The 72,089-nt window shown below is 36.7% G+C and overlaps 1 protein-coding gene across 1 annotated transcript; it reads left to right on the top strand.

Moving 5' to 3' along the window:
* The first annotated feature begins 25,222 nt into the window (after positions 1-25,222).
* CA5B (carbonic anhydrase 5B) lies at positions 25,223-62,874 on the top strand. Its single transcript, XM_044670350.1, has 7 exons — positions 25,223-25,390; positions 33,907-34,104; positions 45,552-45,670; positions 47,489-47,584; positions 47,761-47,823; positions 55,770-55,925; positions 59,169-62,874. The coding sequence occupies exons 1-7, from the start codon at positions 25,261-25,263 to the stop codon at positions 59,346-59,348; spliced, it is 942 nt and encodes a 313-aa protein (XP_044526285.1). The 5' UTR covers positions 25,223-25,260; the 3' UTR covers positions 59,349-62,874.
* Positions 62,875-72,089: the final 9,215 nt, after the last annotated feature.

Below are 72,089 nucleotides of genomic sequence, written 5' to 3'. Positions count from 1 at the left end.
ATGTTCAAATCACATTGGGGTCATGGAGACAATAAGTACTTTCCAGGAGAATAAAAGAAGAAGTAATTTATATTTCTAAAGCTGTTGCTGTATTATCATTTCCAAAGCATTGTCAGATTCTCCTACTACTCTGTGCGAGCCCTTGATATGATGGGGATTTTGCCTTCAAATAGCCTACAGCTTAACTGGAGGAAGAAAAGTGTCCCTGAACAGCTAACACAGGGAGGGAAGTGCAAAGGGAATGTGCTGTGATTTGATAAGGGAAGATCTCTTTCACTTTGGGAAAGGATGGGGGTGGAACATCATTGAGGAAACCTAATGGAAATTGATAGTCTTGTTTGAAAAGTGTTTATCAAGTATTTACTATGTGCCAGCTCCTTATGAGAGGCATTGGGCATGCAAAAACGAAAAGCTTTCATTCTCCTGAGAGGGTGAGTGGCTAGGTACAACCATGTATACAGCTATGTCAATACACAATACATGTAATTTTAGAGGGTAGTGCTAATAATTGAGGAGAATAAGGAAAGGTCCTTTTATAAGATGGTACTTAAGTTGACTCTTCAATGGATTCAGGAATCCTCAGGAGGCAGTGGTGAGAAAGGAAAACATTTTAAGCATGGAATTGGACAGCTTGTGCAAAGGCAAGGCAGTGGATAATAGATTGTATGTAAAGGAAAGAAGTGGGCAGCTAGGTGGTAAAGTGATTAGAGCACAGGGCCTTGAGTCAGGAACTTATTATTTTCCCAAATTCAAGTCTGGTCTCAGATACTTACTAGCTGTGTTACCCTGTGTGAAAGGGAATTCTTTATTCTCTTTGTCTATTTTGAGTTAACACTTGTGAAAGGGAACTCTTTATTCTCTTTGTTTATTTTGAATTGACACTTGGTTAACACTAACTTAAGTACCCCAACTTAGTACCTCACCAGACACTAAGTAAGAGTACAAGTCATTTGCTAAAGTAGGTAACAACTCAAATCAATCAGGAAATTGTGAGTCCTTTTGATAAGAGTTTACATTGGGGGCAGCTGGGTAGCTCAGTGGAGTGAGAGTCAGGCCTAGAGACAGGAGGTCCTAGGTTCAAACCCAGCCTCAGCCACTTCCCAGCTGTGTGACCCTGGGCAAGTCACTTGACCCCCATTGCCCACCCTTACCAATCTTCCACCTATGAGACAATACACCGAAGTACAAGGGTTTAAAAAAAAAAAAAAAAAAAAAAAAGAGTTTACATCCCCAGAGGATGAGAAGTGGATCCTGCAAGACTCAGTGCTAGACAATTTGAAAGCTGTGATTGGCCCCTGTGAAGAGGGGAAGGGACAAGAAGTATAAAAATTAAAATTAATATACAATAACTACATATTATATTTTTAAAGTTTTATTAATAATAACTAAAGTAAAAAAAAAACAACAAAAAAAACAACAAACCTGGCTAAGCCAGCCCAGTCGCAAGAGAAGAGAGTGAGAGGGAGGAGTTACAGAGCTTATAAACAATACATGACCACGCGACATGGTGGAGAGATTAAAAAAAATTCTGGGAAATACTGAAGGACTTCTGGGGGATGAAGTCCAGGGTACAAAATTCTAGTTAATACAGAAGTCACTATAAAATGTCTGAATTTCTAGGGGTAGAGGTCGGCTTCAGGAGTCATCCTAGACAGGTCACCATCTTCAACTTGAACTGCCTCTTGGTGGAAACTTGGGTGAGTGAATAGCTGGCTTTCCTTTCCTGACTTCTTGAGAGAGATTAATTCCAGTCGAGAGTTAACAAGTCCTGGCAGACTGAGTGGAGCACCAGAGCTATATTTAGTGTGATAGGCTAAATATCTTCTCTATCTTCTTTTTGTATTCCTCAAATTTCATTCTCTCCACCTATTTTGTAAATAAAAACTATTGAAAGTCATTTTGACTTGAGCTGTAAAATTGGTGACCACAATATTATTTATAATTTTCATATATTTTAGTCAAACCCTTAATTTTAATTCCATACACCTGGTTGAGTCACTTAACCCTGTTTGCCTCAGTTTTCTCATCCATAAAATGGACTGGAGAAGGAGCTGGCAGTCCACTCCAGTGTCTTTGCCAAGAAAACTCCAAATGGGATAACAGAGAGTCAGATACAACTGAAACAACTGAATAAGAACAACAAAATGGGAAAGAGCAAGTAGGTCTTGAAGACAGGAAAGGACCTCAATAAATGGAGTTTTTGGGGAGAGGGAATTTATTCTGGTTCCCATGGGATATAATCAGTACTATAGATAGATTCATATCTCAAACTGACTAGAGAGAATGCATTATCAGGAACTATGAAGATGGAACTCTACATACAAATAGGAAACCTTTGAATCTTCTCATGTCTGGAAAAGATTCATATCATAAGAGCAAGAGAAGGACATAGGTAAATAGGAGAGGAATCTGGGAAAGAAAGTTGGAATTAGGAGGGGATAAGCAAGGTGAGTAGGGAGGGCAAAAAAAGGGAACAGAAATAGATTCATGTAAGTATACAAAGAAACTAACACTATAAAAATATAGATAACTATATATGCTTTTAAATTTTGTAAGCCTATAGATAGTGGATAGATAGATAGTAGGTAGATAGGCAGACAGACAGACAGACAAACATACCATAGAACTGTGCTCCACCAAGAGAACTGCAGGGAAAAATTTCCAAATTGTTTGTTGTATAAAAGGAATGACTATAAAATAATAAGAATGGTGCTACAAGCTACCCACATAACTAACTATTCATGGTATAAACAATTGAGGAAATTTAAAATAAAGAAATTTTCAGGATTTATATCTATTCATTTTCTAACAATTCTGAATTGCTCTGATTTGTGTCAGACATATTCAACTATCTTCAGCTCAAGTGTAAACAAAGTACAAAAACAATCTTCAGTATCACATAAGACTAAATTATTTTTACTTCAGTCATCTCTTCAGACCTGTTCTTCTCATTCTTTACCTCTTTACAATGAAAGGAAAGAAGTCTGTTTTGCAATTCCCTGAAAGGGTAATTTTAGGTCACATATTACATGGCTTGACTAATGAAAACAATTTTCCTTTTCTCTATCTCCACTTATTTGAAATTAAGATTTCACTGAGATAGATCCTCATCTATGGTTGTTATCACAGTTTCCAGAATAAATTTCCAGTATTTATTTTTGGCTTAGAGCCCCAGTGTAGAAAATGGCAGAAAAGCATTTCACTTTGTTTTAGTTGCCTCCTGATCAACTCCTATGTGACCCTTCTCCCATTGGTGAGTTCTTCACAGAACTTCCAGATGGAGGAAGAGTACAGATCAGCCATCCTAAAAAGTTACCATATGCCAACAATTTACCCTTGTTCCCCCTCACCCCCAGCTTTTCTATGTTGTCTTTGTCATTAGCATGTTAGCTCTTTGAGGGCAGGGACTGCCTTTTGCTTGTGTTTTATTATATCCCTAGTCTTTAGCACATTTTACAAAGTAAACAATAAAGCTTCTTGATTAGGACTGTCTTACATATTTTTGCTTTGCAAGTTCTGTGAAAAAGTTTAAACTTGCTTTCACCTCACAATGAAGGAGTTATTACCTAAAGCTGGGAAATGCTAGAGCCAATTATTCAATTTTCAATGTGAGCATTTATACCTTGGAAACCAACAAATGTTATAAATCATGACTTAATTTATTGTTTTGTTTATTGTCTGGACTTTTAAAAAGTGATGGAGAAGATGCTAATCATGCAGATTAAGCATAAAACTTCATGTCCTTCATGTGCTTTTTTCCAGAGTCATTTGTTAAAACATTTACCAGGATAGCCCTGCTAAGAGGATCAGCACTGATTGATGTAAGATTAGCAAATGTCAGTGCCCTAAAAGAGAAATTATATTTATTCTTCAAGGTTAGGATAGAGATTATAGAAATTTAGTAAGATGGTATAGAAATGAAATAATCTTTTGTCCTTGAGTTAATAGAAAGCCAAGTCACTGAAGTTTATTGAGTAGAGGAGTGACATGGCTAGATTTACACATTAGGAAAATTATTTTAGCTGTGTGGAAAATGGATTAGAAAGGGAGTGACTGAGACAGGGAGACCAAATAGGAAACATATTTTGACTTAGGAACTTCCTAACTACCAGAATTTTCTGAAGAGAGAATGAATGGTATCATGGAATGGTATGAATTCTCTGTCATCTAAAGTATTTGAGAAGAGGATAGATGAGCATTTGTCAGCAGTGTTGTAGAATAAATTCAGGTATGGGAATTGGACTCAATTCAATTCAAATCAAATCAAATCATTAAATGCCTTTGTGAACTAGTGGAAAGAATATTACAAATTAGTTTTGGAATCCTAACTAGGTCAAATCCCAGCCTTGGCATTTACTAGGTTTACAATATGAGGCAGGGTTGGGTTTTTTTGCCTTCATTTCCTTATTTCATCATTTCAGCTACCAAACACAAAGGGCTATTGTGAGGAAATCACTTTGTAATCCAAGTCCTATGTATTATGTCCCAACTCTACCATTTAGCCTCTTCCAAGCTTCACTTTCCCTCAAATGAAGAAGATAGATCAGTGATCTCCATGTCTCAAAAAATTCTTATCACATTCCATATGTAGATATTTACTTGTCTATAAATAATTGATATATACTTCAGTTGGAGGCAGTTATTTGGTGCAGTGAATGGAGCAATGAGCCTGGAGTTAGGAAAACCTGAGTTCAAATCCATCCTCATATACTTCCCAGATGTTTGACCCTGTTTAACTTAACCTCTGCCTATCTCAGTAAAATATAAAATAGGGATAATAATAGCACCTATCTTGTTATAGAATAATTTTGTTTTGAGTATACATTGGGATAATATGTGTAAAGTACTTAGCTTAGTACCTGGCACATGATAGGTGATTAATAAATGCGTGTTCCCTTCCATTTCCCCATTGTACTAATCTCACATCAATCCATGCTGATACTCTCAGCAGGGCTATCCTGTTAAATGTGTTAACTGACTCAGGGAAAAAGCACATGTGGGACACACTTTTATGCTCAATAAACTTCAGCAGTTCCTATTGACTCTAGAACAAAATATTATTTAATTTTTATCTTACCTTTTTAGTTTCTATTTTTGTGTTAGTTTTAGAATGTATATAATTATTAGTACAATAGGGAAATGGAAGGAAACAAGCATTTATTAATCACCTTTCATGTGCCAGGCACTATGCTAAGCACTTTACAAATATTATCTTCCTAGAGGGAGGGAGGGAAAGAAGGAAGGAAAGAAGGAAGGAAGGAATGAAGGAAGGAAGGAAGGAAGGAAGGAAGGAAGGAAGGAAGGAAGGAAGGAAGGAATGAAGGAAGGAAGAAAGGAAGGAAGGAAGGAAGGAAGGGTAACAGTTTATTGGTTGGACTTAAATTATTTGAAATAACATGGTCATAGAAGTTATTATATCTCAAGTCAGAAGTTTATTTACCAAATTAGAGGGGAAACAATAAAGTAAAGAAATGTGAAAGAGGTTAGGGGAAATATTTATACTAGTCCTCAGCCAGGAGGGCTGGTAGTCAGTAACTAGGAGGCTTCCTCTAAGATGGAAGCTAGTCTTTTAGGAAACTAAGAAAGTAGTCAGCACTTTTCACTCACCCAACAACAGTCCATGAGTCAGAATCTAAATTGAAGCCACAATTCACGCCACAGTCTCCACTTAAGTTCCCTTGAAGACTATCTCCAGGAGACACTCTCCATGAGACTCAACTTCAGGAGACTGCCCCAGCCCAAGGATTTCATGGCTTTTATGGTGGTTTCCTGTTCTTTCCCCTCTTCACAGGGGCCAATCACAGTTTGCAAATTGTCCAGCCCTACCCAGGGACAGTGTCTGTGAGATTGACTTGTCACCTCTAAAGGTGTTAACTTTCCTCCTAGGATTCACACGTTTCTGAGTTATCACCCAGTTTGGCATGTGGGTTGCAGACTTCCCCCTACTTAAGGTTAAGTAGGGGTATCTTCTTTATGGAGGTGTAAACTCCGTAGTAAGAGTTTCCCTTACTTTAGGGTTAAGTATGGGTGTATTCACTTTTGTTGATTAATTCAAAAGCAGACAAAGGAGAGTTAATCCTGTCCTTACCATCTAGCGAGGTACTAAGTAGAAATATTTAGGTTATTGTTAACCAAAGTCTTAACTCCAACTAGGCAAAGAGAGTAAAGGATTCCCTTTTCACAAGTGTAAACTCAGAATAGACAAAGAGAACCAAGAATTTCCTTTCATAGGAGAAAATATAATAAAATCTATAATGCATCTTGCAAACATTTTGGTTGTTGCTTGATCTCCAGTGTACCTGGACAGATGAGTGGAGCTCCCAGCTTTAGTATTCAGATCTCAGAGTTGGTGTCAGCAGGTGGGTAGGTTGAGTCAGAGTTCAGGCAGAGTAAAGAGCTGCCTGCCTAGAATCTGGGGAGTTTGTGGGAATTGTGGAAGGTGGGCCTGGTGCTACTACTGAGGCAGGACCTAAGAAAATGTGTTGGAAGTCACTGAGGGCTTTGGAGGCAGCTGCTGAGGCTTATTTCATCCTCCAGGGTCTAAACCCAAAGTCCCAGAACAGCCAGGATATCTAGGGTCTCCTCTCCCAGCCACCTCACAGGCCTTGAGGGCACTGGGTCCCAGAGTAAGATCAAGGCCACAGTCAATTCCAAAATTAGTAGTTGGTTTTGGAGGCCTGTTGGGCTGGTCTCTGACTGGCCCACGGGCCAGAGTCACTGAGATTCTGAAAAGCTTGGAGTGGCTAATAGAGGTGAAGGCCTGGGGAAAGGGTCCTGGTTGCCCGAATTGAAGGGCAGTACTGATTATAAAATATGTAAAGGGAAAAGGTATACAGTAAGACTGGAAAGGTAAAACTGTATCAGATTTTTAGGAGCCTTGGATGTCAGGCCTTAATCTGACATTTAGACTCTATTTTGTAGGCAGTAGGGAACCATTGGAGGATTTTGTGCAGAGGACTTACATGGGCACATCTTTACATGAGGAATATAGAGTAGCATTATGAAAAAAGAATTGGAGATGGGAGGAAGAAAGGAGGATGGAAGTAAGAAAGAAAATTAAGAGATAACTAAAGTAGTCCAGGTAACAAAGTGGTAGCTATGGTGATAGAACCTATATTATGGTGATCAGTAATCTATTGGTTCTGGTCCACTAAGCACATGGTGAAGAGAAGCTATTTAGAGTTTCAAAAGTCACTAGTCAACCAGGGCCCTTTTTCCTGCTGAGCAGATTTCTGGTGAAAGACTATTTGCAGGATGGTAGAGAAGAGAGTACATCCATGGTACTTCTGTCCTTGTGATAGCTTGGCTCCTAGTAATTTGGCTCCCACATTTTGATCTCTTCTGAACTTTTGAAGCCTATAAAGTCATAGCCTTCCTTAATCTCCTCCTAAAGAATAAATAAACATGGAGAGAGGAGGTTCTGGGTTCAACTGGCCTCAGATACTTCCATCTGTATGGGCAAGCCACTTAACCACCACTTGCCTAGCTACCACTCTTCTACCTTGGAACTGATACTATAAATTCTAAGACAGAAGGTAAGAGTTTAAAAAAAAAGAATAAATGAACAAAGACAAAGTGTCCATATTTAGGGGGCATAGGTAAGTCTTAAATGGGGAAGAGCCTCATTTCCAGGTCTCTCCCTTTAGGGCATTATCTCTCACCAGAATGCAGCTATAGACAGGTAAAAGGATCAGGAATGCTCTGCCTCTACATGACTTTTAGACACAGTCCAGTTACTGTTCTATAGCCAATTAAAAATAATATAATTTCTCTTTTAGGGTACTAATATATGCTCATTTCACATCAATCGAGGCTGATACTCTTACAAGGCAAAGAGGACTTTTTTTTGAGTTTCCAAAGAATAGTGGTTATAGAAATTCAGAAAAGTGAAATTCCAGTTAGCAGAGTAGAACTAGTTACAGATTATCTGTGAATCCTCCCTCTAGGGATTCAGTTTATTTCCATTTCACTGAACCATGCTTTTCTGGAAACAGGCTCCCAGCCTCTTCCATATGAAGGATCACATTAGCTCTCCTAATGCTCTTACATTAGAAACTATGAGAATCAATAATATTGTGAAAGGTTTAGAGAGAAATGAAGAGAGGAAATCCGTGAAAGAAAGGAGGGATTGATTAATGAGACTGGAGGAAAATAAAGAGATGTGGTGTCTCTGAAGTCAAGGGAGCAGGGAGTAGCTAAGAGGAGGGATGTTCAACACTGTCAAATTCTATAGAGGTAATTGGAGGATTTTTAATGCAGATCATTTTATTTTCATTTTTTCATTATTCCAAATGAAGTATCTATGATTTTTTAATGAAATTTTTTTTCAAGGATCAATCATTTATTTTCTCTCTCTCTCCAATCTCCCCCATTAACACCCCTTCAAAAAAGAAAAAAAAACCTTTTAAACAAATATGCATAGTCAAGCAAAACAAAGTCCCATATCAACCATGTCTAAAAATGTGTCTTATACTGCATATTTAGTTCACCAGACCTCTGTTAGGAGGTATCAATTCTTTTGGAATTGTGGTTGATTGGTGTTCATCAGAGTTAAGTCATTCAAAATTGTTCTTTTTTTAAAAATGTTGTTATAGCAAAAATTGCTGTCCTCTTTATTCTGCAATATTGTTCATAAAAGTCTTCTTGGACTTCTCTGAAACCAGCTATTTCATAAGTTCTTATAGCCAATAAACATTAATTAAACATCCCTTATGTGCCAGATACTGTGCTAAGCAGATAGTCCCTGTCTTCAAGGAGTTCATAATTTAATAAGGGAAGACAACCCATAAAAGAATGCTGAAAAGTGAAAGGATAGGGGTGTGAAGAAGGGTACCATTTGGGAGATGATGAAGTAGCTACACTGGGTCCACTCCTTAAAGGGAAGATTTGGGAAGAGTTCTTTAATGTTTATCTTCCACCCTCTCCATTCATAGTGAGGGAGGTGTGCCAGGGCCAGGGAATACTGAGGAAGAATGTTTCAGAGTTCATTGATTTTGCAGGAAAATTAGTTACTGGATAGAATGGGCAGCTGGGAAGGAAATGATTATAGTATAATAATATTCCATTATATTCATGTGCCATAATCTATTCAGCTATTACCCAAATGAAGAATATCTCTTTATTTTTTAGTTTGTTTTTTACCACTACAAAAAAAAGTTGCTATTGATATTTTTCTGCATATAGGAACTTGTCCTCTTTCTTTTAAACTTTTTGGGGCATAGGCCTGACAGTAGTATTTCTGGTCAAAGGGTATGCACAATTTAGTAATTTTTTTTTATAATGGCTAGATCATTTCATAGTTCTACCCACAGTGCATCAATGTGCCTGGTTTCCTGCAACCTCTCCACTTTTCTTTTTCCTTTTCTTGGCCAACATTATCTTTCTGATGGGTATGAAATATAAACTTGGAATTGCTTTAATTTTCTTTTTTTGGCATTAGCGATTTTTAGTATTTTTTCTTATGGCTATAAATAAATTGGATCACTTTCCCTAAAAACTACCTGTTTGTATTTTTTAACTCCTAATTGGGCAGTAGTTCTATGATGGTTTTTGTGGGCATTAGCTTCCTATTGCCATTCTTTCCTTATTTTAAATTTGTTCCAGTTTACATTTCTCTGATTACTAGAGAGATTAAACAATTTGTTAAGTGGTTATTAACTATTTGTTCATCATGGAAAATGGTTTGTTCATGCCCTTTGTCATTTCCCCCATTGTGAATGATTACTTCTATAAATTTTTTTTGTTTTCATATAAATAGTAAAAATCAAATTTTTCTAAGATTTACTAAAAAGATTTTTCTGCAATGAGCCACTTTTCTTTTTATTATATAAATATAGTTTTATCTTGCAAAGTGCTTTTATTTTTAACACAGTCAGTATGATCCATTTTTCTACAATAATTCCTTTTATTTGTGCAATAGAATATTTTTCCTTTCAAAAATTAAATGGATATATTCCTTTAGCATTTTATGATTGCTTTTTCTTTTCTTTTTTTAATGATTTCCAAATGTTTTGATCATTGATCTAATTGGAGTTTATTATGATTTATAATGTTGAGGTGTGGCTCTAAATTCATTTCCTACCAATTTGCTATCTAGTTTTACCAGCAGTCTTTATTGAATAATGATTTATCTACTGAGTATTTTTTATTCTTGAGTTTATCACACACCAGTCTCTTAAATATACACATTAGGACCTGCTTTACTGATACATTTTAAAACATTTTCTCCAACACTAGACAATTGTTATGCTTTTTAAATTGTATTTTGAAATCTGGAAAATCTCCCTTACTCATTGCTTTTCTCATAATCTCTCTTGATATTTTTGCTTCTTTTCTCAGATGAATTTGTTATGGCTTTAGCTAGTCAAATAGGCTATGGGTATTTTGATCAATATTACATTAAGGCTACACATTAATTTGGAAAATATTGACATTTTTATTATATATACAGATTGAGGAGTCAAGAATAACACCCAAGTTGTGAGTGCACATGACTGGAATGAGAGGATGGTGATACCCTTGACAGAAAAGAGAAATTAGGAAGAGAGAATGGTTTAGTAGGAAAGATAATGAGTTCTGTTTTGGATATGTTGAGTTTAAATATCTGTGGAAAAATCCAGTTCAACATGTCTAAGAGGCAGTTCTAGATAAGCAGATCTGAGAATCATTCGTAATCAATGCATCAGTCAATCAATAAGCATTTACTAAGCATTTGCTTCATTCCAGACACTGTGCCAAGTGATGTGGATACAAAGACAAAATGAAATGGTCACTGTCCACAAGGAGCTTACATTCTATAAAGTTATAAGAATAATTGCACTTTTAACGATGTTTTGCTGATGTTGAATGGAAAGCTCCCTAGGAGCAATTTCTACTTATTGGTTTTAGTGTCTTTCTTTGGTACCAAGCACAAACACTAATACTTTTTCCATATGACAGCTCTTCAAAAGCATGATTGTTCCCAAAAGTTTTCATTGATCCATTCTAAACACCCCAGTTTCTTCATCAACAGTTAGTCTCATTTTCAATTATGACCTTATCCTATGTCTGTCCTGGGTTCAAATGTGGTGCCAGACACTTCCTAGCTGTAGATTTTAGGGCAAGTCACTTAACCCCAACTGATTAGCCCTGGAATCAATACTGTCTATTTTATGAAAGAAGGTAAGAGTTTTCAAATAAATAAATAAATGAATCTCCCATATGCCTCTTCATTTATCACCTGCAATTTTGATTCATTGGAATTTCTGTTGTTTCATACTTTGTAGCCATTAACATTACTGGTAGAATATTGCTATATTTCTGCCATAGACAACTACCAGCTATGAGATGCTGGCCAAATCACTTAACCTCTGTTTATCTCAGCTGCCCCAACTGTAAAATGGAAATAATAACAACACCTCCCTTACAAGGTTATTGTTTGCATAGCCAACTTCATGTCATAATCTGGGCAATAAACAGTCTCTATCTGCTTGTTGTCTCCTGTGTGGGAATGCTGCCAATGTAGCCTCTCCTGAATAACCATGGATATCATGGAGTAGGTTTTATAGCATGCTGGGGCTTGATTCTATCAGCACAATGCCATTTTTAAACAGGAGTATCTGGAGTACCTTACCATTTTTAAGGAATCTGTCTTGCCTGGACATCCCCCATGTCAGTGGCAAACTCTTTTGATGAAATATCTTCCTGCTTTATGACTCATCTTATTTCTCTAATCAGGATTATGGAATACTTATATGACTGATTGCATTTCTCAGAGAATTTTTTGTGATCTTAACATATGAATGAATGTACCTTATTGGAGAAGAAACTTTAAGACTTCATTTTAAAAAATAATATTAAGCCAGCATTCATATAATGGCTTCAAGTTTGCAAAGCACTTTACAAATATCATTTCATTTTATCCTCACAGCAACCTGGGAGATTGTACCCATTTTACAGACAAGGAAACTGGGACAGAGAGAGCTTAAGGGATTTGCCCAGAGTCACACAGTTATGACACGTTTGAGGCTACATTTGAACTGGGGTCTTCCTAACTCCCCGTCCAGTGACCTACCCATTGCACAACTTATCTGCTCTACAAGGCAAATGCTTACATAATAATAAGGCAAAATAATAAACACAGCAGGATTTTCTATTTTTATCTTTAAATTGGGGCCCAGATAAAATTATACATCACAAATTATAAGTGAAATCGGCTCGGTTTCATTACTTTAGTCGCCCTCCACAGCCTAACAATTGAAGCAGAGGAACCGGATAGTTGGGGTTGTCCAATGTAGCATCAGTAAGTCCTCCAGCTCTGTCAGAACTTTAGAAATGATTGGCAGATATGGGCGCCACTAGCACACCCGCTCCTGGTGCTTTACCCCGGGGGATTGGGGGGGAGGGGACGTTGAGCCTTCTGAGCTCATCTTGGCCTGAGGAACCCACAGTCAGACATACTGTACACCGAGTGACGTAGGGATGTCATTTTGGTCGTCTTCAAGCATGAAGAACAACCACCAGGATAGCCGGGTCAGTGGGGATGGATTGAGGGGTGAGTCGTTACAAAGCTTCAGACCTGGTTTCTCTGTACCGGGAGGGGAAGTGAAACCAAAGTAAGGAGGTCTGATGATGATTCTGGGCTGAAAAAAACAGGTTTTCTATAAGTGACAAATGTGGAAGAGGTAAAAGGATAGGAATCCATAGCTGGATAATGGATTTTCAGATTTCAGGATCTTGGCCTTAACCCTCTGATTCAAGGGGTGACACAACCAGCAGGTGGCTGAAATGGGTGGAGAAAGGAGGCCCCTGGAGTTGAAAAGGTGGAGAAACATTGTGGTCTGAATGTTAGAGGGATGAGCAACAGGAGTGCTGACATCTCCAAACTGATGACAGTAAGATGAGATAGAGAAGAAAACCCTGAACTAAAGGATTTTGTGAAATTGGGATGCTAGGAATAAATCATTCATCTTTTCTATTTTCCTTGTGTTCTTGGCCTGACTTAGTCTAGGTTTATCCTGTTGATTTCTGGCTGATTTACAGATAATAATAAAAGCTAAAATTTTTATACCACTTTACAATTTATACATCATTTTCTACTTCAGTACTACTTATATTGAGTTATTTATCAGGAAAAGAGGAATGTAATATATTTTGGAAAGGGGAATGTTTTTGGAAGTCATCTCTATTATCTGTTCACTGTGCAGAAACTGTTAATAATAGATAGTATTTTGAGGTCTGCAATGTGCTTCATATATGTCAGTTGATTTGATCCCCACAATATCCCTATTAAAGACATAGAGGCTGCCATTTAAAAGCAGTCATAAAGGAAAGATCAAGCATTACCAAGATGATAATATAAGCTATTGGGGAAATATGATTCTCTATGTAAAAACTGATAACTTTTTAGCACTATGTAAAGTACAGTCATTTGCAGCCTTATTTCACTAACTTATTATTGAAGATAAATTTTAAAATGCTAAGTTTTGCATTTTAGAATTTAGTTGTAAATTTGTTTATAGGTTATATCCATTTAGCTTTCATAATTTATTTACAAAATTAAAATTTTTCAGCCTCTGTAAACTATATATTTAAACATTTTTATTGATACTTTTTGTCATTTATGCTTTTGTTACATTCTGAGAAGGATGGGGAAAGATTAGAAGCAATATTGCTTTATAAAACAATTAAAAACAGTGGTGATAAAAAGAGGTCTACAGAAACATTGGCTTGAGATTCAACCAAAGCTGTGTTATCCCAGGGGCATCAGTAGATGAAACTGGCAGGAGAACAATAAACAGATAGAAAATGGAACAGATTTGTCAGCCTTTCTTTAGCAATCTATTTTCATCATCAGTAAAAAAGGAAACACATTTGGACTCTTAAACCCTCATTCCCCAATGTGTTATATGAAAAAAAAATGGCCTTTAAGAAAGTGAAGTCAAGAAAAGTGGCTAGATTAAATCAAGTGTACACAAAGGAAATCAATGTTGGAGGCAACACAATCTTAAGATATCATAGATCACAGATGAAGTTGAATAAGCAGTCTAACTGGGTCCACTAAAAAAAAAATGTTTTTATCTTATCTCGACTGGATCTTCACTTTTTAAGGCAATCTTTTCATTATTCCAGATTGACTGTATCATATGCCCCACAGTAATATTCCCAAACTTCTCTTCTCAAGCCATTTATACCACCCTTCCCCCTTCTTTCACAACAGAGAGCCTCACATTGTGCTTTACTGAAAAGACTTGAGGACAAACATCAAGAGCTTCTAGTCCCATGGTTCAAATTACCAGCAATATCACTCCATTTCCTGCCTCATTTTCATCCCCTTTGCTGCAGTCTCAGAGTATCAGGATACCTGTGCTTTTCATTCAATTATCTTAGAGCTTGCTCCTTTGATCAACCCCCCCCCCTCCCTAATTTTCAACTTATCACTGGCTCCTTGCTAGATAGCTAAAAACATGCTCAGGTTTCCCCTATCCTTAGAAATCCTTGCTTATTGCCTTATATCTCTCTTCTCTTTCATCATCAAACACCTTCTCATCCCTTTGTAATCTTGCTTTCAGCACTATTTCAAATGAAACTACTCTCTCCAAGGTGACTAAATTCCTTTATGTCAAATCCCATGGCTCTTTCTCAATCCTCATCCTTCTTGACTTCTCTGGAATATTTAAAATTTTCAGCTATCGCCTTCCAGGGTTTTCATGGCACTGATTCTCTTCCTGTCTTCTGCTGGTCCTTCTCAAACTCTGATGCAGACTCTTCATCTAAATCTTGCCTGCCATTTGTGGGGGATATCCATGGACTCTATCTAGGGCCCTCTCCTCTTCTCATTATATAGTCTCTGTCTTGATGATTTCATTAACTCCCACGGATTCATCTATCATCTCTACACAGATGACTCCAAAAAAGCTACACATACATTTCTCTCTTGAGTTCCAATCCTGTATCAACAGCGGCCTACCTGACATCTTTACCTAGAGGTCCCTAAGGTATTTCAATAAGGTTCATGACTGTGCAGAGGGAATTTCATCCCCTCCTCCTCTTGGACTGCCAACCCGTTCATTTCATTTTTTGCATGCCAGCACTAGGTCTAGAAATGTAGATAAAAAAGCTATGGGCAGAGCACAGGGAGTTTTTTGGGCTCACTACTTCCCAGAGCAAGCAGGAGGACAGACATCTTCCATCTGTCTCCCTGCAAGACTGAGCTACACGTGGTCAGACAGAATTAGAGTAAGGGAATTTAAATCTTTGCATATCTATCCTTTCTATTTCAAGTGATTATTAATAAACTTTACAGAAAATAAGAATGTGGAAGATATTAATTTTAAATATAACTTGACCTAGAAATCAACCTGGACTCTACTCTTCCACACCTCCATATCCAGTTGCCAATCCTTATTGATTCATCCTCTAAAATTTCTTAGGTTCATTGGTTTTTCCTCTATTTATTATACTACAACCAGGATAGTTCAGGCCCTCATCACCTCTTGCCTGGGATATTACAATAATATCCCAATTGGAAAAATGAGCCATTTATTAGCTCCTTACTATCTGCAAGACTAAATACCAGTGATAGAGAGGTAAAAATAGTCTCTTCCATCAAGCAGCTCAAAATCTAATGGGGGAGATAACATGCAAACAACTACATAAAAATAACAAATATAGGATAAATTGGAGGCAAGGTTAAAGGGAAGGAACTAATATTAAGGGGGAATCCCAAAAGGCTTCTTGCAGAAGGTAGGATTTTAACTGATATTTGAAGGAAGCCAGGGAATCCAGGAGGAAGGATAGGGAGAAGGATAATTCCAGGGATGATCTCCTTGCATCCAATCTTTTCCTTCTATGTTCAAGGTCTGATTATGTCACTCCCTTCCATAAGAGGCTTCAGGGACTCCTCATTGTCTCTAGGATAATCTCATCTTTTTTGACATTTGAAGACATTATAATCTGTTCAGTTTATCTTTCTGTATTCTTTTCACACTTTATCCTCTAACCAAACTGGCCTACTTATTTTTTTCTATGCCTGTCATTATATCTCTCATTTCCATATGCCTTTGTAAACGGGCTGTTCCCCAAGCCTGGACTACTCTCCCTCTTCACCATCAGATCTTGGAACCATTAACTCCCTTCAAGGATGAGACTAAGTGCAATTTCCTTCATGATTCCCCTCAAATCATTTTATATGGATTTGGAATATATCTTACACAAAATCTTGAACATATCTGTTCACTTAACTGTGACCATACTGTATCCTCCAGTAGCATGTATGTTTCCTGAGGTTAGGAACTATTTTAACTATTTTCTCCAACACTTTGCATGATGCTTAGAACATTATAATTATTGACTGATTCATTTACTTATTCATTAACGGTTAGGTTTATATTAAGTTTATATTTTCTTCAACTAAGTTATTTTATCTTTTTTTTTTACTCCTGTTAGGACATTTAGTTTTGGGAACACAAATCTGATCCCTGTTTCCTTCCTCAGAATTTCCCTCACCTCTTTCCCATTACCCTGCTTCTCTTCTCTCTCTCTCTCTCTCTCTCTCTCTCTCTCTCTCTCTCTCTCTCTCTCTCTCTCTCTCTCCCTCTCTCTCTCTCCCCCCCCCTTTCCCTTTCCTGGCTGCTTCCCCTCTATATATGTAATATTCCCCATGGCCATCTTCCCTTCCCCTCCAATCTCCTATTTTGAATAACATTAATTTGAATTGCCCCCTTTCAGAAAATGTTTAATTTGTCCTTTTCCAAATTCCTTTATTCTGACTATTTCTTCTCTCCTTGACCCTTTTTACAAGGTGGGACTTCTTGATGACAAAAGTTTTGTCCAATCTGCAAACCAGCCTATTTGCTAGTAGAATTATAAAATTTACCTGCACAACCCTTCTACACTATTCTCTGAGAAGAGAAACTAGCTTGCAGCTGAAAACTTGCATGTATGATATCTCTCTCATTAAAGTATGACCTTCTAGAGAGCAAGGACACTTAGCACAGTGCTTTGCATATAATGTTTAGTAAATGTTTTATTCATTAATTCTTCTTATATTTATTATCTCCTACTTACATATGCACTTATTGCCTCTCCCATTAGAATATAAACTCCTTGTGAACTTAAACGCTCAGTTTTCTTGGATAATGACCTCATGGGTTTTCCCCCTCCCACTCATTTTCTTTTTATTTTGTTCCATTTGTTTTTCCTCTGTCTCTGCTTTTTCCCCCCATTTCAACTATTTTCTCCTCATTTTCATAGAATCTGGAGATCCTAGAATAGAAATCTCCATTATTTGTTCTAAATTTTCTATGCTCTTTATCATTTTGATTTTCTATATCAAAGCTCTGATTTCTATATGCATTTCTACACGAATTTTTAAAATTTCTTCTTTTAATTCTTTATTTGATCTTCAGAAGCACCTTGGAGTTGTTACATAGTAATTTTATGAACCCTGTAGAATTGTTTTTATAATCCTAAGTATTGGTTCCAAGGCAGTAGAGTGGTAACAGCTAGGCAATTGGAAATAAGTGACTTGTCCAGGGTCACATAACTAGGAATTGTCTGGGGCCAGTTTTAACCCAGGACCTCCCTTCTCCAGGCCTGGAGCTCTGGTTCTGGTTTAACTTTATTATAAATAAGGTGCTTGAGAACTGGATGAAGCTGCAATGGCAGAGGAAGGAAGCAGGAGAAGGATTAAATGGAACCAACCCTAAGAGGGGGAAGGCGGTTCTTCAGGGGAGGAGAGGAAAAGGGAAAAGTAGAAAGGGGGGACAGTGTAGAACAGGGCCTGGACTCAAAGGGAAAAGGGGGTATGAGGCAGAAAACTGGCAGCGAAGGGCTGAGCAAAGAGCTGCCCGGGAAGCACAAGTGGCCATCAGGGCCCTTTTCGGTTGCTCATAGGTGACAAACATCCCTATGTTCCAGGAACCCAAGGGGAGGAAGGAAGGCATGAACCCTTTTAGAAGACTTGGGGCCCCTCCTTCAGAAGCATGAGCAGTGGTCAGGCCTAGCATACTGGCCAGAGACAATTTTATGTTTCTCATCTTAACCACATCCAAGGAGAGGTGACCTCATGATGCAGAAGCCTGACCCAGAGGCTGATGTGAAATACCATAGAGGGCATCTTTGATGAGCTCACAGGACAACTGAAGGTGGCACTGAGTGAAGTTCCTTTCCTCTCAGGTCATAGTCCTGTAGGCATCCACTGTGCCATGTTGTCTCCAGCTGCCACCTGCACAAACCTGTAGAATATGTTGTAATATTTTCTCCTTCCTCAGAAATTTAAAATTCTACTTCCTTCATTTCATAACATTTAATGAATTTGCTCCTTTTTTACTTATTTTGCAGACTTTTCTATAACACTCCTCCTATAGTTGACTTTCTTCTGTACTAGATAGCCTGGGCATAAAACTAACATGTTGGGCACCCTCCACCGGACTGTCTGCTCTCTCTTACTGATTATTCACTCAGGGCTGGTCAAATTATGGGAACTCTTTCTGCTAAAAGACAATGTGCACTCTGCTTTTCTTTTGGCCATTCTATCATAAACTTTTTTGAAGTTTCCACTTTTATTAGTGTCTTATTTTTACATCACATTCATTTTGTAATACATTTTTCCTTCTCTACTTAGTCAGTCATCCCTATAATAAAGGGGGAAATATCAGTTCAGCAAAATTCATGAACGTATCAATTCGGTCTGACAATATATATAACACTTTATACCCATCCACAGCCCTACCCCTTTGCAAAGATGGGGAAAATGTGCATTTTCTCATCCTTTTTTGGGAATCCATTCTCTTCCAGGAGAGTTAAATCCTAGATTGCTTTGCAGTAGAGCTTCTTTGCCTGTCTCCTTATCCACAATCAGCTGTTTCCTCCCATCTTCATTATGAGAACTAATTAAATTCACAAGCTTCAACTCCTGAAAGTTGGTGGTGGTGGCCTCTGGCCAGTGGGAAATCCCATCAGAGCTGCAGCTTGGGGTAGAGAGTGGGTCTGACCAGCAGAGCTAGGTGAGCTAAGAAGCAGTTAACTAGTGTTTCATTCCTAAATAATTATTTTGTGGTGATTTGCTTCCTTTTGCTTCTTGTGTAGCTGGTTTTGTTTTGCTTTGTTTTACTTTATCACATTTCTTTATGAGATGGTGAAGGATCAGGTTTAGAAAAATCCTTTCACTCCCCCAGCTTGTTAGAAATCACTCTGGTTTCATTTGTCAAGGAGTCTTGTGTGACATTAACATATGCATGAGATGCCTTGTTGGAGGAGAGTCTAAAACTGAATTTGGTTTTTAGGAGGCAAAACATTTGGTGAGGGGGTAATCAGAAAAGAACAAAATAATGTTTTGTTTGTTGTCAAAGGAACCTTTCAGGCAGCTATAAGGCTACAAAGATTTGGGCTGCTATAGAATATTGTTTATGCAAACTTGCCTTTCCTTTTTTTCATATTTTCATCAAGTATATCCTTAATGCACATTCTCATAAAAATGGGAAAGACTTTTCAATTGTTTAGACTATTTTTCAATTTCTGGTAATGAAAAAGAGGAGAGAGCTAGAATAAAAGTTTGAGAGTGCAGAAGAGTCAATGGAGTCTTTTTTTCTTTTTTAAGCTTTGGGGAAGTCTGCATATTTTCAGGCAAATGGGAAAAAGCAAATGTAGGAGAGAGACAGAAGATTAATGAGAGAGATCGGGGTTGGTTTTTGGAGTAATTTCCTGTGGAAGGTAGGAAAGGATAGATTGTGTAAAGACAGTATTAACTTTGGCAAGGAGGAATGATACATCTTCTAAGATGGAAGGAAAAGAGGAGAGAATGTATATACAGATATTCAAGAGCTTCAAAGTATGAAGGAAAGAAATTGAAGGAGCTTTTCTTTGTCAGCCTTAATCGCTGAAGAAGAAGACTTGCATATGAGCCATAAATAATAATAGAAGGCTCAGCCTTGGTAATACTGTTAGAAAATGTCAGTTTCTTTTATGGCTTTATTAAAACATCTCCCCAGGCACCCATGGTTCTGGAACTCCTGTATAAGTTTTCTAGCAAACTACAAGTACTAACAGATTTTTGTGATTGCTAAACAGTAATGTTAAAATTATGCAATAATTTTCAAGCTGAATTACAATTTGAAACTTGCAAAATTCCATTGGCCTCTTGCTTTGTGATCTTTAGCAAGGATATGAATATGGAAAAAAAGTATAGCATTTGGGTTAAAGGGTAGTTTAGTGCAGGTAAAGTATTATATTTGACTTGATTTTCTACATGAAAACTCTGATTTCCTCAGACACTTTGTAGCTATGTGACCTTGAGCAAGTCACTTAACCGCAGTTGCCTATCCCTGACCCTTCTTCTACCTTGGAATCAATTCTTAGTATGGATTCTAAGACAGAAAGTAAGGGTGTTGTTTTTTTTTTTTTATCTTAAATAGTTGAATGCTTGCTCTTTTTTGATGAACTATTACTAGAGATTTTACTTTAAGTAACTAATTTTCTTTGGAAAATAAATAAATGACAGTTAATTGATTTACTATGAGATAAGAACTTCTTCAACTGCAGCTTCAATCATAGTTGTAGGATTATATTCAGTTCTGAATGCCACAATTAATTGATAAGTTAGAGAGCCTACAGGGAAAGGTAACCAGTGGGGTAGAGGGTCTTGAGAGCTTGCTATGCAAGGATCGTTTTAAGGAACTAGTAGGGAGTTTTGGCTATAGATGAGAAGACTTGCATTGTCCTCAAGTATCTGAAGGGCTATCAACTGAGAGAGATTAGCACTGTTCATATTTTTCTAGAAGCTCCTAAAATCAAGACAAGAGTTGGAAGTTGTTAGAGTCATATTTAAACTCAGAAAGAAAAACTTCCTAAAAATTGTTATTGTTGTTCAGTTGTGTCTGACTCTTTATGACTTCCCTTTGGGGTTTTCTTGACAAAGGTACTACAGTGGTTTGTCATTTCCTTCTCCAGCTCATTTTACAGATGAGAAAATGGAGGCAAGCAGGGTTAAGTGACTTGCCCAGGGTCACACAGCTAGTAAGTATCTGGGTCCAGATTTTAACTCAGGTCTTCCTGACTCCAGGCCTGGCACCCTATCCACCATGCCACCTAGTGTTATCCAAAAATGGATGGCCTATCTTGGGAGGTAATGGGTAATCCTTTTTTTGGGTAAAGGCCATATAAGAACTTAAGTATATTGTAGAGGGTATCCTTGTTCAGGTATGGGTTGGACTAAATAGTTAGATCTCTTCTGACTATGAGATTTTCTATTCTGTGATAATTAATTCTAAAATTATATGGATGTTTTGTTCATTTTTAAACTACCTTGGGAAAGTCAGAATCTTGGTGAGACTGTTACACTTCATTTATAAAATGACATGATTGGACTAAAGTTTTCTAAGTCTTCCTTTCATCTTTAAATCCTATAATCCAATAATTAGAGAGAACAAGCATTTGAGAATACATTGTTCTTAGTTCATTACTAGCTTTTTCCTCTTATTAATGAGTTCTTTTCAAGAACTTCATTTTGGGGTCATTAACCCATGCTGGCGGTGATTCATTGGCATTCTAGCTATATTTCTGACTTCAAAGTCTTTTCCCCCATAATTCAGCTGCCCTCTCAACTCTAGAACTTACATCAATGCCGAGGTGTCAAGTTACCCTACAATGTTCCTCCACTATGCTGGTCCCCACTAAAGCAGCTAGTAGAGCATTGGATAGAGCACTGGTCTGAAGTTGGGAACACTCATTTCCTTGAGTTCAAAACTGGCCTCAGACTCTATGTGATCTTGGGCAAGTCACTTAACCCTATTTGCTTTGGTTTCTTCATCTGTAAAGTTAGTTGGAAAAGGAAATGGCAAACCACTCCAATATCTTTGCCAAGAAAACCCCAAATGGGTTCACAAAAAGTTGGGCATAACTGAAAAAAATGATTGAAAAACAAAAATGCCACCACCCCTCCTTTCCTGCTGTTGAGTTCCTTTTAAAGACTATTTTGAGAGTACAGTCCATGGTGGCCATGATTCATTACCCTCCTGGTTATGCTTCTGACCTTTCTGACTTTGCCACCATTTCCCTTCTCAAGTTCTTTCCCTATCCTGCTCTCCCTGTCCCCCCAAAACAACACGTTAACTCTCTTTTATGTATTAACATACCTCAGAGATATTTTGGGTTCCATCCCAGACCACTACAATAAATCAAGCATCATAATAAATTGAGTTGCTTGATTTTTTGGTTTCTTAGTGCATATAAGTGAGGCTGATAACTTTGCACAATTCTGCCTCATTTATCAAATTCACACACAAGTGAAGGCAATATACCATGATATCTCTGGTCCTCTTTGAAAACAAAGGATGAAAAAATTGGGCATTAAGTGATGTCAGTTTTTTTCTCCCCTTTTTGTATAGAAAATTCCTAGTAAAGAAACTTGTTCCACCTATGCATCTGCTTTGCAATTTATACCCTTAAAGAGTTGCCTCCAAGTGGACTAAGAGATTCCTCACTATCCACTGGTCATTCGGCTAGTCTGTGTTAGAGGGAGGACGTGCACTTAGGTTTTCTTGACTTCAGGAAGATCTTTGAACCAGATTGCCTCTTCACCTTCATTAACTTATAAAATGGCCATTTTTTTTAAACAGAAAAAGTTATTTACTTCCCTAACTACTTGATAGGTATTATATGGTAGGGCTGAAGTTCACTGGCAAAGTTATGCAAATAGTCTAAGACTTAAGTGATTAAATTTAAGAAAACCCTAAGAAAAATTCCATTTTCTTTTACTAGTTCTAAATCCAGGTTACCTGTTGATAATTAAGGAAAAATAGAGCCCTAAAGTGTTCTTGGGTTTATAGTAGTAATATGAAATAAACATATTCATGAGTTTGCAAAGTTCCCTTAAAATACTTCCTATTTTCATAATACACAGCAAAAATATCAAAAAGAAATGGACTTTTTTCCATTTCTTTGTTTTGTAACTCTTCTCCTTGGACCTAGAAGCTAAATAGGTAAGAGCAGCAATATAAGGAAGGGGAGGAGAACTAGATTATAACCAGTTGACAATAGTGTAGAATAATGCAAAGAGGACTAATAAGGAGTCTTTAAAGGGCAGATTGGCAGTGAAGTAGATACAGTGTTAGGTTTGTAGTCAAGAAGATTTTTCTTCTTGAGTTCCAATCTGGCTTCAGACACTAACTGGCTATGTTACTCTGGGCAAGTCACTTCACCCTGTTTGTCTCAGTATCTCATCTATAAAATGAGCTGGAGAAGGAAATGGTGGACCACTCCAGTAGCTTTGCTAAGAACACCTCAAATGGGGTCACAAAGAGTTGGACATGGCTGAAATAGCACAACAACAACAAAAATGGAGTCTGTAGGCTCAAGATAAAAGATTGGCCTCAATCTTTAGGCTTAAGATATAGGGTTGGCCTCAATTCTTAGGTTGTCATTCTCCATGGTACTTTTAAAAGATATGAATGCATCTAGAAGTAAGAGAAACTAAATCACATCTGCGTACTTGTACATCAGAGCCTGCTTTCCTCCAGATGCAGGGATCTCCCCTGTTGGCATTAGAATATCAGGTATTTGGTGAGGAGGAAAGTATTTAAAGGGAAGGTAGGAATCCACCTCTAAACATTACCAACATTAACAATTGTGCCAATGTCACAACTTCTTTCATGTAGACAAACTCATTTGCTTCTAATGCCACCACAAAGGAAACACTTGAGTTGTGGAAAAAACCATTAGAGTTGAAGTGAGGAAGATGATGTTTAGTTGTTTTCCAGTTATGTCTAAATCTTTGTGACCCCATTTGGAGTTTTCTTGGCAAAGATATTGGAGTGGTTTGCCATTTCCTTCTCCAGAACCTTTTACAAATGAGGAAACTGAAAAAAAAACAACCAAATAAGACAGGGTGAAGTGATTTTCCCAGGGTCATATAGCTATTAAGTGTCTGAGGCTGGATTTGAACTCAGGAAGATGAGTCTTCCTGATTCTAGACCTGGCTAACTATTCACTGCACCATCCAACTGTCCCTAGGAGTGAGGAAGACCTAGGATCAAATTTTGTCTGATACATATTAGCCGTGTGGCACTGGGCAGGTCTTTTAACCTCTGTGCCTCAAGAAATGCTTTAGGACTTAATATGCTGTCAGAAATAGCCTGGATTCTGCTTTCCTGAAGAGAGTCTCCACATTGGGCCTAAATCTTAGAACCTTCTCATCTTTTTAGTAATAACAGTAAGATATCATACCATTTTAGAGAGGAGGAATCCAGAACACCAGGAAATGTGTTTGCCTAAAGTCAAACTATTCCTTTTGGGTCCATTTCGAGCATTGCCTGTGGGCAGTGAAGAAACCTATTTGAAGTCAGAGTGAGAAATCTGAGCTGGAGATATAATCATAACACATTTCGTAACATTTTAAAAACCACTTGTTTTATAATGAAAAGTGCCAGCTATCTTGAGTGTCGAAGAAAAAAGGTATTCATGTATATTAAATTTACTATGAATTTAGTGATGTCTTATGTTAAAACAATAGTTGGTATCTAAGATTTTTCTTGGTAAAAAGGCAGTTTGGACTAAAAAAGAAGATTTTTTTTTCTATACAACCTCTAGGTTGATAGGATTAATCTATTTAGAGTTTTCATTTTTCCAGAGGCATTTTTAAAAATTTAAAACTGATCAAAAGTGAAATTTACAGTTGGTTCTTATACAAATATTTCAGGAAAGTCAACTTCATAAATTATGTTACCTATATACTATATTATGAAATTATTTAAAATTAGAACATTGTTTTTTGAAATTAATTATTTTACATTGCAAGAATATTTTTCTCATTCAAATTTGAAAGGAAGATTTTAGTTTGTAGTCTGTTCTTAAATACCAGATTAATGATTAGTAAAGTATTTAAGACATAGAAAAGAAAAACAAGAAGGAAGCTTATATGAGTAACTATAATATAAACAATATTTCTTTTCCTATCAAAGAGGTTCTTTTCTCTGAGCCCTCAGGATCTTGAAACCTGAGAAAATGGCAAAGTGTTTCATGGGACAATCATCAGCTAGCCCTGCCCTCCAACACATTTAGCCAATGAGTTGTAAGACCAGAATTGGATTAAATATTAACTTTCATTTTGGGTACTTTTTTCCCCTTGCAAGAAAAGGGTTGTAGATTAATAGTCTGATTTTGTTTTCTTGGTTATCGTTTGCTGTTTTAAGCTCTGTTTTTCACTGCCTTTCCACATTGACTTCCTTTGTGTTATTAGGTGGTGAGGTTCTTGAAAACTGTTTTGGAACTGACATCAAGTAAAACATGTTAGTGTTAAATAACTTGAAGGCATTTCCATACAAGCTGTTATGGAAAATGACCTGGAATCAGCCATCTGTACCAGTGAGACCTTGCAGCTTGTATACTTGCACATACAAAACCAGGAATCGGGCCAGTGAGTATATATCACTTTTTGTGTTGTTTTTCTTAAATATCTGTTGATCTATGTTGCTATACGGATATGTAAAAACAGTCTTCTTATATAAAAACAGATAGGTCAAAATCGTTCTAAACAGGTCAAAACAGTGAAGTATATTATCTCCTATATGTCATTACCTAAATGAAAGTGATGCAGGTTTCAAATATTAACATAATTAGCATAGTAGATTTTTCCTTTTTTTTTCTGGCTTACCAGATACCTATGGATTTCTGGAATTCATTAATAATGCCCAGTTCAAATGTGTGAAGAAGACTTCTGTTATTTTTTTTATCATAGATTTGTTTTGTTTCCTCTATGAAAAGGAATGTGACATTAAAATAGACTGGTCTGACTCATAACAAATTTCTTTAAGCTGGGTGTGGCTTCTGACATGTTTGCCCACATCCCTGTTTGCCTCATTGAATTTATTTAAGAAACGGATACTACAAGATCTAAAATTTATTTTTAAAAAAGGGTAGTGGAGAAAGGAAGAAGTCACATTTCTTTAGTGAGAACTTTGTGTTTTTACTGGAATTAGAAAGCTCACGTCAAGGAACTGTTTAGTATTAAGAAGAGTTCCATTGTTTTGTTTTAGGAAAAAAGAGGGGAGAAAATGTTTTTCTAGTTGTTTTTCAGTTCTCTTCTTTGAAAGATACTCATGGGCAGCTAGGTGATGCAATGTCTGGAGTCAGGAAGGACTGAGTTCAAATGTAGCCTCAGATACTCATTAGCAGTGAGCCCCTGGACAAACCACTTAACCCTGTTTGCCCCAGTTTTCTCATCTGTAAAATGAACTGGAAAAGAAAATGGCAAATCGCTCTAGTGTCATTGCCCAGAAAACTCCAAAAGGGATCATGAAGAGTCTGACACAACTAAAATGAATGAATAGCATAAAGACTTAAAAATTACTCATGGCAGTTGTAGTTCAAGTACACTTTTCACATGTTTACATTTGTCTTCATGTTTCCTTATAACTTAGGGTACAACTGAGAAATGCTTTTAGAGGTTCTGCTACCTTATTTCTTTATTTGAATTTCTATTTCTTTATCTTTTCTGATAATCCCTAAACATCTAGGATTATTCCTTAATGTCTCTTCCATTTTGATCCAGTAACTCAAATAGCCTTGGCGTCTCAGCCCTAAGCTCTGGGCTACTCTTCCTTTCTGTAGATCAGTGGTTCCCAAACTTTTTTGGCCTACTGCCCCCTTTCCAAAAAAAATATTACTTAGCCCCATGGAAATTAATTTTTTAAAAATTTTAATAGCAATTAATAGGAAAAATAAATGCACCTGTGGCCATCACTGCTTTCCTAGATCACTGCAGCACCCACCAGGGGGTGGTAGCGTCCACTTTGGGAATCACCGCTGTAGATATAATACCTTCAATTTCTGATCTCCCTGCATATATCATAACTAGTATTTCAATTAAACTCCATACTTGGATTGTATCTTAGAGATTTAATTTAAAAATCCTGCTCTCAAAGAGTTTATATTCAGGACTGAGAGAAAACTTCATTTCATCCTTGGGATTTGTACTTTTTTTTTGTTTACTATTTAACAAGTACCAAATACAGTACTACTCCAGTTCTCTCAGAGTTTAAGTTATTTAACAATACCAATTTAGCATCTTGATGACAGTTGCTAAAGATTAAAGAAAATTCTCTTTCACTATTATGCCATTAAAATATTGAGGCTTATACCAAGTGAGGGAAAAAAATTCACATATGAGATCTATAAGTCAGGACATATAATAATGTAAAATCTTCATAAATTAAAGGAATGGCATTAAGGACAAAATGTATTTCCTCCTTTTTTTTTTTTAAGCCCTTACCTTCTGATCTGTATTGTGCCAATACAATAAGTCTGTATTGGCTCCAAGGCAGAAGAGTGGTAAGGGCTAGGCAATAGGGGTTAAATGACTTGCCCAGGGTCACACATCTGGGAAGTTTCTGAGGTCAGATTTGAACCTAGGACCTCCCATCTCTAGGCCTGGCTCTCAATCCACTGAGCTACCCAGCTGCCCTCTACCGAAATGTATTTCTTAAAAATCCTTACCTTCCGTCTTAGAGTTGATGCTAAGTATTAGTTCCAAGGCAAAAGAATGGTAAGGGCTAGGTAATTAGGATTAAGTGACTTACCCATATTTACACAGCTAGGAAGTTTTTGAGGCTGAATTTGAACCCAGAACCTTTAGTCTTTAGGTATGGCTCTCTACCCACTGAGCAACCTTGCTGCCCCCCAAATGCATTTCTGAATGTGAAATAATGCAAAGAGAGGCTTACATTCTATGAATTTAGAAAATTTTTATCCCCCCCTTAGGAGGTAAAATGGACCACAGTTTAGGACATCCCTAAGAAAAATGCAAATAGTTTGCCTTTATTTTTAAAAGTTTTTTTAATAATTCATAAATAAGATAGACTTTTATCCATAACTACAATTAAGGGGCAGCTAAGTGGTTCACTGGATTGAGAGCCAGGCCTGGAGATAGGAGGTCTTGGGTTCAAATTTGACCCCAGATACTTCCTGACTGTGTATGACTGGGTAAGTCATTTAGCCCTCATTGCCTAGCACTCACTGCTTTTTTGTCTTGGAATTAATACATAGTATTAATTCTAAAGCAGAAGATAAATTAATTAATGAAATAAACAGCAACAATCAATGGACTAATAAAAAGGGACCCTAAAATCAATAGAATGATGCAGGTGACAGGGCACAAAAAGCCCTTTGCTTTTGTCCTGGTTTGGCTTTTAACCAGCTATGAGGTCCTCAGTAAGTTTCTTAAACGCTTGTCTTGGACATTAGTTTGTTTTTTTTTTTATCAACTCAGTTTCTTTCAACAGTTCCCATAAGGAAGAAAAAAACAGAAGTTGGTGAAAATGCCCAAAGAGAGTTATTTGAAGAGATTCAGTTAATTAGATTTTTAAAAAACATTTACTTCAAAAAGATAGGCACAAGGACAAGATGCTAAATTTGAATATAAAATCATGAAAAGCCCTCTTAAGATAATCAGGAAAACCAAAGCTTAGAATGAACTGAAGCTGGCAGGGAATGTTAAAGTTAACGGAAAGGATTTTTGGTGGGTATGGGAGAAAAGAGGAGGACTGAATAAAGAGGTGGATAGGAGGATAATAATAAATGGACAACAGGGGGGGAAAACCCCTCAATTCCTCATTTCATATTCTGATTCTTTTATTCTGCCAAGGTGAAAAATAGTCTATGGACTGAGAAGGCCAAAATAAGAGTTAAAATCTCAGATTAATAAGTGTAAGAAGCAAGAACATAGTTTCTGTGAACTTGTTAGTTCAGGTTACCAGACTGAGACAGACTATATCACAGGGTTCTAAAAGAAATGGCCATTGTGATTATTGATGTTCAAAAGATCACAGTAAGTTAGATCGATATCTCAAGAAGGATGTATATTTTTCTGCAGTGAATCTAGTCTGGGAACTCTAGGACAGTAAGTTTGACTTTAATTCCTGGCATAATTTAAGATCATAGTTTGTTCTGAACATCTAGAAAAGGAAATGGTAATCAAGAAGAAATCATGCAGACTAAGCTTTTCATCAGGGTTGTCAGATCAAGAAACTCCTAATGAACCAGTTTTATATAAAGTAGATGTAGTCCCTCATGCTATCCGAGTAGACAAGATAGAGAGATGTGGATGAATGTGGAGTAGGTTCAATGGCCAGTTCAAACAGAAGTCATTAATGGGTTGATGTCCCTTTGAAAAGTAGCTTCTAGGAGCAGCTGGGTGACTCAGTGAATAGAGAGTCGGGCCTAGGGACAGGAGGTCTTGAGTTCAAATCCTGCCTCAGACATTTCCTAGCTGTGTGACCCTGGGCAAGTCACTTAACCCCCTCATTGCCTACCCTTACCACTCCTCTGCCTTGGAACCAAAACATAGTATTGATTCGAAGATAGAAGGTACAGGTTTAAAAAAAAAAAGTAGCTTCTAGTAGAGTTGTTGTGAGGAAGATTAGGTAGTTATTAATCAAGTATTAAGGATATACCTAACAGGAAGGCTGGAGCATTCCAAGATGGAATGAAGGGGCAGGAAGAAGTGGCTTGTGCCCTGAGAGAGACTCCATTAGGGGTTGGCACAAACTGTTGTTAGCCCTGGGAGATCTCAGAGTAAAGGACACCCTGCATCCCGATTTCCCTGGGATCCTGTGTGGTGGTGGCATCTAGCAAGGGGATAAGAACAACAGAGTGACACTGAAGAAAGAGAAGAAGTTTGGGATCTGGTGGATAGCATCTCAAGCACACCCTCTCTACTTTGGATACCTTGACTTTTGACATCCAGAGATCATCAGTGGATTACTGTGAGAAACCCCAAAGCCACCCTCAGCCCTTAGCTGTGCTGCTCAAACCTGGCAGGAACCAGGTTTGATGCAGGCTCCCAGTGATTCCATTACTGCTCCTTTGGCCCTGTCTGCTTAAATCACTAAGATTAGAGTAGAGAAGTCCTCCTCTTGCCCTGTGGTTTTGCCTTTTAGGTTTAAAGTATAGAAATCCCTTTCCCACCTTTTAGTTAAACATAATTAAACCTGTTAAACCCTTTTACCTTGCCTGCTTGTTTCTAGACCCTGGCCTAGGGAAAGGTGGGTGACAGTTAAGACCAACTGCCATTCCTGTGTTAATCCAGTGAACTGTGGTCTTCCCATCCTGGTCCAGTCTCTCCTACAACCCAGTGTGTGTACCCACAACTATTTAGATTTATTGTAACATCCCTGGTGCCCTTCATTACCTATTTTCACAGAGTGACTCAAGGATCAATAGTTATGTTATTGCTATTGAACATATTTATCTTGCAAAAAGGTGCATAGGTAGCATGCCTATCAGATTTGAGATGATAACTAACTCTGGAGGTATAACTTTTGAGTTTGCAGAAAGCTTGGTAAGAGATTTAACTAAGCAAATTATCCTGAGGACAATTAAAGTTGAAATTGGAAACAAGAAAATTAATGAATGAAAATGGTTTAAAAAAAACACCTAAAGATTATTATAAAAAATATTTTCCCATCAATGCCAGTAAAGCCACTACTTTTGTTCTCTAACACAGAGAATTTGTTTGAGGAGTAAATGTGCTATATGTCTACAAGAGTTGGCTGGAGCCTGTTTCCGAAGGGCTTCAGGTGCTAAACTGAAGAGTTCATTTTAGCTTAGAGGTCATTGAGAGCCATAGAAGCTTTTTCATCAGGACAGTGATATGTTAAGATTTGTTTTTAAGAATATTATTTTGTCAGCTGTCTAGAAGATGGATTGGAGAAGAAAAAGGCTAGAAGTTGGGGGTATAATTAGGAGGCTATCGAAACAATCCAAGCAAGAGATAATGAAACCTGGATTAGGCCAAGTAGAGAAAAGGTGATGTATACAATTGATGTCAGGGTAAAATCAATAAGAATTAACAACTGGTAAGATATGAAAGATGAGGAGAGAGAAGAGTCCAAGGTTTCAGACATAATTTACTAGGAGGCTGGTGGTGCCCTCAGCAGAAATACAAAAGTACATATAACCGTGTTGTGGGGTGTGTGTGTGTGTGTGTGTGTGTGTGTGTGTGTGTGTGTGGTGTATGTGTTTTGGAAGGTGCAGAGTACAAGGAATATAATAAAGTACATTTTGGACATATTGAGTTTGAGATGTCTGTGGAACATATGGTTAGAGAAATGGAGCAGGACTGGAGCTAAGGAGAAAGATGAAGTTTGCATTAGACTTGGGAGTTGTCTATATTGGAATATTAGCTGAATCTATGGGAGCTGATGAGATCCCTGAAAGAGGATGTAGAAAGAGATTAGAAGGCAACCCAAGAGAGTCCCACAATTAGAAGGAAGTACATACAAGGCACTACAAGAAGAAAGAGTCAGACAGATAGCAAGAGAATCAAGAGAGAGGGAGCACCTAACATGGAATCCATCTCTCATGCGTTATGTTAAAATCATATCAGAATCTCCAAAGAAATATAACAAGAAAAGTCATATTGACCTTCTGGTTGTTAATAGCAAATGAGGTATAAAACAGGAACATGTGTACTTGCAAAGTGTTGGGGCTGACATGAAGGGTGTCCAGTGCAGAATTTAAATAAAAAAGGAATCCCCTATAAAGAGGGAGGCCCTCTAGATGCATACCCTTGTTTATGGACAATATTATGCTGATTGCATCAAGCCCCAAGCACTTTTCAGAACCTCCTAATCATTTCTTGATTCTTAATCATTTAAAATAGTTCGACCTGACTGGAGACATAGGAAAAACCCATTGAATGAAAAAATGTTACAATATGCAATTGGATGTACAACCCACAGTTGGGGTACATTCATACATATAAAAAGGTAGCTGTGGCTCAGTAGTTAAGAGCAATAGTCCTGGAGTCAGGAAGGCCCGAGTTCAAATCCAGCCTCAAATATTTCCTGACTGTGCAATCTTGCCCAAGTCAATTAACCTCTATGTGCCTGGAGGTAGCCAGGCGGCTCAGTGGATTGGGTGCTAGGCCTGGAGCCAGGAAGATCCCGAGTTCCAATCTGGTCTCATATACTTCCTAGCTGTGTGACACTGGACAAATCACTTCGCCTCCGATTGCCTGACAGGAGGACCCACTGGGGAAGGAAATGGCAAGCCACCCCAGTATCCTTTGCAAGAAAACTCCATGGGCCCCGGGATTCCAGAGTTAGGCCCAGCTGAACCACGACATGCATATATACGTCTATGAAAAATATTGCCATGGGACAACTAGTTGGGCCCACGATTCCATGGGAAGAGAGCAGGCGGACCACCATCTCCTCTTGGGCTGTGAAGGGGAGGACCAGGATGCTGATGCCAAGATGGAAGAATAGTGGTGCTCCCCAGCCCCGCTTCTAGCGTCACTGAGGGGGAGAGTGATTGAGGCCGCTGTCCTCCTTCAACGACCCCCGACAGTCTGGTGAGCCCGAGCGCCCACAGGGCGGCCACCCCTCCCAGGCTACCGTCCTGCTTCCCACCCAGCACTCATAGTCGTCATCATTCCCAGAAGGGAAGCAGCTTCTGCAGAGATCCGTCATGGCCACCAACTGCCAGTCCGTTGCTACACACGCAGCCGGCAAGCCAGCCTCGCTGGAGGGAAAGACGGGAGGCGGCAATGTGCCAGACAAGTCAAGCAACCGCTACTACCGCCGTCTTGTGTTCAGACCCCTTGGGAGGGCAATAGGAAAGCTTCCAGCCCGGGCTCCAGAGCCATCTACCTGGGCAGCAGCCCTCGCGGAGGTGCTCCTGCTGGTGCGGCAGCCGCCGTTCCTGAAGATGGAGAGGAAAGGGTTCTTGCTCCTCCAGGCCTCGGCACTGCCAAATGGGGCCGCATCAGAAACCGGATTTTATTAGGAAAAGATATTAAGCATTACCTTTGCTTTGCTACTGCACCCTAAGGACCATGTGGCCTTTCCATCTGACTTACAGCTGAAACCTTCCCTATGTGTTGTTTTCCCGGCTTGAAGGTCATCCATTCTTAAGTGCCTACTTTACGCCAAGAACCTCACTAACTCAGCTTCATAAATATGATCTCATTCCATCCTAACAATCGTTCTGTGGGCTCGGTGCTGTAATTATCCCCACTTTACAGCGGAGAAAACTGAGACTAGAAGAGATTAAGGGACTCTGGATCGCATAGCTAATTTTTGTCTGAGGATGGATTTGAACTCAGCTCTTCCTGACCCCAGGCTAGGTACTCAATCCATTGCACTACCTAACTGCCTTGCCCTTAATGGCAAATGTGAACTTCTTGAAAGCAAGGACTGTCACCCTTTTCTATTTTTATCTACCTCTTAGCATAGTGCTTTACACATAGTAACCACTTAATACTTTTTCTTAATTTATTAATATGTCTTTATTGTGTTTAGCATTATATACAGTTATATATTATTACATACCACATATTTAAATATGTACATATTTATATATTTCATATTATACTTATTATAAATTTATTAATAAATTCATTCCAGAGCCAGTGTTCTTTCCCTTGAAACATGCTGCTTCTTCATGTTTGGCTATATGTGATAAATTCTGCATTCCTTCTCATATGAGATAAGCATTTTAGAATGTGTTACCTATGCCTTTGCCTACTCTCGCCTACTTGTTGAAAATGACAAAACTTAGTTCTACTTTTAGATTCCAAAATATTCTTTTAAATAATCAGTTGCTATTAAATAACCAAGTGCTCCAGAACTCCTTTAAAAATTTTTTAATATTAAAACTGCATTTTAAGGTAACTTGATCATATAGAAAAGTATCATTAGGAGTAAAGTTTTTTCTTTTAGCTAAAAGTAAAATTAGTCAGTTATCATTCTTATAAGTCTTAGCAGAGTATAGAGTTCTTTTTCTTTTTCAAAACTTTTATTGAAAAAACTTTTTGTCCGCTGAGTCTTAAAATACTTGGACAAGCTTTCTTTGACTGGAGTCACTTTATCTATGAAAACAGATAGTTAATAGAATGTCTTAATAGAGCCTACATCTATATTTTTCTCCTAGTACATCCACTCTGGCAAAGCCTGGACGTGGTACCCGGAGGGGATCGACAATCACCAATCAACATCAGATGGAGAGATAGCATTTATGATCCTTGCCTGAAACCCTTAAAAATTTGTTATGATCCAAGTACCTGTCTTCATATCTGGAATAATGGATATTCTTTCCTAGTAGAATTTGAGGATTCTACAGATAAATCCGGTAAGAGAATAAGATTTAATGCTTCTAATCTGAGCCAAAAAATATTTATTTATACTCAATACTTATATTCCTAACTTTTTGCCTTCTTTTGTATTATAAAATTGTGCCTGAATAATCTGATTTGTTTGAATTTTAGAAAAATATCTCCTTTTGGGTATCATGTAGTAAATTTTATCCTTTTAATAATATATGTGGTCTATAACCCAGTGGAATTGCTTGTCAGCTCTGGAAGTAGAGAGGGAAGAAGGAAAGGAGAGAATATAAATCATGTAACTATGGAAAAATACTTAAAAATAAAAAATAAAATGAGCTGGAGAAAAAAGTAATAAATGTAGTTTTTTCAATTGGTAAAGGCATCTTTGGCTATGTGTGTGTGTGTGTGTGTGTCTGTGCATGTATATATATTTTTGTTTGTTTTGAATACTTGCTTTAAAGCAGTTTATGACTGTTTTGTTTTCCCTGCTGTTTTTGTTAGTAAATGAACATTTTACTCTGTATACTGTGTTGGGTTTAAAATCATTTTACATTAAATATTAACTTTTTAAAATGTTTAATCAGTATCAACTGATAAGAATTAAGTGCATTTGCAATAGGACAAAAACATCTATATGTGAATGGTGTTATGTTTCTTAATAACTACTTGGAAGTAGTTACATACTGGGAAATTAGGTTCTTGTCATTTGTTGGCAGTGTTAGACAAATATAATTATCTGTTTTAAAAAAGAAATTAAAATTCCTGAAAGTTTCTTAAGATACGCAACAGTTTATAATTGTTCTCTTCCTTGCAACCAGACAGGATATGAATCTAATTATAAGATGCTTTTACACTTAGACCAAAAAGCTTTGTAATTCTTGAATTTAGATCATAACTGAATTCTAAATAGGTTTCTTGTTTCCTACTCGTGACCGAATTCAATTCAAGTAAACAATTTTAATTAGTGTGAAGCAAGCATGTGGAAAAAAATGATCAAAAGGAAATGGCATTCTCATTAATGAACAGGGAAAAATGATTTAATGAATTTTTTTAATCCCCAAAAGTGAATGAAGCAACAATGAAGACTTTGTACTGACTTTAAAACTCTTGACTTTATGTTCCCTCTATATGTTCTTAATACTACCCTGGAACTCTGAATTTGAGCCTTGATCTATACTTCTGAGTCCAGACCTAAAAGGGACCCTTAATACACTAAAGATTTCTTAAATTTCTCATCTATTTTATACATTTATCTGCTTAATAAAGTATAGGCAGCTATTTTAAACCACTTATATCTGCATATCTCTCTTAAAACACTGCCTTCCCACTTTTTATTATCTTGTTTAATTGCCTAGAAATCTAAAAACCTTACTCCAGCTCATTCTCTTGATTCTTCAATATTGGCTGAAACCATTGACCTGAATTGCTGTAATGACCTTTTCTAACTCCCAAACTACCTTTAGAGAAATGAACCAGATTTTTCTGCCTCGAATGACCAATTTATGTTTATGTCCATCCTGAAACTAACCATCATTCTCACCTAATTTAAACTCACAACATTATTTTGCCATCTCTTTTCTCATACCCTTCCTTGATTCTACAAATGTGAAAATATCTTTTTTTTTTTTTAACCCTTACCTTCTGTCTTAGGACCTCCCATGTCCAATTTGGCTCTCTATCCACTGAATCATCTAGCTGCCCTCAAATGTGAACATATCTTTAACACTTCTCATTTTTAACCTCAACATATTTTCTGCCTGAGCAGAATAAATCCTTCTTAACCTTGCTTATTAAAATTAACTCAAAGCGAATTAAATAATTTTACCTGTTATATTTTTAGTCATTGGATTGATCAATAGTTTGCAAGATTAAATTAGGAATCACTTTCTAACTGGGATGATCAGGGAAGATTTTTCAAGGAGGTCATATCTTAACTAGATCTTTAAAGTCTTTAAAATAAATAACATTATTTATAGCCTTGTTATTTTGTTACCCTCTTTTCCAAATGTATCCTTACACTGTCCCTTACCCAGAAAGCCATCTCTTGTAAGTAAAAAAAAAAAGGAAAAAAACAGTTCAGCAAAACTATTCAACATATGCAGTATTTCATACTTGCTTGTCCATCACCTCTACAAAGAAGAAAGAAAAGTGAATTTCCTCATCTGGAAAATGTTTTGTTTTTTAACAGGTAGGAATATGGATAGATGATTCCATTACAGAAATAGGACAACCAAGGGAAAGATTTAGAAAGTGGGAAGAGATCTGAGGGGTGAATCTTGGTGACCCATGCTCTACAGGCCAGGAAAGGGAGAAAGAACAAGCAATGAGCAGTCATATTCTTAATGAGAGATTATCTGAACAAATAGGAACAAAAATTAACACAGATATGGGGTAATACCCAGTAGTATTCTTCTTGGAACAGACTGCAGAGTGTGTAAAGGAGGAGAGTATTGTGAAATTAAGGCCAAAAGGTAGATTACAGCCAGATCCTGGGAAGTCTTTAAGCCAGAATGAGGAGTTTGTATTTTATCTTGAAGACAATGAGGAGACCCTGATGAAAGCACTGTAAATGCTTAAACCTGGAAGATTATTTTGGTAGCAGTGTGAAGATTGGATTGGAGAGGAGACAGATTATAGTCAGAATGACCAGTTAAGAGACAATTATAATAATCAAACAAGAGATAATAAGGGATTGTACTCATTGGGAAAGAAAAGGAGGGATGGGCGAAAAATATATGGCCAAAGTTTAAGTGATAAGAATGGACAACTTTTTTTTTTGATGTAGGGACGTGGTTAGGGTGAGGGAAAAGCCAAAGATAATCATGAGGTTTCACGCTTGGGGACAAAAGAAGATAGTAATGCAGTTAACAGATACAGGATATTATAAGATCTGTTTTGGACATGTTGAGTTTAAGAAATCAATAGGATGGGGGCAGCTAGATAGCTCTGGGGGTGCTAAGTGACTCCGTGGACTGACAGCCAGGACTGGAGATGGGAACTCCTGGCTTCATCTTTGGCCTCAGACACTAAATAGTTGTGAGACCCCAAGCAAGTCATTTATTCCCCACACCCCACCCCCTTAGTGCTCTTCTGCTTAAAAAAAAAAGTCAGTAGGATATCCAGGACAAGTTATTTATCCAATAGTCATTTGGAAATGCAAGTCTGGTGTTGAAGGGAGAAAGTGGGGCTGTTTAAGTATGTGTATATATTTGTATATATGATATATGTGTGTATGCCATCTACAGAGAGATCATTGAGATCATAAGAATAGACGCAGCCACCAAGGGAAAGATTGTAGAAAGAGGGAGGAGATCTGTGCACTGACCCTTAGAACTGTCACTTGGCTTGTAGGCATGCTTCTTGTTGGGGACTGGGTGAAAGAACATGTCAGAGGTGGGGAGAGAGAGACTTCCAAACCCATCCTCCTGAATAGGGTTAGGAACTATTCCCTCTCAAGGGCTGGGTTCTTCTGTAGCTAGGTCTGTTCCCCATTTCCAAGGGTCACACTCTGTCTCTTATCTTGTTTGCCTCCTTAGAAAGTGCCTCTTGATTTTTAAGGGGCAGTCAGGGACATGGGGCCAATTTTTATCCAGTCAATGATTGGCTATTCTCTAACTTTTCACACCTCATAAAGGAATAACAAAATGTGAGCCTCTTAAAAATACTTTAAAACTTTAATAACCCCTTGTTTCTATTGTTGGTCCCTTTACTTTCTATTACTATATCATTAAGAAGGAGAGAAATCAAAGAGATTTCATATATTTTCAAACTCAATTATACTATGATGGATTTGGTTTAATGGAATAGACATATTTTTCTAGCTGAAAGATTTAAATTGTATATGTTGAATTGTTCTTTAAAATATGGCATTGTAATTTAAAGCAGTTTGTAGATTCTTAATGAAAACTTTTGTTCCTGAGATAAAATGGTCATTGTTTAAGAGGCATTTAGGTGGTACAATGGAGTTAGAGCACTATGGAGTCTGAAATATCTGAGTTCAAATCCATCCTCAGATATTTACTAGCCCCGTGACTCTGGGCAGGTCACTTAACTGCTCTGCCTCAGTTTCCTTATCTTTAAAATAGGGGTAAAATAGCACCTATCTCCTAGGTTGTTGTGAAGATAAAGTCAGATAAAGTGGTTTACAAAGCTTAAATCGATGTATCTATATCTATTTATATTGGGTATTATTATCGGTTTATTATTGTCTTTTGCTGTTGAGTCATCCTCCATATTAGAGGAAGTTGTCAAAATCATATTTAAAGGTCTATCTATCTGATATTATTTATCCAACTTAAAAGAAATTCATTCTTTTTGCTTTAACAATTATTTCCTTATTTAATTTTCAATCTTTAAAGAACTAATTTCTTTCTCTTCCATATTTCAGTGTCTACCCTGTGTTTCTTGTTTTATTTTCCCATCCTTTTCTCCATGCTCTTGTAAAAGAAAGAAAAATGCTCAGAGAAAAAGGTACATGAATTAAAATTTAGAAACTGAAAAATAAAATTCTCAAGTAAAGAAAAAAGTTGAAAAAAGAAAACAATTCAGAAAAAAGTTCTTTTTTTTTTAAGCAAAAGGAAGTCATAAATACAAATATCTAGAAATAGTAATATAAAAGAACAGAAAGTACTGAAAGTGAATTTCCCCAAATAAGTGGAAGGAAATACATAAGGAAAAGCATTTGGGGGAAGGTATGTGATAATTTTTTACTATGGTCCCCTGTTGAAACATAACGATATATATTTAGTATGTATTTATCTTCTTGGGAATGGAACTTAAGTAGTTGTGTAAGTGGAAGTGAATGACTAGAAATGGAAGTGGGCTAGTCATGGAATAAGAGTAAAGGTTAATAAATGGAAAGCCCAAGGGAGAAAGTAAAAGAATCAGAAAAAGGGACTCCACCTGGAGGAAGATTTGTAGAAAGACATTGGCCACACAGAATGAAAAGGTATGGAGGTGGATTGTAATCTACATCAAGAGGAAAAACTGAAACTCCTGAATTCTGTTATCAAGAAATAAACAAATAATCTGAGTGGGTAAATGATGGCAATTTGGATGTGAGGAAGTATAAAGGGGATATAGGTGATTATAAGGTGGTCGGAGGAGGAAAGAAGGTACGGGAAGGTATGTAGGAGATAAAGGAAATGGGGTATGTAGGAGAGGGCAGCTCAGACAGGTTTATTCCCAGAGGCTTGAGACAGAGAATACAGGGAGGAAATTAGGGCCAGTAAGAAATGTTTAGGTTTTGCCTCCAGGATTTCTCTTGTTAGTTTCTCCAGTCTCTTTAGGGAGGAGTCGAGGGAGCCCCTTCCTGCCAGTCAAACTGATGGCTGGAGGAAGTCTTGAGATAGGTACTTCCTGCCAAGATGGATGCCCCCAGTTCTTTCAAGAAATAAAAAGAAAATGATTCCTCCCTCTTTAGCCCTTGCCTCAGCCTTCTATACAATGACTCACCACAGGGTTTGAATAGGTAACAAGGGGATTTATTAATACCAGGGTCAGTCAGAAGGGCAGAGGGGTTCAGGGTTTTCTAACTGCTGCTAGGGAGAGGGCGAGGGTGGGGGATGAGTCACGGAGAGGTTTAGACAGAGAGAGTCCAGCTCTCCCAGTCAGGAAGATTTGACTGCCTTTTAAGTAAAGTCTTTATCAAATCATTAAAACTAGGGGTAACTTATTTGAGGATACTCTACTTGCCTATAGAAAACTAAACCCACAATGTCTAATCGCCAAGCCCTCCCTTCTACCAGGACCCAAAGGAAATTCAGGGAAGGGGAGGGATGGAGATGGGAGATCAGGGAGAGGTCCAGAGAAATGAGATAGGTCCAAATTTCCCCAAGACAAAATAAGCACAGGACAAGGCCGAAGCAATTAGGCCAAAGCCAACAGGTTAAGCCAAAGCAAAAGCCTCCAGCCACAGCGAGAGCCAGAAGGCAAAAGCCCTGTCAGTTGGAACTTCACCTCTATTTATAGCTTTAAGTTCTAACTGACTTTCTGAAGTCTTCTAATTGACTTCTAATTCTAAGACTTCTAATTGACTTTTTGTGACCGTTAGAAATTACAGAAGCAAAAGGTTTCTGTTAGCCACCTTGCATTACAATTCATAGTTCCATTAAAGCATGTATTGACATATCAGCTGCATATGATTCCTTATTTACAATGGAATTCCTTATTTACACTGACTGTAGGCAGAGGACTTGGGTTCAAATAATGTTTTGGCTGCTAGTCACTTAACTTTCTGAAGTCTCAGTTTCCTAACTGTAAAATGAGGGAGATTATATCAGATGCTCTCTTTGCTTTTCTTTTACCTCTAGATCTTATAATCCTATGATTAATTTTAATTTTGTTATGTATGAGTGTTTGTGTGTATGAGAAAGGCAGAGAGAGAGAGAGAATGAAAATTCATACAAAAGGACAAAAGAGAAAACAACCTGTTTGTTTTCCATGAATAATCTATTATGGGTTAAATTTTGTTCTCAACTTTGTGATATATCACAATTGCTTGGCGTTACTCAAAGTAATATTTGTATATTGTCTTAAGTCCACCAAGAAGTTGATGAAAGGAAGTTTGAATTTTCTTCCATTTTATATTCAGCTGCTAAAAAGTCTTTTAAACCAAATTAGATATTTTTGTACCAAAGAAAAATACAGAATAAACCAATGATAATATATATTAATGTAAGAGTTGATATTATTCATTGTCACTATATTATGGAGAGCAAAAAAATTGGAGCAGTCAATTGAATGGGGAAGCTAGACAACTTTCTAGTTCTTGCTAAAGAGTTGAGTCTTCATATGATACAATGAAATGCCAATATAAAATAGTGTGAATTACTAAACCTTTAGACATATTCAGTGAATAAGAGCACATTTCAAAATCAAACTAAATTTTTTTAAAATTTCTCCCTGCATTGCTATCTTTCCCTAGTACAGACAGGGTTAACTGACTTAGACCCAGAAATAGTATCATTCACAGCTTTAGTCATCATCATTTGTCAATTCAATTCAAAAGCAATTTTTTAAAGTATCTTCACTGTGATAGGTACTAGATTAACTTAAATGAAAAAAAAAAGACTCTGGGAAGCCATCCCTGGTGTCTGGGTGTCCTCTTACAACTCTGAAGCATTTGCCTGCCTCCTTGAGCATCCATTCTATCATGCTCTAGGGACCTTCTCCAGCCTCATAACTCTGCAGCAATTGCTTTGCCCAAGACTGGGTACTCTGTCCCCCACCTTGAGGCAGAACCCCTATAGACAATGATAGCTCACCTAAATTCATTCTTTATGGATTATGACAATATGTCCTCATCCAAGTGATTTTGAATCCCTGCTGCCATTGTTCAAACCCTGTTTTCTATCCCAACCCCCCACAACTGCTCTTTTATTCTCATTGCCTTCAACCCAATGCATCTCTCCCAATGTCCTTTTGTAAAGATACATACTTCTTCCACTGTGCCTTCTAGAATACTAGCTCCAAAAGTAACAAACTAGTTTTCATCTTAAACCTCTTGCTCCTTCCATCTCCTTACATTCACTAAGGATCTGACTTCTTGATGATAACAGCTTCCCTGGCCACTTTTTCTAGCATTGGTTACATTTTCACCTATATCCTCTCCCTAACCAAAACAAAACAAAACAAAACATTGTTCAGGAAATACTTCTTACTCTCTAATGCTGTCTCCAGCCTCACCCTTTGGCACCATTACCTAGTAATTTCTCCTCCTTTAAAATTCAATCCATATTTATCACCCAATCAAGAGTCTATTGGCTGCTGATTTCTAGGACACTTTCCTTATTCAATGATTTCATTTTGTAGCTCAGAGTCTTTATTTCTTCTACAATGCTTGCCCTCATACTAGGGAACTTCAACACACATATTGATACTCACTCAAACATGCTAACCTCCCAGTTCTTCAATGTATCAATTTCCCATAACTTATCTACCCCTCCACCCCATCTCAGCCACACACAGAGATAGTTATATCCTTCATTTTGTCATCACCTAGTGTCTACTTTCATGTTCATTAAATCTGAAATTCCTTTATCTGATCATAATCTGCTATCACTCTACCTTTTCCTCTGCCTTGCATCTCATAACCCTATTTTCCATCCTCAATGTGACCTCTAGTGTGTCCACTTCTCAATTCTTCTCCTAGACATCACCCTACACTTGCTAAACTCTCCTACCTTCCTCATATTTCCTCCTTAGTGAACAGGTTCGTCTCTATAGTATCCTCTTTTCTTGAATCCGTTGTCCTTTATTCTATTGAGGATTTTGTCTAGCCAAGCATGAAGTGGCCCTTCTTGCCAAGGCTACATGTGCAAGTTATTTCATTTAGGACATCTTTTCCAGCTCCTTCTGCCATCCTTACTCTCTCACTTATCTTCAGCCTTTCCCTGTCTCCTGGTTGCTTCTTGAATGCCTGCAAACAAATTTATGTCTACCCCAACTAAAACAAAAATAATTCTCATTTGTTCCTTTCATCTGTCCCCAGTAAATATTATTCTATATCCCACCTTTTTCTTGTAGCAAAACTCCTTGAGAAGGCCATCTACAAAAGGTACCTCTATTTCTCAGTCTCTTTCTTCTTAACTCTGCAGTTTAGCTTCTGACCTCATTGTTTAATTGAAACTACTTTCTTCAAAGTTAATTGCCAAAGCTAAGGGACTTTTTTTATTCCTTCTTATTCCTCCACTTCTTGATCTCTTTGCAGCCTGTAACATTACTGAATAGTCTTTTCTTCTTTTCTGGTTCTCTTCCTGCCCATCTGTCCACTCCTTCTCAGTCTCATTTTTTGGATCTTCACCTAGGTCATAACTATTAACCATAAAGACCCCTGCAAATCTCTGTTCTGAGCCTTTTTCTCCCTCTACACTATTTAGCTTGGTGACTTCATCAACTTCTATGGATTCAAATATTTTTATGCAGATGATCCTCAGAACTATTCTCTTTCCTAAACTTCAGGCTTACATCTTTAATTGCCTGTTGGACACCTCAAACTGGATGTCTCATAGCTTAAACTAAACGTGTCCAAAATGAAATTTTCTTTCTAAACTCTCCCCACTTTTTTTTCCCTATTACTATCAAAGGTACTATGCTCCAAGTTATCTAGGCTGTATTCTAGTCCATGCCATCCTTGACTCCTCACTCTCACCTCTCATATCCAATTAGTTGCCAAACCTGTCATTTCTGCTTTTGTAATATATCTCATAAACACTTCCTTTTCTCTTCTGACCCAGTTACCACCCTGGTGCAGGTCTTCATTATCTCACACCTGGACTACTGTAATAGTTTTTCTGGCTCATCTCTTTCTGTCTCAAGTTTCCTCTCTACTCCAGTCCTTCATAACCTGACCCTACTCCCTTTCCACTCTTCTTATACTCTACCAGGTACTCTGTGATCCAAGCTCTTTGTTGTTCTTTAAACAGCTCCAAATGAAACTCTTTCTCTGTATCTCCACCTCCTGGTTTTCCTGACTTCCTTCAACCCTCAACTGTAATCCCAGCTTCTTCAAGAAACCTTTCCTCATCCTCCTTAATCTTAGTGCCTTTCTTCTAAGATTATCTCCAAATTTTCCTGTATATTTCTTGTTTGTTCTCTACTTAATTATGTTGTGAGGTCTTTTAGAGCAGAGACTATTTTTTGCTTTTCTTTTTATCCCCAGCAGTCAGCACAGGACCTAGCACATAGTAGGCACTAAATAAATGCTTGCTAACTGACTTGACACTAATTCAAATTCACAGTTTAATAGATGTGTCCCTTCTTTCCCCAGCCCCTACAGACACCCCAACTAGCAAATTAGCCATTTCCACTGGAATTTCCCTTCCCTTCCCCAGCTCCAAATATTCCTTTATCTCTGTGCTTTTTTTCTCTTCTTCCTTACACAAAACACAAAAATCCTTTCTCTACTCCCCATTCAACCTGACAGGATGTTCTAGCTCGATTGGAGAGCCATACCTATATAATTCATAATATGTTCCCTTACTTCCCCCCACCAAGCATATGTATGCCTGACTAAAACTTTGTCCTGGGTTCTCCTTTCTTTTTTTTCTACACATTCTTCCTTGATCTCATTTATCTAGTATAATGGGTTAGTACATTTATCTCCTCTTTGCACATGGCTCCTATATCTATATGCCCATCTCTCATCTCTCTCCTAAATTCTAATTCTGTATCTCCCAACTTCCTGCTAGATATTTCTACCTGGATAGCCCCAAATTTGGCACACTTCATCCTTTCAAATCTTCCCTTTTTGCAGACTTCTTGATCTTTGGGGGTACCATCTATACTTCCAGTCACCTAGATTTACAATCTCAGTCATCTTAAACAATTTTTCTTTCCCACCTCCATAACAGATCAATTGCCGTGTGTGGGATCCATATTTCTGGGAGGGGTTCAAGCTGCATCACAGAATTCCATAGTGCCCCCCAGAACTCTAAGAGGTGCTTGATTCTGCCACTATACCATCTCTCCCATCCATCATCTCAACACTGCCAGACACCTTAGCACTTGCTACCTCTCTTCTGGACTATTGTAATGGCCTCCTATTTCATCGTTTTGATTCCATTCTCTTCCTTCACACAGCTGCAAAAATAATCTGCCTAAGGCATAGATCTAACTTCAGTGGGCCCCTATTTCTTCTAGAATAAAGTATTTAGTAATAAATATTTAATATATTTCATAAATATTTTAGAATAAAAAATTTAGTTTGATACTTAAAACCATCTATAATCTGGCTTAAGCTCACCTCTCCAGCTTTATCTCACATTATTCTTTTCCATGTACATTAGCTCCAGGCAAACAAGACTACCTGCTTGTGATGGTTCAAATAAGCTATCTCTATGTCTCCAGCCTTAGCTGTCTCCCTTCTCTGCTTACTTAAGCAGGCACCTTATAGCTTTTGTCATGAAGCTTTCTCTAATTCTTCTCTCATCACCTCCCTGCCCCAGTTATTAGCAGAGATGTTCCTCAAACTCTTTCTTTGTTTCATCTTCTTCTCCTTTTCCTTCTCCTTCTTTTTAACCTTCACCTTCTGTCTTAGTATGAATTCCAATACTGAAGAGCAATAATTACTAGGCAATTGGAGTTAAGTGTCTTGCTAGGGTCACACAACTAGGAAGTATCTGAGGCCAGATTTAAACCAAGGTCCTCTTGACTTCAGGCCTGGTATTTTATCTACTATGCAACCTAGCTGCCCTTCTTTGATCTTTTCTTTGCCTCTTTCTCCTTAATCTGTATTAAAATCTCCTGTATTTATGTTAAATTGCCTCATAAATTGTTTGACAACAGGACCTAGTTTTATCTTTGAATCACCAAAGTCAAATTCAGTGCCTTGCACATAGTAGGTACTTAATAACATTTGCTGAATTTAAAGACTTTTCGGTCAAATAGGCCTATGTTGATGTTATATCTTAGCTGTATTTCCCTGAATGGATGGCTGACAAAATTTCTGAATTGTTTCTATATATTATTTCAGTGATTAGGGGAGGACCTTTGGAAAACAATTATCGGTTAAAGCAGTTCCATTTTCACTGGGGAGCAATAAATGACTGGGGTTCAGAACATACTGTTGACAGTAAATGTTATCCAGCTGAGGTATGTACTTTGTTACAATGATACTTTAAAACAAACTACAAATAGTTTTGATGTTCTTAATTCTAATTGATAAATAGGAGATGCTATGACCTAACTTCTCCATGGATACATTAACTCATCTGAATCTTAGAAATGTAAAAATTTGGAGCAGTTAGGTGGCTCAGTACATAGAGTCAGGCCTGGAGTTGGGAAGACTGGATTCAGATCTGGCCTCAAGACACTTCCTAGTTTCATGACTTTAACCCCAACTGCCTAGTCTTTACTGCTCTTCTGCTTTAGAATCGATACTATAAGACAGAAGGGAAGATTTTATTTTTAAAATGTAAAAACTTAACAGACTATAAAAATTGAAGATTATTGAAATATTAAGTGTTGGTGCTGGTCACAATATTAGTTATGATTTGTGGTTGTTGTTGAATCATTTTCTGTAATGTCCAACTCTTCATGACTGCATTTGGGGTTTTCTTGCGAAAGATACTGGGATAATTTGCCATTTCCTTCTCCAGATCATTTTACAGATGAGGAAACTGAGGCAAGCAGAGTTAAATGGCTTCCTCAGAGTCTCATAGCTAGTATGTGTCTGAGGCCAGATTTGAACACAGGAAGATGAGTTGGGCACTCTCTCCACTATACCACTTCATTCATTGCCCATAGTTACAATAAAGCAATTATTATTTTAAAAAATTTAATGTTTTCAAGTTCTCTAATGAAGGTTACCTTTTTAAAAAACCTTTACCTTCCATTTTAGAATCAATACTGTGTATTGGTTCCCAGGCAAAAGAGCGTAGAGAACTAGGCAATGGGGGTTAAGTGATTTGCCCAGGGTCCCACAGCTAGGAAGTATCTGAATCCAGATTTGCTCCCATTGGACTGCTGAGCAGAGGGGTGAGGGATGTAAAAAAATCAGGTGTGGTGGAAAGGGGGAGGGGAATAGCTCTGACCAAGTCCCTCTGTCTTTCTAGTAACCAACTCAGGGGAAACTGTGTACCTTCTTTGGCACTCTTTGTGTGCCATCTTTGTCACTTATGCCATAAGTTTGCCATCACTGTTCTAGGATATTTAACATTTTAAAAAAGAAATGAGGCTAAAGAAGTAGATGTGAAACAAGTATACAAGCCATCTTATAAAAGAGATAGAGGAGGTCCTTGCCACTTAAAGGGATCTTTTAAAAATCTCTGCAAAGAGAAGTTACTGTTTCTTTCTCAGGTCCCTTCCTTTCCCTGATCACTATGACTTCAGAGCACTTCTTGGATTGCAGAGAAGGGTAATGGGAATAGACCAGACAAGAGCTGTACAGCCCTGCTTAAATAAAGCTCTCTTTATTCTCTTTCCCAGCTTCCATACTGCCACAATACTATCATGAAAATCATAAGGAGAGAATCTTATAGATCATGTAATTTACTATGGTTTTCTCATTTTTACATGGGGAACATAAGGCCCAGAAAAGGTAAAAGTGTCCAAGATCACTTACACAGCCAAGTAAATACATGAGCTAGAATTGGAATATAAGACCCTTGGTAAAGTGCTACTTTAAGTACTTAACAGATATTTGTTGCTTGATTAGAAAGGTAGCCTTAAAAGGCTATGCTTAGTAATTTTTATTTTATTCTCTAGTTCATGAATCCACTACAGGTTTTTGAATAGGAGATGGCATTAACTGGCCTGTGCATTAGGAAGATTAAATAATTTTTTTGTAAGGGTATCTAGAAAAAGAAACTGTTCAAACCCCATAGGCTAAATAGGATCATTACATTCTTTTTCTCTGTCTTATTTTTACCCAATTTTCTTGTACTAAATCCTTCCTCCATTATATTTCAGCTACATTTAGTACACTGGAATGCAGTCAAATATAAAAGTTTTGAAGATGCCGCAATGGAGGAAAATGGATTGGCTGTAATAGGAGTATTTTTGAAGGTAAAGCCTTAATTCATCTGAAGTTACTTGTTTACTACTGAATATAATTATTATTTACATGATATAAATTATATATTTAAATTATTATATATTATTTATTTTTCAAAATTATTATTTAAAGGATAGTTTAGATTTTTTTGCCATAATTTTAATTGTTTAAATTTATCATTCTTTAGCTAGGTGTACATCATAAAGAACTACAGAAATTAGTAGATGCTTTGCCAGCCATCAAACATAAGGTAATGTTTTTAGTTTTAAGACTATTGAATTAATAAATGTTTTAGTGTTGGTCCCAATGTATAATAGGCACTTTTTATTTTTAAAAAAAATTAATGTTTTAGAGTTCTCTAATGAAAGTTGCTTTTGAAGATCAAAATATAATTTTATAATGTTTAAGGATTTAAACATTTTTCTTGATACATTTGGACATGAGTCACTTTCCAACAACCCACTCATACTGGTGGTTGTCATTGTTCAGATGTTCGGTTGTGTCCAACTCTTTAGTAATTTGTCATTTCCTTCTCTAGTATTCATAATGGTAAGTTCTCATAAAAAAAAGTTAAACAAAACTGTCTAACAGAGTATCACACAGTCATATTCCTTGAGAGAAGGGAATGTTTTCATTAGTTTTTGTCATAGGATACACAACTCTTTTAACTACAGTTTCTTCACTCTATATCAGATTATGCCATACACATGAATTATAATTAAAGCAAACACAGATACCTAGGCTTGAGTCTAATCGTGTCAATCTTTAGACCCTTAGCTATGATTTACCACAGTCTAAATCTTTCTCTCCTATGAACTCTAATAGAGAATTCATTTTTGATCCAGAATCATTTTGTCTGGCTTTCTAAAAAGTCTTTAATTTTTTTTTATCTCTGAATTGAGATTATTCCCTTGGCTACCTGACATGTGGTTCATTTTTTCTTCTAAACTGAATTCTTTTAAACACACATACACATATATAAGAGCACACACACACACATGCATACTCAAATTGTCTTTTCTTCTTCCAGCTTAGACACTTATATTATCTTTGTCCTTATTTTACTTTTTAAGTGCAGAGACTTTCTATTTTTCTATTTGGGGAGGTAGATATGATTTTCATGTTAACTCATAAGCAGCTTATCTGCTGCCTCCCCTTCACAATGTCTATGTAAGTATGAAAGATAGGGAATATAAATTTATCACTGTAATATATCTAATCCATGGCGTGATGAGTCATGACAATTGATTGAATGATAAAATTAATGATAAAACAAATTGCTAATATTGATATTTTAATATTTGAATGTATTTGTTTTACATTAAGAATTAAACATGCTTTTTCTTGTTAAATATCATATACTCAGTGAATAATCAATGTTATTTAGGTTTTCAGAAGTTAAATTGTGTATTTTTCCTTGCTTTTAAAGTTGCATGGGACTTAATATTCTCCTACACTTCTAACTTTAAAGAAATGTACGAATAGGGAAGTTTCAAAATTTGCTTGTCCCAGATGAGTGGTTCTATTCTGGGTTGTTGCAAATCTGAATTATAATAAAGGAACCCAATAGACCAATTACCCCAGCTGTTTCTGTTTCCACCTTGACATACAAAAACATAGCTAGTAAATATCCAAGGCAGGAATTGGATTCAAACCTTCCTAACACCAAGTCCAGTAGTCCGACCACTATACTACCTGGCATTCCTTTGCCAGGAAGTGCCCTGGGAACCTGCTTTTTGACTTGGAATCCTCACCTAGAATTCTGGGAAAATATCTCTACTAGACTGCCCAGACCTGCTCTAAACATTTGACCACAGTGCATGAGAAGCAATATAGGACAGTGACTAGGATGCCAGTCAGGAAATCCTGAGCTTAAAACCCAGCTCCACAATCACTAGCTCTCTATCCAGTCAAATCACTTACCTTGGCAAAAAAATGGAGAGCAATAACTCTAGTCATTGAATAGAAAGTACTTTGGAACCTTAAAGTGTATATAAAGCTCACTTTTTTTTTTGTAAATAACATAGGAGAACAGCGAAAACCCCAAATTGGATTTTATATTACCCAAATCCAGCCTCAGAGAATGAGAATTGCAATAATACTTCTAAGTCCCCATCATAGAACTGCTAACTGCTCTTCTCAGGTGCCACCATTAATTTGTTGTGTCTGATTTTTCACGATCCCATTTAGGATTTTCTTGACAAAGATCCTGGAATGATTTGCCATTTCCCTCTCTAGCTAATTTTTGTGGATTTAAAAATTAATGTTCAATAACTAAGATATTATATTTTTATAAAGTTTTATTAATAATAAACTAACAAAAAAGACTAACTAAAAGGCACTAACCAGCCCACTCCCAAGAGCAAAAGAGAAAGAGTGAGGCGGAGCCTCAGAACTTATACAGCTTGACCATGCAAATGTAAACAAAAGGAAAAGCATTATAGGTAATACAGGAAGGAATTCTGGACAATGCAGTCTTTAAGGGTTCAAGATTTTCCAACTATATATTTTATAGATGAGGAAACTGAGGCAAACAGGGTTAAGTGATTTGCCCAGGATTACATAGCTAGTGCATGTCTGAGGCTGTTATTTACTGTATTTGAACAATGGTCTTTCTGACTCCAGGTCTGGTGTTCTATCCACTGTGCCACGTAGCTGCCTAGCAGGTTAAAGTATGCATTTTGTTGAACTAATCTTAAAGTTCAAGTCTGCCCATGTCACTCAGCCTAGCCCTCCCATACTGTCAACGCCACTGGCTCTCTATTGTCTCCAGGATTAAATATAAAATCCTGTTTGTCTTTTAAAGCCTTTTGCAACCTACCCCTTCCTGCCTTTCCAGTTTCCTTCTATTTTACTTTTGCCCAAGTATTTTGCAGTCCACTGTTATTGGCTTCCTTGCTGTTCCTTGAACAAGATAGCCTATCTCCCAACTCCAGGCATTTTCTTTGGCTGTTCCCATGCTAGGGAACGCTCTCCTGCCTCATTTCCACCTCCTAGCTGCCCTGGCTTTCTTCAGGTGCCAGCTCAGAGTCCTACCTTCCAAAAGAAACCTTCTCAGTCTTTCATCTTAATGCCTTCCCTTTAAGATCCATCTCTAGGTTATTCTGTCTGTATCTTGTTTGTACATAGTCGTTTGCATGTTAGGCTTCCTTGAGAACTTTGTTGCCTATTGTTGTATCCCTAGATCTGAGCACAAATAACAGCACACAGTAGATATTAAATGTTTATTGACTTGGCTTTTCTTTCCCTTTTAGGAACTCCTTTCTCCTTGGCTTCTTTTCCTCTGGACTTCTCTTTTGCTGACTACCTTTCCTTTTATCTCTAAATCTCCCCTTTGTGGAGTGGAGTCACCTAGTCTCTTGGCTGAAACCTGGTCAACATTCAATTATATCACAGCCTGAAAACACTTTGCTATTAGTAGCTCAAGGACAAACTTTGAAACATATACATTCCTGATACTGTGAAGAATGAGCAGATGGCACATAAAAAAGGCTCACCACTAGTCTCATTAGAGTTATAGTATTTTAGTTAAATATTCTTGATATAAAGTTTTCTGGTTCTTCTTAGGATAAAGCAAAGTATAAATAAGGATATTTGTGTGCTTATTGTTTTGAGATTCAACTGAAATAATATTTTGCTTTCTTCAGACTTCTTTTTTTGGCTCCTGGAAACCATGGTTGGGACAAAGGGCCTTTTCCTTTGTCTTTACCTATCCCATTTCCATTTACCTAGAGAGAGAGAAAAAAAAAAAACATTTTTATAAGTAGCCGAATGAATAAAGAAAATGGTGGTGTTTTTATAATACTCCAGTGATGAATATAAAAATAAATAATTGATACCAGGAAAAAAGTAGGATCATAGATTGATTATAAGCTAAAAGAGACCTCAGAAATTATCTAGTCCAATTCACTCATTTTACAAATGAAAAAACAGGACCAAGGTTAATGACTCATCCAACTACATGGACAAATGGAAATTTAAACCCCAGTCCTATGACTCTATATCTCTTTTTTAAAATAGCAAGCATCCCCTTTTAGCAACTCTTACATAATTAATATTAAACTAAGAACAGATATAATCATAGAATACATTATTTTTAACTTTTAAACACAGGATTAGAATTTAAATCTGGCTTCACACACTCACTAGTTGTGTGATCTTGGGCAAATCACTTAATCTTTATTTGCCTCACCGGCTTCATCTGTAAAATAGAGATAAAAATAACTTCAAGAACCCAGGGTTGTTGCGAGGATCAAATGAAGTAGTAATTTTTAAGGTGCTTAGAATAGTGCATAACACATAATAACGTTAGCTATTTAACTCAGGTCATCAATAGAGGGGTCCCAAAAGTCTTAGTGCATTTTGAAACTTTAATAACTTCATAAGTTTGTTATACAAATAACAGACAACACAATTTAAAGTTTAATCTCGTTTCCTTTCTACTTATATTGTGAATTTTGAATATTAAATATAAAATTTTAATTTTAACAGACAGAATACCTCATCATGTATTACATGTTCAACAGTTTCTGGATGACACTTTCTTAGAATGGTAGATTGTTAGAGGACGTCCTCTTGCTAAAACCACATCAGTCACCTGATCAATCATCATTAGACTTTTTCTTCTGTGGCTATGTCAAAACTTCCATGTAAGCCTTAAAACCTTGTTCTTTGGATGATCTTAAGGCTAACATTACAAATGCAAACCTTTCAGTCACTGAGCAGCAGTTGATGAAAGTTTTTTCAAAGTTTGAAAATCAGCTAGGGCAATATATAACACAAGCTGGTTGTGATGAATTTTAATTAGAAAGATATTAATATTTTAAAATGTTAAATAACCTTTCAGATTTGGGGGGTAAATTTATAGCATTTATACTTCTGGTTTTTTAATTTGATTTGATTTTTATTTTTATTTCCAAATCATCTCTCCTCTACTACCACTTGAAAAGGTACTAAATATAACACTCATTGTACATTTAAAGTCAGGCAGTACATATTTCTGCATACATAGCACCTTATTTTACAACTATCTAATGCTCTCATTATTTAATATTATTTATACTTATCTTTGTTTGTGTATTATTTTTTTCTCTGATGTAAGCTCCATGAAGATGGGGACCATATTTTATCTAAAGTTTTTTAGCTTCTTCAGTGCATATCATTCCTCTGAATATATTGAATACATTTTTTGAATTTATTGAATATATGTATATATTTCTGTATTAACCATGTTGTAAAAGAAAGCACAGCCAAAAATAACAAGAAAAATAAAGTTTTAAAAGTATGTCTTGATCTTTAGTTCTTTCTTTGGAGGTAGGTAACATTTTTTCATAATGTTCTTTGGAATTGGTTTGTATCATTGTATCAGAATAGCTAAGTCTTTCACAACAGGCCATCAATACTTTTGTAAATCATTTTCATATTTTCATTTTTGTAAATGACTAACCATATAAAACAAAAACCCCAAAAGTGAAAAATTATATGCTTTCAAATTGATCATTATTACAACATTGCTGTTACTGTGTATAGTGTTGTTCTGGTTCTGCTCACTTCACTTTGGGTGAGTTCATATAAGTCCTCTTAGGTTTTTCAGAAACCATCCTACTCTACATTTCTTATAGTACAATAGTATTCCATTACAATTATTTGCCACAACTTGTTCAGTCATTTCTCAACTGATGGGCATCCCTTCAATTGCTATAAATATTTTTTCCTTTTCTTTTTTTTTTTATTTCTCTGGGACATAGATATATTAATAGTATTGCCAGGTGAAAAAGTATGCACAGTTTTTTGAGCTTCTTTCCAAATTGTTCTCCAAAATGGTTGGATCAGTTCACAACTCCACCAACAGTGCATTAATGTCCCAACTTTCTCACATCCCCTAAATATTTGTCATTTTCCTTTTTTGTCATATTAACCAATCTCACAGGTGGTACTTATTTTGTATTTCTCTAATTAGTAGTAATTTAAGAGCACTTTTTCATATAACTATACATAGCTTCAATTTCTTCTTCTGAGAACTACCTGTTCATATCTTTTGACCATTTATCATTTATGAATGACTTATACTTTTTTTTTTAAACCCTTACCTTCCGTCTTGGAATCAATACGATGTATTGGTTCCAAGGCAGAAGAGTGGTAAGGGCTAGGCCACGGGTGTTAAGTGACTTGCCCAGGGTTACACAGCTGCTAAGTGTCTGAGGCCAAATTTGAACCTAGTACCTCCCTTCTCTAGGCCTGGCTCTCAATCCACTGAGCCACCTCGCTGCCTCCAGTGAATTGTATTCTTATTAATTTGACTCAGTTATATATGTATATTTTTTTTTTTGAGAAATGAGGCCTTTATAAGAGTTACTGAAAAAAAATTTTTTCCCTAGTTTCCTGCTTTCTTATCTTGGTGGCATTGATTTTTTTTTTTTGTACAACAACTTTTTAATTACGTCCTGTAATGCCTTTTATCTCATTTGGTCACAAATTATTCCTTTGTCCATAGATAAGACAGGTAAAATTTCCCATGCTTCCTAAATTTGTTAATGATATCTAAATCATGTACACATTTTGACTTTATCTTGGTATGTAGTATGAGATGTTGGTCTATATTTAATTGCTGCCAAACTGCTTTCTAGTGAGTTTCCAATGAGTTCTTAGCCCAAAAGCTCAAATCTTTTTATTTATAAAATACTAGATTACCATGGTCATTTACTACTGTGTATTGTATTCCACTGATTCATCACCCTATTTCTTAGCCAGTACCAGATTATTTTGATGACTACCACTTTATAATACAGTTGGAAATCTGGTAATGCTAGATTAACTTCCTTCCCTTTATTTTTCATGATTCCCTTGATATTCTGGATCTTTTCTTCTTTCAGATGAATTTTGTCATTGTTTTTTCTAGCTCTATAAAATAATTTTGGTAGTTTGTTATGGCACTGAATAAATTCATTTAGGTCGAATTGTCATTTGTATTATATTGGCTCTGCCTATTCATGACCAATAATTTCTCTAATTGCTTAAATCTTTTGTGTAAAAAACTTTGCAATTTATTCATATAGTTCCTGGGTTTGTCTTGGCAGATAGATTCCCAAGTATTTTATATTGTCTATAGTTATTGTAAGTGAAATTGATCTCTTCCTGATGTCCTTTGTTGATAATATATAGAAATGCTGATGATTTGTGGGTTTATTTATATCCTGCAACTTTGCTAAAGTTGTTAATTGTCAATTTAGTTTTTTTAGTTGATTCTCTAAAATTCTCTATGCTATATTGTTTTTGAATCAACTAATTCTTCAAGACGGTCAATTCTGCAAACCTTTTTAAGGATATAGTAGATGTAAGGTATTGTGCTAGACTCTGGGGATACAAAGACAAAAAGGAAAGAGTCTCTAGTCTTTCTTGCAGAGTTTTTTTTTTAATTGATAATGGTTTTCCAGCAGTCCTCTCCTAATCAGTGATGTAGCATATAGAAACAAAGCAGAAGCTTTTGTTAGTCATTCATCCAAGTTAATTGGATGAATTAAATAGCTGAGATGTAATTTCAACATAGACTCATCTATAAATAGCTTTTAAATTCATTAATATTTATTAAGGGGTGATGAGGATTTAGTTAGGAGAGGAGATGGATATGAGAGATCTTATGTATGCATTTCAACAAGGCTTGGAAAATGATTGGATGTGGCCGTGGTAGGTTGGTAGAAAGTGGCAGGCAGTGTGAGAGGGAGAGTTTGCCCTTGATAGAAATGGGCAAAGTTGGAGGGAAGTATGAACCCTGTTTGAATTGAGTTTGAAATACATACAGAACATCCAGGAAGTGATGTCCAGCAAGCAGTTGGCAATGTGAAACTAGATTTCAAGAGAGAGACGAAGACTTGATTCTGTAGGAGCAGGGACCTATTGAGAAGTTATTAGAGTTCAAACAACAAAAAAGTATCCGTGACACTTTTAAAAACCAAGGTCTTGTGACATATAATTTGTACTTTTACTGAATTTACGAAAAAATGGAAGCTCTTTTTATAAATGCCCTCCATGAAATCAAATCAGAAATTCACCAGGATACACAAAGAGTACTTACAGGCAGTTTCTAGATCATGTATTTGAGAACCACTGCTTTAGTGAAAGTGAAAACTTTTAGTGAAAAATTTTCTGAATTTTTAAAATATTCATATGTTGATTGAGTCTATAAACTGTTTTGGTCAGGATACAATTATTGAATTTGGAACATTTGATCCTGCCTGTCTTATGCCAACCTGCCCAGATTATTGGACCTACTCAGGATCTTTGACTACTCCACCACTCTCAGAATCTGTCACCTGGATCATTAAGAAACAACCAATTGAGGTTGATCATAATCAGGTAAGTTTTTTCACACTTCATTTTTAAAAGAAAATTCTGTCACCAGAGAGCAAAATATAGCATCACTTTAACATCATTAGTTACTCTTTAGGAATATTAAGATATATTCATATATTATTCCAAGTGTCGTTTACTTTCAGCTTAGAAAGAAGTAGCCACTTGAAACTAGCATCACACAGATGAAGTGTAGCTAGCAATCATATGAGTCTTCTAGTATTTTTTTCTGCATAATTCATCAGGAGAGAGATAAAAATATGGACATGTACCAGAGTAGCCAGGATGGTATTAAGCATCAATATAGGGTCTGTTTGCATCCCAGGAATTGTCCTAAGCATTTGATCCTTACAACAACCCTGTGAGGTAAGTGCTGTTATTATCCTCATTTTATAGTTGAGGAAACTGATACAAGCAGAAATGACTTACTAAGGATCACTAAGTAAGTGTCTAAGGCTGAATCTGAACTCAAGTTTACCAAACCTTAGACCCAGAACTTTATCCACAGTGCCACTTGCTGGCTGGGCAATAGAGAAAAGTCTTTATCTTAGGGACAAGGGCTCTATTTAGGAGAAGCTCTTTCAGGAACTTCAGAACTGGAACATTGCAGGGTATAACAGGGAAGAAAATGTGTGATGCAGAGGCAGGGACTGCTATGAAGTGGGGATTAGGTAGACAGGATACAGGGTGCCACTTGGTGCCTGTGGAAATATAGACACAGAGCCAGAAATTGTAATGATACAGTAGTCAGAGTTCCAAGGAGAAATTTTGGGTAGCAAGGGTATCATAAAAGCCAAGACTCATTAATTGTCATGAGGAGCAATAGATCAAAAATATAAATAGAGCCATAAAAAGCTTAGATAAAGGAAAGGTTAATAGATCTATACTAAGAAGAGATGTAGCGGGTAGAAGCAAGATGACAGAGTACAACTACGACCCAGGTGAATTCTCCCAACATTCCTCTCCAAATGACTTTAAAATAATGTCTCAGTTCAAGTTTTAAAGTGGCAGATATAATAAAAAGTCAGAGGGAGACATTTATCCTGCTTAAGACAACTTGGGAGGTCCACAGGATAGGTCTGTGACCTTGGGGTAGGTGCAGGTCCAGAGCATGGCAGGAAGCTCACAATTCCATAAGACATCAAGAAACAATTTTTAAAAATCAAAAGGATGAAAAAATTAAAGAAAACATAAAATATATCATTGGTAAAATAATTGATCTGGAAAATAGGTCAAGGAGAGATCATTTAAGAATTACTGGACTAGGAGAGTTCTTGGTTAAGATGGCGGCAGAGTAAAAAGCAGCACTTAACCTCTCCTAACCGAAACATACAGAACTCCTCAAGGGGACATAAAAACAAATCCAGACGAATGGAGGGACCCCACAACAGGGCACAGCGTGGAAGGTACATGGAATCTGGGCATTTCCATGCTATAAAGGGGTGAAACAGCTATCACTAAATCGCGGGCTGAGCAATCCCCCCCCCCACACACACACATACCACCTACAATGCCAAAGCCAGCTCAAGAGAAATAGAGCAAGTTTGGGGTACCCATTGAGTCACTGGCAGCTCCAGGGCCTGTTACTGAGAGCAGCAAGACTTAGGACCCCAAAAGGCTAAAGAACGCACACGGATTTTGAGCGCGGACGCGGAGCACAGGCGCAGCTGGAGGTGGACACAGACGCGCGCACATGAGCGAAGGCTCTGAAACCCTGAGTGGGGAACCAGTGCAGGTGGGTATACGACTGTGGAAGCAGCGCCCTGAGACTTGTAAAGGAGCCTTTGGCAGAGGATCAAACAAGGGGGTCCACCAGGGGGCTTGACCTTGAGAAAAACCAGACCTGAGTCCTCAGGAGCTGAAAGAGCTCAGACAGACCCTGAGCGCGAGGATAAAGCTGAGAACAGGCTGGGCTAACGATGGCAACCCAGAATCAGGAAGGCCAAAAGAGAAAGATTAACAACAAGAAGAAGAAATCTTTAACGCTCGACAACTTTTACACAGAGAAAATCCAGACAACCCTATAACATAGTCAATCTTTGTGAATGTACCATGTGGTAACAAGTGGGTTTTTTTGGAGTTCAGGCTTCTTAATTATCAAGGAGAGAAATTGTTAACTCAGTAGATCTGCTAAGGACTCAAAGCTTTCCAATGAGAATATTAAGAAAAGGTGGGGATCTGAAAAGGAGTCAAAAGAGGAGTCTCAGATTTTTACCTTAGATAACCCATTCTGTCTGCATCCTGACATGCAGTGCAGAAAAAATCATACACACAGTTTTACTTGCTGATGATTTTGTAATGGGATCCAGATAAAATATCTATTACAGACTCTATTTCTCTAAATGACTTCCAATAGCCTCCTGGAGGGGTCAAGTTGTTTTTGGATTAACCAACCTGCTGATACCAGAGCTTTTCAGGGCTCAGGTTACCAGGACCAAACACAAAGGCTGCCTCAGCCTGGATTGGTCACGTAGGGAATCCAGATACCAGGCCCTATCATGACCCTATTTCTCCAATTGGCCTTCCACAAAAATATCTCCTGATGTATCTGTGGGAGAGAAAATTCTAAGATAGGTGAACCATAAATCTGGTCTCACTTATTTTTTAGGCTTCATGTTTGAAGACAGTACTATAGATGGTAATTACAAATTCCCTGTCTAAAGAGATCAATAACTAAAAATTATGTGAGGATTTTGATTTTTAGATAAAATTACCAATTTCAGAACTTGTCTTTTTGGTATGCCTCTTAAGACTCTTATGATGATTTGAATGAAGGCTTTGTGCAAAGAGATGCTTATTTCCAATTGCTTTATACCAGATTGTTCTGTCAGCAACTGGGATGAGCCCATTTTGGTTAGTTTTTTTTTCCCTTAGTGCCTTTGAAACTATGTGTTCCTAGGTAGGTTTGGTAAAAGCAATGTCTCTTCAGAGTGCAAGCAACCAATAAACTGGGCCATCTGCTTATTTAAGATATTTTGTACTGCAAGCAGTACAGCTACAAAAAGAAAATGAAAAACATAAATACATGAGTTTAGTAATGATGACAGATTACAGTGAGCCATTAATTATTAACATTAATAATAATCTAGTTGTATGCACTTTTTTCAGGTGGCTAAAACATGCCTAATTACTGTTAGATTTGTTTTACTGTGTATGTTATTTCTGAGTGGCCAAATATGAACTATTGTACTTGTTATGCAATATTTTTTCCTACTGAAAATATTTATATTGACTGTTTCTCATTCTCAGCTTGAGGCATTTCGAATGCTGCTTTTTACTTCAGTTGGGGAGAAAGAAAAGAGAATGGTTGACAACTTTCGTCCACTTCAACCATTAATGAATCGAACAGTACGTTCCTCATTTCATCATGATCATATATTAAATCTGCAGAAGGGAGGAAAACAACAAACCCACCTCATTACTCCATAAGGAGATAGCAAGATAATTATGTTGTTTTAGTATATAACTTACTTCTGGGCTTATGTCATAATTTTAAGAGATTTAGACTTTTCTTTTTAGAACATATCGCAATGTATATAAGCTAATATTTTAAAAGATTATTAACAATAAACTAAGGAAGGATTAAACATGAAACATTAAGGTTACAGAATAAGAAAGTGCCTTCCAAAAGTGTATCTTGCCTCTAACTTGGTTAAACTTTCTCAGAGGTTTTTATTACTTTATTTGGATACATTTATCCTCATATGAAAAAGAAAAACAAGTAGTTTCTCAACTAAGCATATAAAGGTCATTTAATCAGCTTTAAGAACAATGTAAAATCAATGGTTATGTCTGAAAGATTAAGCCTCAGAGGTAAAAAAATAGAAAAATGTTTAAGTTACAGACAAGTTGATTTTTGCATACTAAGTAGATGGGAAACTATTTGACCTTTATAAAAAGGGAAAAGATTACAATTTTTAATCAGAATTTTATAGGTCATATTATTGTCATTAGCTTATAATAGGGTATATTAGCATACTTTCCACAGAGCAAAAGAAATAGAGTAGAAATCGGATGTAATGTCATGTAGTCTATATTTTGCAACAGTGAGCATCTGGGCAAATCACAATCTTTCTTAATTACATAATGAATTTTAAGATCCTTTTATGAAAGATGGAAAGCACTTTAAATTTAGTTATAATTAAGTGATTTGGTATGCAATGCTTTGAGCTCCAGAGAGACTCAAAATAATAAATTTCAATTGAATCGTTATTTTAGATGTATTTAATCTCAGTGTTGTGATTTCTTACCACTTCAGTTATTTGCCTTTATTTACCTTTCTCTTTTTCTCATTTAAATTATACTTTTTTCTTTGTGGAAATAAAGGTTATGCATAGTTTCTTTTCTTGGTGGAAATAAAAATCGTGTTATTCTTCTATGCTATAAATGCCTTTTATCTTCCTTTTCTCATGAAAATTCTTTTATCTTATTCTATTTTTCAAAATTTCTTTCTTATTCCATTTTTTTCATTAATTCTCATGACCTGTTCTTCATCCTCAACATGACTTTGAATCCTTCAAACCTTCCTTCAGTTCTTTACTAAGTTATTTTCTCTGCTCTGCTTAGACTATCTTCCCTTCCTTATGTCAACTTGGTGAATTATTTCAATTCTACAGTATGCTTTACTTCCATATCCCTTACTCCTTTGTTCTACTGATGATCTTACCTTGTCAAACCCCAAACCTGGATTACATTTACCATTTGCCTCCTTTGACTTATTCACATGCTGCTTAATAGAACTGGAAAAAATCATGGAACCTTGTTGATTATGTCTACCACAAATTTATATTATAAAATTTCACAGTAGTAAGGCAGTCCTATTGTGTTCTAATTAATTTACTAGCCTACTCTCTATAACAGCTGTTCCAAGCCTTCTCTCTAATCAAGCTTTCTTCTCAGCTGAGGATGTTGACTCTTTATTTCACTGAAAAAAAAATGAAGCCATTCCCCAAGAATTCCCTCTTCTCTCCCTTTTATTTCATATAAAACAGATATTCTTCCTCATTAACTCGTCTTTTATTTTGGTCTCAGATGAAGGTCACCCATCTTTTTGACAAGCACCGTTTATAGGACTCTTGCTTACATTCCCATCCCATCTTCTTTCCTTTGCATCTAAACTCTTTGAGAAAACCATTTACAATAGGTCACTCCACTTCCTCTCCTTGAATTCTATCCTAAATTCTCTGTCCTCTGACTTCATCATTCAATTTCCTTTGGCAGTCTCCAACTATAGGTCCAGTAGGCATTTTAAACTTCTGACAAAGGCGTCATTATCTTTCCTTAGAGACCCTTCTCTCTCCTAAACTTTCCTTTTACTGAGTAGTATATCACCTTCCCAGTCATCCAGGCTTGAAAACTTGGTGTAATTTCCCCTTTTTGGGTGGTGTAAGAATACTGATTACAATATTTTCAGTAAAAGGGAATGTTAGTGAGAAAAGAGTCACATAGGGGAAATTGAGTCAAACATACATCCTTATGACACCTGCTGTGCTGGTGTTATAGCTGGTGACAAGCCATGCTAAATGTCAAGGACTTTGATGGCTTCCAGCAGCTTTTGACTCCCATTTAGTCAACATACCTTCACAGTTGTACTATACATTTCCTTTTCTCTGTTCACACAGCCACTGCCCTGGTTCAAGTTCTCATTCCCTCTCAAGTAGGCTGCTGCAATAGCTTCCTAACTATTCTTCCAACTTCAAGTCTCTTCCTACTCCAATTGATGTTACACTCTACTACCAAAATAACTTTTCTAAAGCACAGGTCTACCCATGTCACCTTTCTACTCCATAAACTCCAGTGGTTCCCAGTAACCTCCAAGATCTTCCTATAACCCTTTGGCATTTAATGCTCTTCAAAAGTTGGCCCCCTCCTACATTTCCAGACTGATCCTTTGCTCCCCTTCAAGTACCTGTTGTATGATCCAGCCACATTATCCATTTGCTTTTATCTGCACATGGCACTCCACCTGGCATCTCAGTATCTTTGCAATGGCTAACCCTCATGTTTGGGTTGCTCGCCCTCTTCTCTTCCAACTCTGTTTCCTTGACTTCCTTCAAGGCAGCTCAAATCCGAGTTTGTTCAGGAGGTTTTTCATAACTTCCCCTACCCTATACTCCCAACTACTAGATTACCTGCAATTACCTTCCCAACTGTATATTTCATATGTACCTAGCAATTTATGGTCTCTTTCTTATTAGAATGTATGCTCTTTGAGGGCAGGTACTCTTTTTGCCTTTCTTTGTATCACCAGCACTTAGGTTTCATATCACTTCATATCACTGTGTCTGGCACAGAGTAAGTGCTTAATAAATATTTATTGACTGCCTGAATAATTACCTAACTAATGCCAATTAATTAATTTCTTAAAGTTTAGTGTTTCTATGGAGATTTAAATATACTTTACATGTAAAACTTGAATATATATGAATGTTCTTTTATAGGAAATATTTTTATCTTGATTTCTCTTGTATGTTTTAACACTTGTTATATTTACTGTAGAGAACTTACATGAGAGAAAATGTAATTACCAAATATAGGTATTTACAATAAAATTTTTATAGAAGCCACAAGTATATATTTAAAAGAAAAAATGTAAATATGTATTCAGGAAAATGACCAAGACTTGGAGCTCTTTTATGGTCCATGTACAGAAATTTTTTTTCAATTTAATTAAGGTTTTATATATTTTCATTTGTACACTTTATAGAAAAAGATATTTTCTTTATATTTCAGCAACTTTGTTATAACAATGTAACAGAAATGATAAGTTAAAATAATGAAGTCTACTTAAAATAATCTGATCTGCTTTAACAGTTACTTTTTGTTCTTGATATTGTTTTATAATTTGTTGAGTTGCTATTTATGGTGGGCAAGTAACCAACTAAAATCTCATAAATGTATACAATTATCTGCAAGTTGCTTTGTTGCATTTATGATTAAAACATAGGTCCTTCTTATATACATTTAATAAGTTGCCATTTTGTTGCCTATCTCTCAAAGTTTGCCTATGTAGCTTTTAGGTGGTTCTCCCAACTATTGGGAAATCTGCCTTTAGTTTTAGAACTGCAAAGATAATTAGAACTTTAATATTTAATTAACATGCTAATTTTCTACAAAGATAACTGAGGATATTTGTCCCCATGTTATGTTATTTACTTTGAGTGTCACAATCCTGGGTGTCTGCCTTTTTCAAGGGAGCAAAAATTTTAATGTTTCAAAGACACAAAAAGCATTTTAATGTTCATCTTAAGCAACTTTTAATGCACTTTACATACATGGTAACAGGAAGCCAAATACCCTATTTCATACCAATAAAGAGATGCTCACAAAATTCTAGTGCAAAGCTACAATCCAGTAGATGTTTTAGTAGTAAAAGGCTCAACATAAGACGCAACCTTTCCCCATCCTGAAAGGAGAGTGGATATTCTTTATAACTTTAACTTTTTATCAATCTTATTGATACTTTCATTTCCAAATCCAAAATTTTAAAATCAAAGATTTTTTTGTCTTGTTAAATATATATCAGTAACACTTTTATATTATACTACTTAACACTTGTCCTTTTAAAGGGCAGCTAGGTAGATTGAGAGCCAGGCCTAGAGACAGGAGGTCCTATGTTCAAATCTTGCTTGAGACACTTCCTAGCTTGTGACCCTGGGCAAGTCACTTGACCCCCATTGCCTCTCTCTTACCAATCTTCTGCTTTAGAACCAATAGGCAGTATTGATTCTAAAATGGAAGATAAGAGTTTTTAAAAAATTGTCCTTTTAGTTGGGGTTGTAGGTTTCCCAAATCTTTATTTACATGTCTTTTTCTTTTCTCTTTCTCATTTGAAGTCTACTGTTACTTGTTTGCCAATCAGAGTTGTACTCTTTTATACTAAGATCCTACCATAGTGACTTACCTATAGTTAGCTTGTATTTGTCAGAGGGATTTGAACTGAAGATTTTCTGACTTTCTATCCACTAAGCCATACAGCTTATCATGAGGGAAATGGGAAAATATGTTTTATAGCTAAGAGTTAGGACTAGGAAAAACCTTGGAAACCACCTCGCCCAAGCTCTTTATTAAAGATAAGAAAAAAAGAGATGCCCAGAGAGGTTACTTAACTTGCCCACATTTAGATAAGCAGGAGTTGAGCCCAGCTTTTCTGATTTCAAATCCAATGTCTTTCCCACTATAATATTCTTTCCTTGCTTTTTACCCTCATGCAAATACGAGAGCATTGTAAGCATTCCATGGATTGCAGAGTCCACATTTTTATTGTGGTCAGCTGTGGTAAGACCAGATATATTTCTCCAAAACTTCTCCATGCCAAAGAAAAGCTGAGGAGGACAGAGTAGGAGGCCTCTCTGAAGTATCCCCAGATGTAGAGGTGAGAATTTGCTATTTGTTAGAGTCTAGATATTTAGTTCAAAGACCTTAATTACCATTTCTATTTAAAAAGTGTCTTAGCTAAATAGAATTTTGGATGTTTTGTGGCTCTGAAATTATATTGTCAAATTTTATCAACTAATTAGGTATATGGCTAATTTTAAGCAAATAGGCTATAATAATTATAGTACTGTAAATAAAGAAACAACCATTGGCATATACACACACATAAAATGTGGAAACATAATTCTATCTCTTAGCCAAATACAAATTCTCACATTGTGGAAACAAGCACCTTCTAGAAATAATGCTTAGTTCTGGCACAGAAAAAGAATATCAAATTTACAATGATTTCTATTTAAAACACCACATCTTATAGCTATAAAGAGAAGTAAGATGGACTATTAAAGATTTGAAACATCTAAAAATTCTGGAATATTTTAGTTCCACAAAAAAGTATCCACTAACTAGTTGTATAGTTATCTTAGAATATATCCATAATTATGTTATAATATTGCTTTTATAACTTAATTATGCACATTCTCCTAAGCCAAATAGAAATGCTGAGTGCCATTTGAAGCATTTGCTACCTTCAAGAATTTATGAATTTATGAAACACTCTGCCTTTCCCACATTCTTCCAATGACAGAAAAATGTGATCAGTGGCCAAATTTACACATGATATAGTGAAAGATTTTGTTATTACTGACATGTCTATTCTCAGCCCAATTGAATATTTATGACTTTGAAAATATCAAGAATTTTAAAAGAATCTTTAAAAAAAGAATAAAAACAATTTATCACTGCTCATATTTATATATATATGTGTATATATATATATACTGTATGTAGTAATAGCTGTCAATGATGTCAAAAGTTGTTGGTTATTAATAATCAATCAGCAAGCATTTATTAATTTTTATGTGTCAAGACAATGCTAGGAAGCATATTGATTGGAGATTCTAGTGTTGACATAAATTCAATCTACTAATGCCAATAGATATCATGATATTTGTAATAGTGTTATACTATACTAGGACAGTCATGCCATAGTATATATAATTAAACATATATGCAATATATATAATTTAGAGCATTTCTACTTTAGAAAAGTAAAACAAAAGAATATTTGACTACTGGCACCAGCAGTTTGACTGTCTGTACTGGCTACATGTAAAAACAAAATAAAATTTTCTTCATTTTTTGCTATTGTATTAATTGGTCAATTTATTTGTTTTATATCAAACCTTTAAAAAAATATTTTCCCATGGTTACATTATTCATTTTCTCTCCCTCCTCTCTTCCCTCTCTACTCCCAGAGCTTACAAGCACTTGCAGTGGGTTATATATGTGTTATCACTTGATACCTATTTCCATATTATTCATTTTTGTAATAATCTTTTAAAATCATATACCCATGTAAACAAGTGGTAAATCATATGCTTTTTTTCTGCATTTCTACTCCCACAGTTCTTTCTCTCAATGTGGATAGCATTCTTTCTCATAAGTCCCCCAGGACTGACCTGGATCATTGCATTGCTTAGTAGCAAAGTTGCATATCAAACATTTTGGAGGAAATACTTCATATGACTTTAGGCCTTTTCTATATAGCCATATTTAACAGCTTTGACTAAAATAAAGAATTTAGTGGTTTCTATTTGGCTGAAATTGGCTTCAGCTTTGATCTTATCACAAAAAAAAAAACCACCCCAAATTAAGCAAATAGTTTGTGTGATGGCCCCAGATAGATACAGGGACTGAACTGTGATTTCAGAGTCAACACTCTCTACCAATGCAAGTTGGCACTTTCTCCATGACGTAACTTGAGACCCTGAGGACTGAGAGGATAAATAATTTGTCCAAGGACCCAGAGTCAATATGTGTCAGAAATAGGACTTGAATCCATGGCTTTCTGGCTTTGAGGCCTGCATTCTGTCCATTAAACTGCACTGCCTCTCATCTCCAGTTATTACATATTAATCTTCTTTTAAAAGAAGTATAGTATGTTGAAGTTTCCTAAATAGCAAATGCTTTAAAATAAACTGGGCAGTAACAAGTAAAAATGAGATCTAACAAGCAGTCAGCCTAAGTGTTATAATACTATCCACAAAAAAATTAAAAGACCAAAGAATGCCTCTGGTTCATTGCTGGATTCTCCATTGGAGGCTTTATGAAAAGACATGGACAAAAATACATGGGATGAAGTGGAACATTCATAATTAAAAGATCATGGATTGATAGAAGTTTTTTTTTTTTAATTTATTTTTTAATTTAATTTTTTAGAAAAATTTTCCATGGTTACATGATTCATGTTCTTACTTTTCACCCCCCCCCCCAAGGTCTCCCCCCCATAGCCTATGTGCATTTCTACTGGTTTTAACATGTGTCATCAATCAAGACTTACATATTATTGATAGTTACATTGGTGTAGTCATTTCGGGTCTCCATTCCTAATCAGGTCTGCATGTGTTCAAGCAGTTGTTTTTCTTCTGTGTTTCTACTTCTGTAGTTCTAGAAGTTTGAAAGTAGATGTTTTCACTGTATTTGAAACACTACAACAAGATTTATTTAAATATTTTGACATCCAGATTGTACTGAATGTTATAGGGGAGCAAATTAGTGAACCCCTGGGTTCGGGAAGGAAACCGTTCTCAAGAATGAGAGGACTCCAAACTTAGCTTAAAAGTAAAAAAAAGAAAGATTTATTAGTAAGATAGGATTAATGGCCAGCAAGACAGCATGAGTGGAGCAGCCATGGGAGGATCTCCCCGAGTCCCCCAGTTCTCGCCCTTTTGTATCCTTTCTGGTAGTGTGTACGTGACTCCCTGCAATTCAGGCAGGGAGTTGGTGCAGGGTCAGTCCTAGACCCTCAGGGCCTAGACTGTCCGGGTGTGTCCAGGAGTTTGTATCTCTTTGCCTATTTCAACTCAAAGGAATTCCAAGGACAATGGTCCTTGCCTTGGGGGTCTCAAGGGCAGGAAGGGGGAAGGGAATTCCCCTGCTCACAGCCTGCCAGAGTCAAGGGGTACAGGGTCCCTGCCATCTCTGCACAATGCCCATGTCACTGAATATTTGTGTGATCAGTTTGAAAATTTGGCAAAATATAAGCATCTCAAAGTAGTGGTATCTTCTTAGCTTCATGATTATTAAATTTGTTTTTATCACATTTAATCTGAGAATTTACTCTTTCTACATTCAGAAGAATAAAATGATTTAATGTTACTACTTTTAAAATTGATTTTGTTAGTTGAACACTTTTATTGGGCAGGTAGTATGTACAAGGTATCAGGTGGAACGGGAAAAACAGTAAGAAATAGTTTGCTTTCACAAAACTGTTGGTTAAGTAGTCAGTCATAGTAATAAAGATATAAAATGTTGATTGTCTAGAGGGCCAATAATCTAAAATTTACTTTTCCTAAAATAATTATAATTTTATTTTAAGGGCATTAGGAATAAAATTTCACATTCCAATTGCTGGCTTATGCCACATCCTCCAAAATATATTAAACTAAGATATTAAATTTATCTCTGTAGCTCCTAGCATCCAGAGTAGTGGTGAATGTGCTGCTATATAGTAAACATTTACTACATGTTGTTGGATTGAAGTGAATTTATGTAGCAAAATATAGGTATTTTGTTCTTTTTATATCAATGGATGATGTAGTTATTTTCCCTTTGCTATAAAACTTCTTTTAAACTTAATTTATTAAATGATGTTATTGATAAGTTTTAATTTGATAAGTGAATGAACTTTTATGTGATTCTTCTGGTGAAATCCTGAGGTATTACACACAGCTTGTTCTTTGAAAATGAATTATCTGTAATTGTTAAGAAAAATAAAAATTGTATTACCATAGTAGAATAACAAAGATTGACTTATATGCTTTAAAAAATATTCTTGCTAAAAAATTCCAAAGTTCTTTCTGAAAAATAAATGCCAATTTTCAAATCACAGTGAATTTGACATGGGCTAAAATGTCCCACAAACACTGCCAACTAGCTGTACACAACCAAAAGAAAATAGAAACAATAATTAGTTGATTAGAATGGGACTACCTGAGTTATTGAGATTCACAATTATGAGAAAACTTCTCACATCAATCTTTAGACATCACCTAGGTCATTGGTTGGGGTCTCAGAAAAGCAAACACAGGGGATTCAGTTCCTCAGTCAAAATGGACTAGGTTCAAACAATGCTCAATTTCCATACTCATTGTCCTCCTTTGGAGTATGCCCAGAAAAGAGCAAAACCTGACCTAAAGTTGCCACCAACGGGCAAACAGAGTGGACCAGGGATAAAGTGACATCAGTTCCCTGGAGACACAGGGTAATAACTGACCAAAACAAATGACCCCTTCCTTAGTAATTAATCTAGGGAGAAAGCATTCTTGAAAACTCCTACCCACTCTTACTGTTTACTCTCTCACTCTTTACTTTTACCATGCTTACCTCCTTACCTTTCCCTAATTACTTACTACACTAGCTACTCTATAACTATAATCTCTTACAACAAAGCTTGTTTCCTGGAAATAGTTTGAGCCATCAATCAATTCTTTAGATGAGACCTAATCAGCATTGCCTTCATCATTCCTGGACTTGGAAGGAGACCCAGTTATCTGGACCCCATCAGATTCAAAGTTGAAAACTATGTTGGAGAAGATAACTCAGGGGGACATGACAGCTTATTTTTTAAGTATCGTATATTTTCTTCTAAAACCCCAGAGGAAAAGAAGAGGAATAATAATACAGAATTGTACAGAGGCAAATCTTTGATCAATATAAGGGAATATTTTCTAACACTCAGAGCTGTTCAAAAATAGAATGCTTTTTGGTAGGTAGAGAGATCACCATCATTGTAGGTCTTTAAGAACTGACTTAGCAAGCTGTAACTATCTTGTTCAAGATTCATGTGAGACCTTTGAGGATACCTCATCACTGATATTGATTAGGACCCTAGTTAAGAGTTTTGTTAATATTTGTCAAGTTCATAATAAATAGAAACATCTGCAGGAAAGGTTTTATCGCATTGGGTAGAATGTAGGATTTATAGGAGGCACATGAGAAAAAAGGGTGTTGATGGGCTATAATCTGCACCAAAGAAGATAAAAAGAACATTGTTCATTCAGAGGAATAGTGGTCTTTAAACACCATTTTATATTTTGTGCCAATAAAAACTTCACTGTATTTATATTCTAAACACTTTTCTCTTCTAATGTGTGAAAATAACCTAGAATTCCTGATTGCAGGAAGGTAAGCTTTCACAGGTGATTGGGCCCAACTCTTGTCTGTAGTACAAGGGAGGCTAATCCCTGGGCACAGTGCCTGGTACACAATAGGTACTTAATGCTTGCTTATTCATTGACTGAATGATTGGGGACCCAGAAAAATATTAAAACAATCTCTGTTCTTACAAAGCTCATGCACTATCAGAGAAGACATTAATAGGAATTAACATTTATACAGCCCTTACTATGTACCAGGCAGTGTGCTTAGTGCTTTACAAACTATTTCATTTAATCCTCACAACAAATCTGGGAGGGAAGTGCTATTATTATCCCCATTTTATAGATAAGGAAACTAAAGCAAGCAGGTGAAGTGACTTGCCCAGGATCACAAAGTTAGTATCTGAGGTCACATTTGAACTCAAGTCTTCCTGAATCCAGGGTCATCGCACCACCCAGATGCCTATGCATATGTCAGTATATAAAGAATACAAAATAAATACAATGTAAGTTTAATGCAAGGTAGTCAGTGAAAGGAGGCATTAGCATTTGGGTTGAATCAAGAAAGGCTTAATGTGGAAGGGGGTACTTGAGTTGCAGTTTGAAAGAAGAAATAGATTTCTATGAGGCTGAGGTGAAGAGCCCATTTCAGGGCTTTAGGAAGGCCAACAACAAAGGAATGTGCAAGGAACGAAGAGAAGGCCAGTTTGGCTGAACTGGAAAATAGTAGAAAGATTGTAATATATAGAGCCAGGAAAGATAGAGTGAGGTCTATGTGAAGGACTTTAAAAACCATATAAAGTTGTTATTTTATTCTAGGAATAATAGGAAGCCAGTAGAGCTTTTTAAGTAGGAAAGGAATATGGTCAGATGTGCTTAAAGAAAATCCTGTTGATGATGGACAGGAAGAAGCTTGAGGCAGGGACACCAATTAGATAATCTAGAATAGGGGAAGGGCCTGAACTAAGGCAGTGCTGAAGTCAGATGCTATAGAGATAGAAACAAGAAGAGTGAATATACATGATTTTCAGTCTTTATAGAACAAGAAATGTAGCTTACTAAAAGGAAAATGAGCCCCTAAAAAGTCGGTAATTGAAGTTCAGAAGATTCAGGCCATCTTCAGTAATTAATCACAGAATCTACCAGCAGGCTAAATAACAAAAAAGTTTCCTTTGTATTAACTTCTACTTAGATAACACTTTGTGGTTGCAAAATGATTGATCTATTATCACATTTGACTCTAATAGTTTTTAATGTAGATAGTGTATTTTTATTTCCATTTTACATTTGTAATCAAATAATTTGCTTAAGTTAAAGTCAAGACTCTTGCCCGGGTCTTCTGTCCTCCTATGCCTTTTCCCACTACAATATTACAACCACTGCATTTTAGAACATACAAAGATACATACACACCTATACAACTCCTGAACCCTGGCAGGTTGTAAGATCACTTATGTATAAGAAGCTAACAAAACTTCCTCATTCCTAAAGAGAATTGAACTAGATGGCCTCAGAGGCATCTTTCAGCTCTAGATCTTTAAGCCTATCTATGATTGTAAGAGAAAGAGATGAAGAATAGAGGATAAGGCATATGAATTCAAAGAAATGAGATATAGACTGACAAGTCCACATAACCACCGTCCTGTTTTGCTGTAACTTCCAGTACACAAAGATCTTAAGTGAGTTAAGGGAAAGGTAGGTTGGAATCAGAATGTGCAGGACTCCCAACACTAGTTCGTATTTTACATTAAAGGCAACTGAAGCCATTGAAGCTTGACATGGTCAGACCTGTGTTTTAGGAATATCAAATTTGAAAGCTAGGTTTGGATAGACTACTATAATAGTCCAGAAAAGAGGTAAGAAGAGAAGATTTAGGTGGGTCGTGATAGCATACAAGTACTTGAAAGGCTCTCTTGTGGAAGAGAGATTAGACTTTAACCAGGAGCAACCAGTAGAAGATATATAGAATCAAATGTATGTTTGATGTGGGGGCAAGACTGTATGGAAGCTATCCAAAAGCAGAATGGACTGTCTGGGGAGGTGGAGGGAGTCTTTAAAGCAAAAGCTTTTCAGGGGTGCTGTAGTGAGCTTCTTGGAAGGTCACGAATTTCCCCAGAGGGCTGATGTCTTTTCCAGCGCTGAAGTTCACTATGGCCCCATCTATATCACTCACGACGCCTGCATTTATTTGAGAGGTTTTTTTTTTTCTTTTTAAAGGATTCTTGGGGTTTTTCTCGTAGCCTCCTTTACTTAAGAGGAAGAGATCTTTAAGCCTCCCATGACACCTTTTCCCCAAGGTTAGGAAGACGCACGCTTACTGACAGTCCTCAGTCGAGGCAGAAGACAGAGGCAGGTTCCCAAGTTCACGACATTCACCTATTCGTGTGAGAAATTTGGCCAACAAAACGGACAGAGTAACGTTTCAACCTCTTCTTCTCTGTCAGTCTGCGCCTTCCGATTCAGGTCTAGGTCTTCTTTACCTTAGCTCTCCGTGAGTCAACTGCGCCTGCACCACGAGGGCGCATCCTACCCCACGCCCCCAACAAAGTACGGAGATTTCCGGAGTGAGGTAGCA

This window comes from Gracilinanus agilis, chromosome 3 (assembly GCF_016433145.1).
Source record: "Gracilinanus agilis isolate LMUSP501 chromosome 3, AgileGrace, whole genome shotgun sequence".
NCBI classification, from domain to species: Eukaryota; Metazoa; Chordata; class Mammalia; order Didelphimorphia; family Didelphidae; genus Gracilinanus; species Gracilinanus agilis.
Note: the sequence above shows the minus strand (reverse complement) of the source record. Positions and strands in the feature narration are given on the sequence as shown.

Excerpts from the sequence above, each read along its gene's own strand:
- CA5B (XM_044670350.1), top strand. The coding sequence starts at position 25,261 with ATGTTAGTGTTAAATAACTTGAAGGCATTTCCATACAAGCTGTTATGG. Across the intron at positions 25,391-33,906 it reads CAAAACCAGGAATCGGGCCA|TACATCCACTCTGGCAAAGC; the intron begins GTGAGTATATAT and ends TTTTTCTCCTAG. Across the intron at positions 34,105-45,551 it reads GGATTCTACAGATAAATCCG|TGATTAGGGGAGGACCTTTG; the intron begins GTAAGAGAATAA and ends ATATTATTTCAG.